General features: G+C 41.8%; 2 protein-coding genes and 1 long non-coding RNA gene across 3 annotated transcripts; 1 reads left to right on the top strand and 2 right to left on the bottom strand.

Moving 5' to 3' along the window:
* Positions 1 to 11,449: 11,449 nt before the first annotated feature.
* On the bottom strand, positions 11,450 to 31,477 carry LOC120062026 (microspherule protein 1-like). The gene is made up of 15 exons (XM_039011833.1): positions 31,311 to 31,477; positions 30,525 to 30,633; positions 30,243 to 30,417; positions 29,842 to 29,980; positions 29,056 to 29,220; positions 28,708 to 28,817; positions 28,332 to 28,440; positions 25,507 to 25,645; positions 14,447 to 14,522; positions 14,304 to 14,332; positions 14,014 to 14,106; positions 13,858 to 13,940; positions 13,593 to 13,680; positions 13,121 to 13,248; positions 11,450 to 12,884 (listed from the first exon to the last, which is right to left on the bottom strand). Exons 2-15 carry the CDS (start codon positions 30,532 to 30,534, stop codon positions 12,798 to 12,800), a joined length of 1,431 nt encoding a protein of 476 aa, XP_038867761.1. The 5' UTR covers positions 30,535 to 30,633; positions 31,311 to 31,477; the 3' UTR covers positions 11,450 to 12,797.
* An 8,872-nt stretch (positions 31,478 to 40,349) lies between these two features.
* On the bottom strand, positions 40,350 to 48,007 carry LOC120062013 (25-hydroxyvitamin D-1 alpha hydroxylase, mitochondrial-like). The gene is made up of 9 exons (XM_039011815.1): positions 47,644 to 48,007; positions 44,789 to 44,979; positions 43,717 to 43,913; positions 43,169 to 43,369; positions 42,337 to 42,500; positions 41,870 to 42,036; positions 41,628 to 41,709; positions 41,266 to 41,463; positions 40,350 to 41,076 (listed from the first exon to the last, which is right to left on the bottom strand). The coding sequence occupies exons 1-9, from the start codon at positions 47,884 to 47,886 to the stop codon at positions 40,957 to 40,959; spliced, it is 1,563 nt and encodes a 520-aa protein (XP_038867743.1). The 5' UTR covers positions 47,887 to 48,007; the 3' UTR covers positions 40,350 to 40,956.
* LOC120062020 lies at positions 47,966 to 61,180 on the top strand. The gene is made up of 4 exons (XR_005478377.1): positions 47,966 to 48,157; positions 54,908 to 54,957; positions 56,639 to 56,774; positions 60,840 to 61,180. It is a non-coding gene; the product is annotated as an uncharacterized LOC120062020 (long non-coding RNA).
* The last annotated feature ends 10,909 nt before the right edge of the window (positions 61,181 to 72,089 follow it).

Here is a 72,089-nt window from a genome sequence, read left to right as displayed (position 1 = left end):
TGTCTGTCTGTCTTTCTCTGTCTGTCTGTCTTTCTCTGTCTGTCTGTCTTTCTCTGTCTGTCTGTCTGTCTGTCTGTCTGTCTGTCTGTCTGTCTGTCTGTCTGTCTGTCTGTCTGTCTGTCTGTCTGTCTGTCTGTCTGTCTGTCTGTCTGTTCAGCTAAGCCTAGGGTGTGGCAAAGTGGGGTGTGTTGCTCCAAGGAATTCTTTGGAAGTTGAAGCTCATTTACTGCATTTCTACACAATTAAAAAACTTTAAACAGCTATTTGGAGAACAGCAAAAACAAACAAAAATGACCCCAGCCATTAATTATCGCCACAATATTAGGTTTGAAGGTCTGTAGAATGGCATATACAATGTCAACCACTACTCAACCTCACCATATAGTAAATTAACTAATTTACATGTGGAATGGCGCATACAGAGAAACGTGAAAAAGATGCATAATACCCACTATCAAGTCACAACAAGGCTGACTTTAAATGCTGACATCCATAGGCGGTGCATTAGTTTCAAGTTTGGGGAAGCTATTTTTTTCACCATAAAATTGCATGCACTTATCATCGCATTTGCAGACTAATGTAAGATAGGCTAATGTGATGAGTAAATTGCATAGTCATAATTTAAGATAATAATATAACTCAATCACTGTTAGCAAAACAGAGAGTTCTGAACAATTCTTGCCTGAGTGTGTAGCGAGATAGAGTAAGCCTAATCAGAGACGTGTCTTCTCCTTTCTTTGCATGGGAAAAATGTGGCCTTTTATAAACACATGTCATGCAATTCTACTACACTTTATATGACTGGAGACATAAGCAACATATTTTTTAATACAACACAAATTAGTAGCCTACTCTGCTGACACTGACAAACAGATCAGTAAAAATGACCTTGTCTTGCATACAACCATCTAATCTAGGCCTATGAAAAGGAGAGACACAATTTGTACAATATGACCTCTATCTAGCCTGGAGGAGGAAATTATTTCCTCCCCCCAAAAATTCCAGTAGTACTGATCCAATGATAAAGACAGTGAATATACGCAGTGTACAACCCATTATGCATCGTAGCAAACGTGCAATCGAACTGAACGCACCCCAGAACTGACTAACCAAGCATGGTTACTTTCTGAACTCATAGAGTTAGACCAACAGTTTAAAGTAATACTGAAATTATTGTATTTCAGTTGTGGTTGGGATATATTGACCACAGTGGAGGCTGGTGAGGGGAGGACAGCTCATGGAATGAAGCGAATGGAATGGCATCAAACACATGGAAACCACGTGTTTGATGTATTTGATACCATTCCACCTATTCCGCTCCAGCCATTACCACGAGCCCGTCCTCCCCAATTAAGGTGCCACCAACCTCCTGTGATTGACCAAATTATCAGGAAAGTTTTGGATGTATTTTCCCTTAAAAATTCACCAGAAACAACCCTAGAACCCATTGACCCGGATCCGCCCAATATGCAACACAAAGTTACGCCCTTGATTAGCAAAGGTATTAAAGTTACACAAGCTACTGTAGAAAAGTTAACTTCGAACAAACCAGGCTTCATTTTATCTATATCATGGAAGTCATTATATGACGTTTAAACAAATTGCCACTGAAAACGTTGATCATTCCCTAGGGAGTTGCTTCTTGCCTGTACCTCAGTGGTGGCTCATTGCAGTCAAGCAAAAAAACTCTTGAGATTTAAAGCTACAGCAATCATTTTTTGTAACAGGCTGTAAAAACTCAATAAAACTAGTCTAAAAAATAAGGAAAGTGTCTGTAAATTTCTGCTGTTTCAAACACATTGCTTTGCTATTACATTTTTTATTGTAAGAGTGTTGGCTCAACGAGACAATTCTGTTTACATGTGCAGTATATGTGTAGTCGAGGGTAATTTTGCGAAAAGTCTAGTAAGTGTGAAGACCATCTTATTTGTGTCGGGAGGGTGGGAAGAATGTGCTCTGTCAGAAAATGTCAGTCTGGCATCTCGCCATGTCACTCAGACACCTGCATGGTTCTGTCTGACTGGGTGCCCTATCTCTCTCCTCTCAGCCAACTATCCCTAGATGTATCCTTTGTTTCCATTTATTATCACAGAGGTTGACTTTGGCTCTGACTTCATAACAGAAGAGCAAACTCAGAGATTATCTACAGATTCCCCAAGTGATGTTCTCCAAAGTTAATTTATGTTGGAATGAGTCCCTGGTTTTATAGAGTAGGAGGGATATAACATATGGTCTGGTCACACGCTGAGTTTGTTGTCTTTAACATCATAAACCTACTTTATTTCTCTCTGCTGTCTGCCCCCTCTCTCACTCCGTTTTTCTTTTCATCCCTTCGTTTATCTTTCTTCATTCGTGTTCGATTCCTTACAACGTCTGTCTTTCTCTCTCTATTTCGCTCTCTCTCCACCCTGTTTCTCTCTCGGCCTCCTTCTTCCTCCCTCTCTCTTTTGACAGCTGGAATAACCTTGTTGTTTCCAGGAAACTGTCTTGGCCAATTTACATCCTTGTAAAACCAACGTCACCACATCTGTGCATCATTGAGTTCAGTGTGCAGAACAAACGTCTGGGGTGTCTCTTTACATCACAAATTAAAACAAACAAGTCAAAACAATTGTTAATAGATGATGCTGAGTTCATTCTATACTTGAAGAGGCTATTTAAACCAAACTGCTCAAATAGTCTCTAATCAATTCAATAGTTTCACAACATATGGATATATTACTGCTTGTTGTGAGAGGCCAGTGACTATCCTTACAATATGTCTTATTATGTTAAGAGTAGGGTTGCAATATCCCGGGAACTTTCAATCAGTTCTGTGGTTTTTCAGAAATCCTGGATGGAGGCTACCGAATTTCATGCTTATTCGCTCCTGATTATAAAATATGGGAATTTATTGAAGCTTCCTGGAATTTTGCAACCATAGTTAAGCGATTACACATTACAAATGGATAATATGGTGAGCTTACAAAAGTCAGTGACCTGTAAAACAAATAAAACGTCACTTGTTGACGTTCAAGTTTGGTTTCCTTCTGCAGTCTCTGACCAGTAAGTGTGGGAGTGTAGTTTAATAAGTTACTGTTCATCGTATAAACTTGCAACAGCCTCCGTCCTCCCTCTGACTGTGCTTTGGTCATCCCTGTTAGCACACATATACAGGAAGTCATAATTCATTCTGTCGCATTGTTTTCTTCCTATTAGTCATTTTGCATAATGAAAGGAAGCTCACCCACAGCATATGCTGTTGTTTAATTCAAGCTGCACCACAAATCTGTACTGCATTTTTGGCAAAGCACTGTTGTTAAAGTTTGGGATGTGCATATAACCAACTTACTAACTATTAGTCACTTGTGTGTTTGTATCTCAGTGGTGGCGAGACAGTGGTCTAGTTGAGATCTTAGACTTGACCTATATATTGTTGTTAGTCATCAAACGCCTGCCTTGTCATGGCAGTATGAGAGGAGGCCTGTGTGGTTGGACACATGGCTTAACTAGGATTGGAGCAGCCAAAGGGTGACCGCATGTGGATTTACTGTACGTGAATGCCATTAAGGACAATGAACTGGTACAGATGAAGTCGGAAGTTTACATACACTTAGGTTGGAGTCATTACAACTTGTTTTTGAACCACTCCACAAATTTCTTCTGAACAAACTATTGTTTTGGCAAGTCTGTTAGGACATCTACTTTGTGCATGACACAAGTACTTTTTCCAACAATTGTTTACAGACAGATTATTTCACTTATAATTCACTGTATCACAATTTCAGTAGGTCAGAAGTTTACATACACTAAATTGACAGTGCATTTAAACAGCTTGGAAAATTCCAGAAAATGATGTCATGGCTTTAGAAGCTTCTGATAGGCTAATTGACATCATTGAGTCAATTGGAGGTGTACCTGTGGATGTATTTCAAGGCCATCCTTCAAACTCAGTGCCTCTGCTTGATATCATGGGAAAATCAAAAGAAATCAGCCAAGACCTCAGAAAAACAATTGTAGACCTCCACAAGTCTGGTTCATTCTTGGGAGCAATTTCCAAACGCCTGAAGGTACCACGTTCATCTGTACAAACAATAGTACGCAAGTATAAACACCATGGGACCACGCAGCCGTCATACTGCTCAGGAAGAAGACGTGTTCTGTCTCCTAGAGATGAACGTACTTTGGTGAGAAAAGTGCAAATCAATCTCAGAACACAGCAAAGGACCTTGTGAAGTGCTGGAGGAAACAGGTACAAAAGTATCTATATCCACAGTAAAACGAGTCCTATATCAACATAACCTGAGAGGCCACTCAGCAAGGAAGAATCAACTGCTCTAAAACTGCCATAAAAAAGCCAGACTACGGTTTGCAACTGCACATGGGGACAAAGATCGTACTTTTTGGAGAAATGTCCTCTGGTCTGATGAAACAAAAATAAAACAGTTTGTCCATAATGACCATCGTTATGTTTGGAGGAAAAAGGGGGATGCTTGCAAGCCGAAGAACACCATCCCAACCGTGAAGCACAGGGGTGGCAGCATCATGTTGTGGGGGTGCTTTGCTGCAGGAGGGACTGGTGCACTTCACAAAATAAATGCCGTCATGAGGAAGGGAAAATGATGTGGCTATATTGAAGCAACATCTCAAGACATCAGTCAGAAGTTAAAGCTTTGTCGCAAATGGCTCTTCCAAATGGACAATGACCCCAAGCATACTTCCAAAGTTGTGGCAAAATGGCTTAAGAACAACAATGTCAAGGTATTGGAGTGGCCATCACAAAGCCCTGACCTCAATTCCATGGAAAATTGGTGGGCCGAACTGAAAAAACATGTGCGAGCAAAGAGGCCTACAAACCTGATTCAGTTACACCAGCTCTGTCAGGAGGAATGGGCCAAAATTCACCCAACTTATTGTGGGAAGCTTGTGGAAGGCTACCCAAAACGTTTGACCCAAGTTAAACAATTGAAAGGCAATGCTACCAAATACTAATTGAGTGTATGTAAACTTCTGACCCACTGGGAATGTGATGAAAGAAATAAAAGCTGAAATAAATCATTCTCTCTTCTATTATTCTGACATTTCACATTCTTAAAATAAAGTGGTGATCCTAAATGCTGTTGACCCGGATCACTGGTTGCTGCGGGAAAAGGAGGAGGTCGAAAGGGGGGTGAGTGTAACGGATGTGGTGCGCGGTGGTGCGCGCTAATAGCGTTTCAATCGGTTACAACACGTACAAAAAAGATTTGTATTTTATTTGATTTCACCTTTATTTTAACAGGGAACGCATACTGAAACCTAGGTCTCTTTTACAAATGTGCCCTATATATATAACATAAATATATATATATATATATATATATATATATATATATATATATATATATATATATATATATATAGTACCAGTCAAAAGTTTGGACACACCTACTCATTCCAGGATTTTTCTTTGTTTTTACTATTTTCTTCATTGTAGAATAATAGTGAAGAAATCAAAACTAAGAAATAACACATATGGAATCATGTAGTAACCAAAAGAGCTTTAAACAAATCAAAATATATTTTATATTTGAGATTCTTCAAAGTAGCCACCCTTTGCCTTGATGACAGCATTGCACATGCTTGGCATTCTCTCAACCAGCTTCATGAGGTAGTCACCTGGAATGCGTTTCAATTAACAGGTGGGCCTTGTTAAAAGTTAATTTGTGGAATTTCTGTCCTTCTTAATGCATTTGAGGCAATCAGTTGTGTTGTGACAAGGTAGGGGTGGAATACAGAATATAGCCCTATTTGGTAAAAGACCAGGTCCATATTATGGCAAGAACAGCTCAAATAAGTAAAGAGAAATGACAGTCCATCATTACTTTAAGACATGAAGGTCAGTCAATCCGGAAAATGTCAAGAACTTTGAAAGTTTCTTCAAGTGCAGTCGCAAAAACCATCAAGCCCTATGATGAAACTGGCTCTCATGAGGACCGCCACAGGAAGACCTAGAGTTAGTTCTGCTGCAGATGATATGTTCATTAGAGTTACCAGCCTCAGAAATTGCAGCCCAAATAAATGCTTCACAGAGTTCCAGTAACAGACACATCTCAACCTCAACTGTTCAGAGGAGACTTTGTGAATCAGGCCTTCATGGTCGAATCGCTGCAAATAAACCACTTCGAAAGGATACCAATAAGAAGAAGAGACTTGCTTGGGCCAAGAAACACGAGCAATGAACATTAGACCGGTGTAAATCTGTCCTTTGGTCTGAATTTGAGATTTTTGGTTCCAACCACTGTGTCTTTGTGAGACGCAGAGTAGGTGAATGGATGGTCTCCGCATGTGTAGTTCCCACCGTGAAGCATGGAGGAGGAGGTCTGACGGTGATTTGCTGGTGACACTGTCAGTGATTTATTAATTCAAGGCACACTTAACCAGCATGGCTGCCACAGCATTCTGCAGCGATACACCATCCCATCTGGTTGGTGCTTAGTGGGACTATCATTTGTTTTTCAAAAGGACAATGACCCAACACACCTCCAGGCTGTGTAAGGGCTATTTGACGAAGAAGGCGTGTGATTTAATGCTGCATCAGATGACTTGGCCTCCACAATCAACCGACCTCAACCCAATTGAGATGGTTTGGGATGAGTTGGACCGTAGAGTGAAGGAATAGCAGCCAACAAGTGCTCAGCATATGTGGGAACTCCTTCAAGACTGTTGGAAAAGTATGCCATATGTATATATACACAGTACCAGTCAAAAGTTTGGACACGTCGATAAATATATATATATATACATACACACACACACACACACACACACACACACACACACACACACACACACACACACACACACACACACACACACACACACACACACACACACACACACACACACACACACACATGCATACAGTGTCTTTTGAAAGTATTCAAACCCCTTGACTTTTTAAAAACATTTTGTTACGTTACAGCCTTATTCTAAAATGGATTGGAAAAAAATGTCCTTATCAATCTTCACACAACATGTTTGTTTTTTTTAGCTAATTTATTAAAAATAAAAACAGAAATACTTTATTTACATAAGTATTCAGGCCCTTTGTTATGAGACTCGAATTTGAGCTCAGGTGCATCCTGTTTCCATTGATCATCCTTGATGTTTCTTCAACTTGATTGGAGTGTACCTGTGGTAAATTCAATTGATTGGATTTGGAAAGGCACACACCTGTCTATATAAGGTTCCACAGTTGACAGTGCATGTCAGAGCAAAAACTAAGCCATGAGGTTGAATGAATTGTCCATAGAGCTCTGAGACAGGATTGTGTCGAGGCACAGATCTGGGGAAGGGTACAAAACAAATTCTGCAGCATTGAAGGACCCCAAGAACACAGTGGCCTCCATCATCCTTAAATGGAAGAAGTTTGGAACCACCATGAATCTTGCTAGAGCTGGCCGCCTGGCCAAACTGAGCAATCAGGGGAGAAGGGCCTTGATCAGGGAGGTGACCAAGAACCCGATGGTCACTCTGACAGAGCTCTAGAGTTCCTCTGTGGAGCTGGGAGAACCTTTCAGAAGGACAACCATCTCTGCAGCACTCCACCAATCAGGCCTTTATGGTAGTGTGGCCAGACGGAAGCCACTCCTCAGCAAAAGGCACGACAGCCCGCTCTGAGTTTTCCAAAAGGCACCTAAAGACTCTCATACCATGAGAAACAAGATTCTGTGGTCTGATGAAACCAAGATTCAACTCTTTGCGGCCTGAATGCCAAGCATCACATCTGGAGGAAACCTGGCACCATCCCTACAGTGAAGCATGGTGGTGGCAGCATCATGCTGTGGGGATGTTTTCAACGGCAGGGACTGGGAGACTTGTCAGAACCGAGGCAAAGATGAATGGAGCAAAGTATAGAGATCCTTGATGAAAACCTGTTCCAGAGAGCTCAGGACCTCAGACTGGGGCGAAGTTCACCTTCCAACAGGACAACAACCCTAAGCACACAGCCAAGACAATGCAGGAGTGGCTTCAGTACAAGTCTTTGAATGTCCTTGAGTGTCCCGGACTTGAACCTGATCGAACATCTCTGGAGAGACCTGAAAATAGCTGTGCAGCAACACTCCCCATCCAACCTGACAGAGCTTGAATGCAGAGAAGAATGGGAGAAACTCCCCAAATACAGGTGTTTTATTTTTGCATATGTAACCTTTATTTAACTAGGCAAGTCAGTTAAGAACAAATTCTTATTTACAATGACGGCCTACACTGGCCAAACCCGGACGACGCTGGGCCAATTGTGCGCCGACCTATGGGACTCCCAATCACAGCCTGTTGCGATACAGCCTGGAATCAAACCAGGGTGTCTGTAGTAACGCCTCAAGCACTGAGATGCAGTGCCTTAGACCGCTGCGCCACTCGGGAGCCCAGGTGTGCCAAGCTTGTAGCGTCATACCCAAGAAGACTTGAGGCTGTAATCGCTGCAAAAGGTGCTTCAACAAAGTACTGAGTAAAGGGTCTGAATACTTATGTGATACTAAGGTGATTTCAGTTTTATATTTGTAATACATTTGCAAAAATGTTTAAAAAAACTTTTTCCTTTGTCATTATGGGGTATTGTGTGTAGATTGAGGAATAACAACAATGTAATCCATTTTAGAATAAGCCTGTAACGTAACTAAATGTGGAAAAAGTCAAGGGGTCTGAATACTTTCCGAATTGTTTGTGTGTGTGTGTGTGTGTGTGTGTGTGTGTGTGTGTGTGTGTGTGTGTGTGTGTGTGTGTGTGTGTGTGTGTGTGTGTGTGTGTGTGTGTGTGTGTGTGTACATAGTAGGCTACTAAATAAACTTTACAATGATACTGACTTCAAAATACAATCGCAAGAAAAACATAGTTTGGAAAGCAAACACCTACTGCTGAAAAGAGGAGACTAATCTTTTCTTGATTTAGTAGCCTACTGTAGCCTATAATATACAGTGGCTATAGAAAGTCTACACCCCCGTTGATTACTTCACATTTTATTGTTACAAATTGGGATTAAAATGTATTTGTCATTTTTGTCAACAATCTACACAAAATTCTCTGTGAAAGAGGAATATTTTTTATTTTTTTTAAATTATTTTTTTGGTAGCAACTCCGGTGTAGATTTGGCTTTGTGTTGTAGGTTATTATCCTGCTGAAAGGTGATTTCCCCTCCCAGTGTCTGGTGTAAAGCAGACTGAAGCAGGTTTTCGTCTAGGATTTTGTCTGTGCTTAGCTCCCTCCTGTTTTCTTTTTTTATCCTAAAACCTCCCGTCTTTGTTGATGTCAAGCATACCCATACAGTACCATGATGCAGCCACCACTATGCTTGAAAATAAGGAGGCAGTTACTTAGTGATGCGTTGTGTTGGATTTGCCCCAAACATAAGGCTTTGTATTTAGGCCAAAAAGTATATTCCTTTGCAGTCTTACTTTAGTGCCTTGTTGCATACATATGCATGTTTTGGAATATTTCCTGTATATTTCTATTCTTTTCACTCTGTCATTTAGGTCATTGTAGAGTCACTACAATGTTGTTGATCCATCCTCCGTTTTCTCCTCTCACAGCCATTGAACTCTGTAGCTGTTTTAAATTCACCAATGGCCTCATGTTGACATCCATAAGCAGTTTCCTTCCTGTCCTGCAGCTCAGTTCAGGGCGACTGCATCTTTGATGTGTCTGTGTGGTTTAATACATCATCCACATCATAATTATTAATTTGACCATGCTTAAAGATATATTCAATGTCTGATTTGTTGTTGTTACCCATCTACTAATCACTGCTTTTCTTTGAGGCTTTCAAAAAGCTCCCTGGTCTTTGTAGTTGAATCTGTGTGAAATTCAATACTTGACTAAGGGACCTTACAGAGGTTGTATGTATGGAGGACAGAGGAAGGCGTAGTCATTTAAAAATGTCAACCTCGATTATTTCACACAGTGAGTCCATATAACTTTGTGATATGTTAAGCAAATGTTTACTCCTGAAATGATTTAGGCTTGCCATAACAAAGGGGTTGAATACTTTAACTCAAAACATTTCAGCTTTTAATTTAGAAAGTAGATGGCGATAGCATTGGTTTTAGTGACAGGCTAGTTTTAGTCACAGGCTGCTGCAGGGCTGGCTGCATCTCCAGATATTGGCTACATAGGGTCAACTACCTCAGCGCAAGTACCTCCTCCCCAGAAATACCTTGGTTAAATGGTAAAGCAAAGCAAGCAGTAAGTAAACTTAACAAACTGAATGCATTTTGTTAATCCAATTCCTGTGATGCTGATCAATTTATGAATATCCAAATTTGATCAGATATCATAGAAATGTAAAATGGGTATCTTTCGGTTTCAATAATAACCAACATAATCAGCAAAATAATGACAAAAGCCTAGATGTTATTTTCTTGTTTGTAACATGTCATGGGGGTAGGTATTGGGGGCCACTTCCCTACAGGCATAAAAGTACACAAAACACTGCCAATTATTTTCTCAAAAGACAGAACTAGCCTGGTCCCAGAACGGTTTGAGCTTTTGCCTAATCCATTACTGTCATAGAGGGAATTCGATGAATGCCCCGATTCACTCGAGGTTAGCGTTCGTTGCATTCGATTTGGAACCGGGTGCCCCGTTCTGTCAACAACACAAAAGTGACGTAGGTTAAGCACATGATTTGTTGTTACCCATCTACTAATCACTGCTTTTCTTTGAGGCTTTCAAAAAGCTCCCTGTTCTTTGTAGTTGAATCTGTGTGAAATTCAGTACTTGACTGAGGGACCTTACAGAGGCACATACGTAGGATTCTATGTTTTCACATGCAAAAGTGATTGATTTTGATAAAAACGCTTCATCTGCCTTCACAATGAAAACTGGTTTGAAAATTCAAACATATTTTAAGGGCGAGATGTATGTTTCTAAACGATGCATCATGATGCCTTGTTGAAAACATGACCAAGCTGCACAGATTACTGTTCGATTTGAGAAAGGCACTCCTCCCTCACCGATTTTGCCCGTTCACTTCACGGGCAATTGCCAGGTGCACATAATCAAACTCCCTCATTGGCAAACAATTTTAGTTTGGCATGAGAATTCCACAAGGAATTGGCAAGGCAGAAACAAACTGGTACCCAGGCTAACACAGAACGTGTTTGATTGAAGTTTAACAGAAAGTAAAACGATTTATGAATTTATGAACTGCAACAAGTGTTTCAACTCAGACGTTATGAGCATTTTAACAGAATAGTATCTTCAATAGACCATATTTCACACTTCCAGAAAATCTGCATATCTGATCTTCTTTGATTTTGCAGCATATTAAACCAAAACGTTGGTGTCTCTGATACAGGCAATTAATAACCAACTTTCTCACAATGTTGCAAGAAAATATCGCTGCTGTGATGTACTGTAGTCCGACAAGCACTACACCAGCTAGTGGGACTTAAGTTTTGTTGATGCCACAAGTCAACACTTATAGGCCAAATTATGGAGTAGAATGTTTTTTTAATTCATTGACTGCTTACATCTTTCAGATATGAATAATATCAAAGATAATACTGTAGCACTCATTAACAGAGTAAGAATGAAGAAATGCAAAAAAAAACAAAAAAAACATTACTTATCCAACAGCTACACCTTGTGGTAGAAAAATAAACAACATTTACATGCAATTATTATGACACTCAGGAAATGGTTCAACTAATGACACATTTTAATCCAAGCTTTCATACAAAAATCAAACAAACTGTCACATTGACTTTTACATGGCTTTGGCTTAAGTAGCACTAATACATACATACACAATATCACTTTTTACGACTGATTCCCTATCCTGGTCCTAAATGTATCTTTGCATGTACCAATTCAACCTAAACCTATCTGTATGAACTAAAAGGAAACACAGTTTTAAAACAAATCCATTGTCTTAAAAGGCACTGTGGAACCTCCTGATATGAATCCCAATTTAAACTTTAAAACAAGACTAAACTGGTGTTACGGTCCTGTAGTTACAAGGAAAGTATCATTTAGGTTCTTTGAGATGAGATTCACCCTAAAATGTCCAGCAGCGGAAAGGTATGTGATGTAGCCAAAGACCACAATCATTCTCAGAGTGTGTGTGTCGTGCTCTTACTCCACTGTATAACCATGACTAAAGGGGTTCCGGGTTACTTTCCTTCAAATCTGTAGTCCTTCATGTGGTCCTCGTCTACTAGGCTCCTTGGTGGTGTTCATTAGTCTCCTGGTCGTGTCCATTGGCCACCGTACGTTGCTCTGTATGAAGGAGCTGGCTGGGCAGTGGACACAGGCATGTGTCTTACCCTTAACTGCTTTTAGCAACGCTGGTGCACTGACACACTAGCATTGCTGGGAATTGGGTTGCTAAAAAACCGAACAGGCAGGGGGGAGCAAGATTTTTTTATTTTTTATTATTACAAAAAAACACAAGGGGTAACATTGAAGTATTAGAACATGAAGGACAAACAATACAGCATCAAGACACTATCAAACATGTATCAGTCTTTCCGCAACAGAGAAAGAAGTTAAATAAAATTCCATTTCAACTAACTGCCGGTGGGTCTTTTTAACTGGGGGAACTTGAGACAAATTATCTAAAGGTATTATTTAACAGACTTTCCACATACTTCGATATTTTGTCTCAAATTCCCCTCGCTATAAGGACCAACCGTCAAGACCACCGGCAGAATAAGTTGAAATATAATTTTATTAACTTCTGGCCTGCGGACTATTCAGTTTTTGCAAACCAATTCCCAGCAATGCTTGTGTGCCAATACACCAGTGTTGCTAAAAGCAGCTATCTTGGCCTTGCTCTCTCACTGCTGATTCATCTTAGCTGCTTCTGCCTTGATGAGTGAGATCAGCTCCTGGTTAATCAGAAACACAAAACGAAGACCTGCAATCTGGAGAGACAAATGACTTGTTGTGACATTCATGTATTAGTAGAGGTGGTTGTTATAGATCAGGTATTGTGAAGTAAAAAGCATGACAGGCAGACAGAATTCAATCTCAACTATGTAGTCTGTTGTTCATTAAAAAAATTAAGCCCCTTAAAAATGTTTCTTCCATGTCACTCTTCTTGCACCAGCTACCGTATAATACATCCTGCCATTTAAGTCTTACAGAAATTTCCACAAACCTCCACTACAGAGTTGTTGTTGAGTTTCCACTTGTTGCCCGACAGGACTGGTCTGCCGTCTATGTAGATGGGCCTGCGGCCCTCGTTGGCTATGAAGAAGTCCCCGTTGTTCTTCAGTTTAATGATCCCTGTACATTAGACATAGACAGTTATAAACAGTTACAAACACACAATGAAAAACGAGATCAAGTCCTGATATGGGGCCATAATATTACTATATGATAGACGTTTATCAGAAAACAGTCATTTCAACAGGGTCTAATTTCACTATGGTTAAGTGAGGACAGGGCAAGCACTGCCCTCTAGAGCCCAGATACAGGTTCTTCAGCATCAGACCCAGGTAATGCAGATATGGGTTGCATCCAAAATGGCATCCTATTCCCTATTTAGTGCACTACCATTGGCTGTGACTGAAATGAGGTCCATATGTTAAATGAGGTCCATGTCATGGTGCTGATAAGGGTGCTGAAACCTTGTTTCCTGGAGATCTTCCAGGCAGGTCCTTCCAGAGACAGATCCACATCTATTTGCTTGTCCTTGGTGGCTCTGCCCAGGGTGATCTAGAGGAAGTCAGATTAGCTTCATAAAATATATATAAAACATTTTCATATTTTCACATTTCATAAGCATACATTTCCATATAATGAACTTGCTCCACAGTCATCTTACTATGGTCCTAATATAATTTGGTACTGTACTGTAAATTCAGTTAATTCAATCTGAAATTAGCTGCTCACCTCTCGTGACCTCATAAGGTAGCGAACCATCCGGCCTCTCAGAGCTGCCAGCGTCTGGTTGTCAAAGTCTGGAGAGTTCATACCTGAGAACACAACAACATAAACCCCCTGCAAGACTGGCTTCTTACACACACACACTCTCACACACTCTCACACCTGTGATGCTGTCCACCAGGACCTGCCAGCGTGGTAGCTCCTGCTCCAGCTGTCTTATCTCCTTCTTCTGATGGCGGTCAGATATCATCAGCTCTGAAAGTGGGGACAGAATGAGGAAGGGCAGCAGGAGAGAGAATGAGGAAGAGGAGAAGAGATGACAGACTTCTAAGCCAACCAACATGCATTAAGGAACATGCATTCAGGTGCTTTGAATTTGATCAATGAAGCACCTTCTTAGATAGACTCCTTTTATGTGTCAGTAGTGTGCAAGTTATGTTTGAGTAACTCACCATGCTCCAGTACCTCATCTCTGCTCTCCCTGGGTAACGAAACAGAGAAACTGATTAGAATGACGAGGAGAGGAGGAGCTCTAAATTTTAACTCAGGGAAACTGGAAATTAATTGTGGTCAGAATGTTGACCGGTTCTCTTACTTTAGCTTAGCATCATCCACCAGCTGCTCAGCATCAGAGAAGTTGAGGACTTGGTCACCTTTAGGGAAAGGTTGGACTGCAAAAGAGAATCAAACCATACAATAAGGCATCATATATAGGGGGACTGATGGGCACTGTCAACTCACTTAGTTTTAGTTTGCAACAGTGGAACAAATCAAATTTGTCACATGTGCCGAATACAACAGGTCTAGACCTTAGTGAAATGCTTACATACGAGCCCTTAACCAACAACGCTTTTTTTAAAAAAGTTAGTGAGGGGAAAAAGTATTTGATCCCCTGCTGATTTTGTATGTTTGCCCACTGACAAAGAAATGATCAGTCTATAATTTTAATGGTAGGTTTATTTGAACAGTGAGAGACAGAATAACAAAAAAAATCCAGAAAAATGCATGTCAAAAATGTTATAAATTGATTTGTATTTTAATGAGGGAAATAAGTATTTGACCCCTCTGCAAAACATGACTTAGTACTTGGTGGCAAAACCCTTGTTGGCAATCACAGAGGTCGGACGTTTCTTGTAGTTGGCCACCAGGTTTGCACACATCTCAGGAGGGATTTTGTCCCACTCCTCTTTGCAGATTTTCTCCAAGTCATTATGGTTTCGAGGCTGACGTTTGGCAACTCGAACCTTCAGCTCCCTCCACAGATTCTCTATGGGATTAAGGGCTGGAGACTGGCTAGGCCACTCCAGGACCATAATGTGCTTCTTCTTGAGCCACTCCTTTGTTGCCTTGGCCATGTGTTTTGGGTCATTGTCATGCTGGAATACCCATCCACGACCCATTTTCAATGCCCTGGCTGAGGGAAGAAGGTTCTCACCCAAGATTTGACGGTACATGGCCCCGTCCATCGTCCTTTGATGCGGTGAAGTTGTCCTGTCCCCTTAGCAGAAAAACACCCCCAAAGCATAATGTTTCCACCTCCATGTTTGACGGTGTGGATGGTGTTCTTGAGGTCATAGGCAGCATTCCTCCTCCTCCAAACACGGCGAGTTGAGTTGATGCCAAAGAGCTCCATTTTGGTCTCATCTGACCACAACACTTTCACCCAGTTGTCCTCTGAATCATTCAGATGTTCATTGGCAAACTTCAGACGGGCATGTATATGTGCTTTCTTGAGCAGGGGGACCTTGCGGGTGCTGCAGGATTTCAGTCCTTCACGGCGTAGTGTGTTACCAATTGTTTTCTTGGTGACTATGGTCCCAGCTGCCTTGAGATCATTGACAAGATCCTCCCGTGTAGTTCTGGGCTGATTCCTCACCGTTCTCATGATCATTGCAACTCCACGAGGTGAGATCTTGCATGGAGCCCCAGGCCGAGGGAGATTGACAGTTCTTTTGTGTTTCTTCCATTTGTGAATAATCGCACCAACTGTTGTCACCTTCTCACCAAGCTGCTTGGCGATGGTCTTGTAGCCCATTCCAGCCTTGTGTAGGTCTACAATCTTGTCCCTGACATCCTTGGAGAGCTCTTTGGTCTTGGCCATGGTGGAAAGTTTGGAATCTGATTGATTGATTGCTTCTGTGGACAGGTGTCTTTTATACAGGTAACAAGCTGAGATTAGGAGCACTCCCTTCAAGTGTGCTCCTAATCTCAGCTCGTTACCTGTATAAAAGACACCTGGGAGCCTGAAATCTTTCTGATTGAAAGGGGGTCAAATACTCATTTCCCTCATTAAAATGAAAATCAATTTTTAACATTTTTGACATGCGTTTTCTGGATTTTTTTGTTGTTATTCTGTCTCTCACTGTTCAAATAAACCTATCATTAAAATTATAGACTGATCATTTCTTTGTCAGTGGGCAAACGTACATAATCAGCAGGGGATCAAATACTTCCCCCCCCTCACTGTAAGTAAAAAATAGAAAATAAACAAATAATTAAACAGCAGCAGTAACAGAACAAGCAAAGCTATATACAGGTGGTTCTGGTACAGAGTCAATGTGCTGGGGCACCGGTTAGTTGAGGTAATTGAGGTTATATGTACATGTAGATAGAGTTAAAGTGACTATGCATAGACTATAAACAGAGAGTAGCAGCAGTGTAAAAGAGGGGTCTGGGTAGCCCTTGATTAGCTGTTCAGGAGTCTTATGGCTTGGGGGTAGAAGCTGTTAAGAAGCCTTTTGGACCAAGACTTGGTGCTCCGGTACCGCGTGCCATGCGGTAGCAGAAAGAACAGTCTATGACTCGGGTGGCTGGAGTCTTTTTAGGGCCTTCCTCTGACACTGCCTGATATGGAGTCCCTGGATGGCAGGAAGCTTGGCCCCAGTGATGTACTGGGCCTTTCGCACTACCCTCTGTAGTGCCTTGCGGTTGGTGGCCGAGCAGTTACCATACCCGGCAGGTGATGCAACCAGTCAGGATGCTCTCGATTGTGCAGCTGTAGGACCTTTTGAGGATCTGAGGACCCATGCCAAATCTTTTCAGTCTCCTGAGGGAGAATAGGTTTTGTCGAGCCCTCTTCACGACTGTCTTAGTGTGTTTATACCATGATAGTTTGTTGGTGATGTGGACACCAAGGAACTTGAAGCTCTCAACCTGTTCTACTACAGCCCCGTCGATGAGAATGGGGGCGTGCTCGGTCCTCCTTTTCCTGTAGTCCACAATCTCATTTGTCTTGATCACGTTGAGGGAGAGGTTGTTGTCCTGGCACCACACGACCAGGTCTCTGACCTCCTCCCTATAGGCTGCCTCATCGTTATCGGTGATCAGGCCTACCACTGTTGTGTCGTCTGCAAACTTGATGGTGTTGGAGTCATGCCTGGCCATGCAGTCATGAGTGAACAGGGAGTACAGGAGGGGACTGAGCACGCACCCCTGAGGGGCCCCCGTGTTGAGGATCAGCGTGGCAGATGTGTTGTTCCCTACCCTTATCACCGGTGGTCGGCTCATCAGGTAGTCCAGGATCCAGTCGCAGAGGAAGGTGTTAAGTCCCAGGGTCCTTAGCTTAGTGATGAGCTTTGAGGGCACTATGGTGTTGGATGCTGAGCTGTAGTCAATGAATAGCATTCTCAAATAGGTGTTCCTTTTGTCCCGGTGGGAAAAGGCAGTGTTGAGTGCAATAGAGATTGCATCATATGTGGATCTGTTGGGGCGGTACGCAAATTGGAGTGGGTCTTGGGGTTCTGGGATAATGGTGTTGATGTGAGCCATGACCAACCTTTCAAAGCACTTCATGGCTACAGACGTGAGTGCTACGGGTCGGTAGTCGTTTAGGCAGGTTACCTTAATGTTATTGGGCACAGGGACTATGGTGTTCTGCTTGAAACATGTTGGTTTTACAGACTCAGTCAGGGACAGGTTGAAAATGTCAGTGAAGACACTTGCCAGTTGGTCAGCGCATGCTCGGAGCACACGTCCTGGTAATCCGTCTGGCCCTGCTGCCTTGTGAATGTTGATCTGTTTAAAGGTCTTACTCACATTGGCTAAGGAAAGCATGATCACACAATCGCCTGGAACGGCTGGTGCGCTCATGCATGTTTCAGTGTTACTTGTCTCGAAGCGAACATAGAAGTAATTTAGCTCGTCTGATAGGTTTGTGTCACTGGGCAGCGAGTGGCTGTGCTTCCCTTTGTAGTCTGTAATAGTTTGCAAGCCCTGCCACATCCGACGAGCGTCGGAGCCGGTGTAGTACGAGTCGATCTTAGTCATGTATTGACGCTTTGCCTGTTTGATGGTTCGTCGGAGGGCATAGCGGGAGTTCTTACTGGCTTCCAAGTTAGAGTCCCGCTCCTTGAAAGTGGCAGCTCTACCCTTTAGCTCAGTGCGGATGTTGCCTGTAATCCATGGATTCTGGTTGGGGTATGTACGGTCACTGTGGGGACAACGTCATCGATGCACTTATTGATGAAGCCAATGACTGATGTGGTGTACGCCTCAATGCCATCAGAAGAATCCCGGAACATATTCCAGTCTGTGCAGTCCTGTAGCTTAGCATCTGCTTCACCTGACCACTTTTTTTTTTTTTTGGGGGGTGGATCAGCTTAATATTGCGGAAAGAATGTTGCTTCCAATGTAATTGTCTGCATCATTTCCAATCCCCCATATTTTTTTGGGTAAATATATATATCCATTCACGTATGCATACATATACACATATATACATACACATACCTACATAGACATATACTTTTTTAAAGAGTATACCTTTATTATTATTCCCCGCAAACCCTACCACCGATCCCCCAATTGGAGTAAACTGATAAACATTTCTGTTTTTACCTTCAATTTATACATCTTATACACATTTTACAGACACAGTCTACTTTATAATAGTTCTCTCTTGTTTGTTCTTAGTCCTTCCTCTATTTCTGTTGTCCATCCAGTTTGATTTCCACTTGTAACTGTGCTATTTCACAATAGCTCCGCACCTATACACATTTCACAGATCCCGTATGCCCTACATTGTTTATCTTGTTATTAGTCCCACCCTTCAGCTCCACTCAACCTTTCCCATCTATCTTCCAACATCATCCATTTCGGATTTTTATTTGCCATATATTTTTCAACTGTGCTGTGATGCTTCACAAAAGATTTGAATCTTCCTATTCTCATAGCTTCCACGGATTGTAAATTAAAAATAAACATTTTTGCTAAAATAATTATTATATTATTGATTGATTGACTATGGCTTTTCAAATCCCCCAGTATTGCTATCTGTAGCGTTAGTTCTACGCAAATGTTGCAATTCTTCAACCATTCCTGGACCTGTGACCAAAAACGAGCTACATGCGGACAATACCAAAATAAATGGTCTAATGACTCTGCCTCCTCACAGCAGAATCTACAGAGCTGGGAAGATTGTATCCCCCATATATATAACATTCTATTAGTTGCAAGAATTTTGTACAATAATTTAAATTGAAAAATTCGAAGTTTTGAATCCGGCGTTGTTTTGCGTATCAATTCATACACCATGTGCCATGGAATGGGTACATCGAAAATCTCTTCCCAACTATTTTGCAATTTATATGGCACAGCTGTAAGTTTTTTGGTCCTTAAATGAAATTGGTATATGTTTTTATTTATCACACTTTTCTTTAACCATTTATGTTCTTTAATATAAGGCCGACATACAAGTTCCTTACTTTTATCCCCTTCCACCTGCCTCTTCCATTTTTGTGGTAATGCTGCAATTAATTGGTTGTAATTTTGGGTAGAGCAGACATTTCCATATGTCTGCGTTAGCTGCATGTGTGACATTACTCCACCAGTCCTATTTATGATATCATTCACAAAAATTATACCTTTTTTAAACATTTCTTCGATAAATACAGTTTTTTTTATCAATTACTATATTTGAATTTAACCACAAGATTTGTTGTACTATTTGTTCCGTCCTTTCAGGTGGATTAAACTGAAATTGCAACCAACTTTCTAAGGCTTGCTTAAAAAATAAAGATATTTTGGAGATTATTTCCTTTTCAAGCAACCGAAAGTGAGCAGGTGTAATCTGAATAAAGGGAAAAAGGCCCTTCTTGAACATAGGATGAGACATTCGTACCAATCTACTAGAGAACCAGTTTGGATTTAAGTATAACTTTTGTATGACTGATGCCTTTAGTGAGAGGTCTAATGCTTTAATATTTAATAATTTCTGCCCTCCGAATTCATATTCGTTATATAAATAGGCCCTTTTAATTTTATCTGGCTTGCCGTTCCAAATAAAATTGAATATTTTTTGTTCATATAATTTAAAAAGCAGGTCACTAGGTGTAGGCAAAACCATAAGCAAATAGGTAAACTGTGATATGATTAAAGAGTTAATCAGGGTGATTTTCCCACAAATAGACAGGTATTTTCCTTTCCATGGTAGCAAGATCTTATCTATTTTTGCTAACTTTCTATAAAAATTTATTGGAGTGAGATCATTTCTTTCTTTTGGGATTTGTATACCGAGTATGTCCACATCACCGTCAGACCATTTAATTGGTAAACTACATGGCAATGTAAAATGTGTATTTTTTAGTGATCCAATACGTAATATGGTACATTTATCATAATTTGGTTTTAATCCAGAGAGGATAGCAAATATATCTAGATCCTCTAAGAGGCCGTGGAGAGATTCTAGTTGTGGTTTTAAAAGAAAACATGAATCATCAGCGTACAATGACACCTTAGTTTTTAGGCCCTGGATTTCTAATCCCTTAATATTAATGTTTGATCTAATTTTAACAGCTAACATTTCGATGGCAATAATAAATAGATATGCCGATAGTGGACAACCTTGTTTTACTCCTCTAGATAGTTTAAAACTTTCTGAGATGTAGCCATTATTTACTATTTTACACCTAGGGTTACTATACATAATTTTTACCCATTTTATAAGAGATTCCCCAAAATTGAAATATTCTAGGCATTTATATATAAACTCCAGTCGTACTTTATCAAAAGCCTTTTCAAAATCAGCTATGAAAACCAGGCCTGGTGTCCCCGATATTTCATAGTGTTCTATTGTTTCCAGTACTTGCCTTATATTATCTCCAATGTATCGTCCATGTAAAAAACCTGTCTGATTAGGATGAATAATATCTGACAAAACTTTTTTTATTCTATGCGCCAAGCATTTTGCTAGGATTTTTGCATCACAACACTGAAGTGTAAGAGGTCTCCAATTTTTTAAATGGACTGGATCTTTATATATACCACTTGGGTCCTGTTTCAGTAATAATGATATCACACCTTCTTGTTGCGTGTCTGATAATCTATCATTTATATAGGAGTGGTTAAAACAAGCTAATAATGGTCCTTTGAGTATATCAAAAAAATGTTTGTATACTTCCACTGGTATGCCATCCAGTCCTGGAGTTTTCCCATCCTTAAAGGCCCCAATTGCATCAAGTAGTTCCTCCTCTGTAATTAGGCCTTCACATGAGTCTTTCTGTACAGATGTTAATTTTACATTATTATTAGGGAAAAGATCCATACAATTAGTTTCAGTTAGTGGAGATGGAGGAGCCTGAAACGAAAATATATTCTTAAAGTACTTTACTTCCTCTTTCAAAATATCATTTGGTGAATCATGCGTGACTCCATCATTTGTAACAAGTTTTAATACGTTTTTTTTGGTAGCATTTCTATATTGAAGATTGAAAAAGAATTTGGTGCATTTTTCCCCATATTCCATCCAGTTCGCTTTATTTTTGTAATATATTACACTGGATCTTTCTTGAATAAGTTCCTCCATTTCTTTTTGTTTTTCCTCTAACTTATTCTGTGCCTCTATGGTACCGTTTTTATTGTTATCTAACTGTACTGTTAGTCCTTCAATTTCCTTTGTTAATATGGACTCTTTTGATCGAAATTGCTTTTGTTTTATAGATGAGTACTGAATTGCATGGCCTCTAAAGCCACACTTAAAAGTGTCCCATACAATATGGGGATCTGCTGTACCTATGTTATGTCTAAAAAAGTCAGTTATAAATTCTTCTGTCCTAGTTCTAAACAATTTATCATCTAGTAGGCTTTGATTAAATTTCCAATATCCTCGCCCACGTGGAAATTCTGTAAGAGTAATATATATGCCAATTATGTGATGGTCCGACCGCATTCTGTCCCCTATCAAACACTTTTTAACTTTTGGTGCCAGAGAGAATGATATAAGAAAGTAGTCAAGGCGACTAGCTTGATTAAGCCTCCGCCATGTATATCTCACTAGGTCAGGGTATTTAAGTCTCCATATATCCACTAATTCCAATATATCCATGACATTCCTGATTTCCTTAAGTGCCTGAGGGTGATAGTTTGTAGTGTGATTTCCTTTCCGGTCCATAGAGGTATTTAAGACCGTATTAAAATCTCCCACTATAATAATAGAGTCTAGTGTTGCTTGTAGAGTTGATACATTCTTATATATATTGTCAAAGAAGCTTGGATCATCATTATTCGGACCGTATAGGTTAATAAGCCATATATGTTTATTGTCCAATAACATATTTAAAATAATCCATCTACCTTGAGGATCTGTTTGGACAAGTTGCACATTTGGATCAAAGTTATTATTAATTAAAACCATCACCCCTTTTGAATTTCTTTGCCCATGGGAGAAATATATTTCGCCCCCCCAGTTCTTTTTCCACAAAACTTCATCTAAAACTGTCGAATGGGTTTCCTGTAAACAGTAGATATTATAATCCTTCTCTTTTAGCCAGGTAAATACTGATCGTCTTTTCTTATTATCTGCTAAGCCATTACAATTGTAACTGGCTATACTTATTTCACCACTTACCATAATGAGACACACCTTTCAATTATTTTTATCAAAATATATGTTTGTAAACGTCCTATTAAAAAGTAACATAATGATTGAGTGTCTATATAGTTGTACCATGACATTTGCATCTCCACTAAGCAAACCTCCAATTGGTCCCCACTATTCCACCCGCCAAAAGCCCCCATCTCGAGTTGGGTTGTCATCCCAATGACCGGCAGACCACCCCCGACCCCCCGCATCGCACAGCCCCGGACCGACTGGGATCCATCCTTCGAAAAGTGCACACAGCGCCATCCACCGAACCGAAGCAGATCCATTGCCAAATGCATTTCCATCGCCCTCACCTCTATTTTTATTACATATTGCTGTGAATCATCCTCTATAGTCCCTAACATCATTTACTTCTTCCTTCGCAACAGTTGTGGGATACACACATACACCCACACACATTCAGCCCTTACCCCCACACAACCATAAGCTCACCCTCTCAACAATTGCACCATCCCAGAGCCCAACTCAAGATGGATCATGATTTACAAATGTACTTGCAGTTGCAGCTGCATGAGAAGGCCTGCAAGACCGCGCAAAAAATGAGCATAAATGTAGAGATTTATTTACCATTGTCACATCCTAAATGATGGAGGTCAAATGTACACCTTCTTCCTGAAACACCCACAATACGGTCATCCATTTTGACCATGTTCCCAAGCATCTCCATGCAGTCCGACTTGATTTCGTGCCACCAGGGCCACAATAATATACCCCCTCTCTGAATGTCCGAGTGTGACCCCCTCCCCATGGGTTACTGCAGCTAGTGTTGCCAGCACTGCCACTGCCTGGTTGGGGGCACCCCACCGGAATCCCCACCGGCTAGGTACAAGGTCGTCAAGGTTCTCATTAGCAGCTTTGAGAATTTCCTTGTTTATTATGCTCTCCCTTTAGGGGGCTTTGGCTTTGCAGGACCAACCCTGCCAAGCAGGCTCAGAATCTTGAGGGGGCAGTGCTGCTCTTGGTCCCTGACCTCATTTTGGCTGCATACAGACCGCTTACAGCATGCACATAAAACAGTTAGGGACTTCTCCTTAGTATCTGGGCCATTCATGTGGGTGTCTAGGGTATAGGGCCATGGACCGTACCATTAAAATAGGATAATAAATAATTAGATATAATTTATTTTAAAAATGTAGTTCCCCATGACAGGACAATAAATAAATAAGACGTATAATTCATTATAAAAGTATATCCATCATCTGAACAACATTGAAAGCCCTCTCATACCCGGCCCACAGCAATACACTGGCTCTGGGATATGCAACTATTTCATTACTCACTCACTCAACTTTCCAAACATAACAAATAAAAATAAACACACACCACACCATCCACACATACTGTGCCTTCTGTTTACTTAGTTTTTATCTTCACTATGTAGAAATAGTGCTTGTGTTCAATTAGTTATATATGAAGATTTATAGAAAAGCTATATTTTGTATTGTATTGTTACAATCAATAACCGGGCTTGAATTGTGTTTATTTTCCTCATCTATGAGAACTTTGTAATTTTTAAAATAACCATGGAGTAGTCTTTGTGTCTCTGAACAACTGGTTATCAATATATAGTTTATCAACGACGAGAGCTACTCGTTTCGCTTTTAATCTATTTTCTTTGAAAATTGGATACAGAACTTTGCGCCGTTCTGCAATTTCTTTCGGAAACTGATCATTCATGCCAATTTTGGTCCCAGCAAGTCTTTTACCCAGGCTTTTAACCATTATTTTATCTTTAAATGAAGCAAATTTGGCAACGATTGGCGTTCGTACCTCTGCCCTCTCTGTCCGAGGCGGTGTACACGTTCAAGTTGGATCTTATCGATAACTTCGCGTGGAATCTGAAGCGCTGCAAAAAGGAACTCTCTAACTACAGATTCAGGAACCTCTCCTTCTTTCTCTTGGATACCTGTAAGTACCAAATTCTCTCTCATGGATCTAGTTTGTATGTCTAGTAAGCATTCCTTCAGAACGGTGTTCTCCTTTTTAATTTCATTCATTTCGGTTTCAATTTTATTGACGGTCCCTTTTAGCGCGTGTGTTTCCTTCTCCAATGTCGCAGCTTTTTCATCACTCATCTCTAGGCTTGCCTTCAACTCTTTTATATCTTTACTAACTAATTCAAGTATACCCAGTTTGTCATTTATTGATTTTAACAGATCGGTTTCGACCTTTACCATTGCCGGTGGTGAGAATATTAAATCATCCGTGTCGGTTGAGGAGTCACGTTTTCGTTTTTGAATCGGTTCCCCTGTCTTACTCTCCGTCATGTTTGGGTGTTGCTTGTTTTCGTAATATTTGTCGATAAATGTCTCTAATCTTAGGATTTGTTTTGTGTTATTATCCAGATTGAAGGTTATCACCCACCAGATTATTTAGTGCTAATATTTTAGTCTAATTTAGCAGATATTTCGAATATTATGATTTATCTTGAGGTGCTCTACATAACTTCGTTCAGTCCGCCATTACCTTTACGTTACCTTTACGTCCGCCGTCCTACGTCCTACGTAAGAACCTTACTCCTGACCACTTTCTTATTGACCGAGTCACTGGTGCTTCCTGCTTTAGTTTTTGCTTGTAAGCAGGAATCAGGAGGTAGTTCAACTTTTAGAAATAATTCACTCCATGGATATCAAGTAATGGACTAACAGTGTAGCAGCATCCCAAATGGTACCCTATTCTGTATTAGTGCACTACTTTTGACCAGAGGCTATGGGAATAGGGTGGCATTTGGTACAACACATATGTAACGAACCAATAAGCCCATTTGAGTTTCTCACCACTCTGGTCCTCCAGCAGGTAGTACTGTTTGAGCAGCTGCCAGTGCACCAGCAGGCTCTTGGGTGTGCGGGAGGGGTAGAACACACTGGGGTGCTTACTCAGCAGCTCCTGGAACACCTCCAGCTTGGGCTGACTGCTCTGTTCATCAGAAAACACAAACATATTTAAACAAACCCACACTCACTTCTTCAAACTGACACGCATATAGTACCATCAATCCCACACATGTAAACATATGCAGCAAGAAAAATATTTCACCAATGGGCAGGTCATTGCTTTTTCCAGCAACAATACACTTATTTTATGGCAGAACCATATATACACACATGTTTATAATCAATCTATATACACACACATGTATATAAAGTCAGTCCACACATCTGTATTTGGACAATGAAGCTAACATTTGAAATGAGGTTCTACAGTGAGCTCCCATAGTATTGGGACAGTTACACATTTGTTGTTGTAGTGCTTCAGTACTCCAGCATTTTGGATTTGAAATTATATATTGACTATGAGGTTAAAGTGCAGACTGTCAGCTTTAATGAGGGTATTTTCATCCATATCGGGTGAACCGTTTAGAAATTACAGCACTTTTTGTACATAGTTCCCCCCCCCATTTTAGGGGACTAAAAGTATTGGTACAAATTCACGTGTATTAATGTAGTCAAAAGTTTAGTATTCGGTCCCATATTCCTAGCACGCAATGATTATACCAAGCTTGTGATTCTACAAACTTGTTTGATAGATTTCCTGTTTGTTTTGGTTGTGTTTCAGATTATTTTGTGCACAATAGAAATTAACTGTAAATAATGTATTGTCATTTGAGTCATTTATTGTAAATAAGAATATAACATGTTTCTAAACACTTCTACATTAATGTGGATGCTAAAATGACTACGGATAGTCCTGATTGAATAGTGGATGATGAGTGAAAAAGTTATACGCACAAATACCAAACTTCCCCCAAAAATGGCAACCTCACCTGTTATTGTATTGGTAAGAGGTTAGCATGTCTTGGGGGTATGATATTTGTGCAGCTGTAACTTTCTCACTCATTATTATTCACGATTCATTCAGGACTTACGTGCTAGGAATATGGGACCAAATACTAAACTTTTGACTACTTTAATGCACCCACCCGCAGCACGCACTCCAGCAGGTATATTTCACTGGTCACCCCCAAAGCCAATTCCTCCTTTGGCCACCTTTCCTTCCAGTTCTCTGCTGCCAATGACTGGAACTGCAAAAATCGCTGAAGCTCACTAACTTCAAGCACCAGCTGTCAGAGCAGCTCACAGATCGTTGCACCTGTACATAGCCCCTCTGTAATTAGCCCATTTAACTACCTCATCCCCATACTGTATTTATTTATTTTGCTCCTTTGCACCCCAGTATCTCTACTTGCACATTCATCTTCTACACATCTATCACTCCAGTGTTTAATTGCTATATCGTAATTACCTCGCCACTATGGCCTATTTTATTGCCTTTACCTCCCTTATCTTACCTCATTTGCATACACTGTATATATACTTTTCCCCCCTACAGTATTATTGACTGTATGTTTGTTTATTCCATGTCTAACTCTGTGTTGTTGTATGTGTCGAACTGCTTTGCTTTATCTTGGCCAGGTCGCAGTTGTAAATGAGAACTTGTTCTCAACTAGCCTACCTGGTTAAATAAAGGTGGGGAAAAAATGCACATAAGTGAATTTGTCCCAATACTTTTAGTCCCTTAAAATAGGGGAACTATGTAAATACAGTTCACCCGATATGGATGAAAATACCCTCAAACTAAAGCTGACAGTCTGCACTTTAACTCCATAGTCATTGTATCATTTCAAATTGAAAGTGCTGGAGTACAGAGCCAAAACAGAAAATGTGTCACTGTCCCAATAGTTTTGGAACTCACTGTATACTCCAGCATTGTGGATATGAAATAATGTATTTCATACAAGACGACAGTACAGAATGTCACCTTTTATTTGAGGGTGTATCTGTTTCACCGTTTAGAAATTAAAGCACTTTATGCATCCCTTCCCCATTTGAAGAAGTCATATGTATTTGGACAAATTCACTTATTGTGTATTAAAGTAGTCAAATGTTTAGTATTTGGTCCCATACTCCTAGCACGCAATGACTAAGTCAAGCTTGGGACTCGGATGCATTTGCAGTTTGTTTTGGTTATGTTTTGCCCAATAATAACTGAATGGTGAATGATGACTGGAGTAATATAAGTGTTCAGAAATATCTATTCTTACTTATAAAAAAAGTGACTCCAAAATGACACGACATTATTCACCATTCAGTTCCTCTTGGGCAAAACATAGTCATTGTGATGTAGTCATTGTGTGCAAGGAATATGGAACCAAATACTAAACTTTTGACTTCTTTAATACACTAGAAGTGAATTTGTACAAATACTTGTGAATTCTTCAAACATGGCATATGTATGAAAATACCCTGAAAAATAATAATAAAAAAAATAATATAAAAAATATATAATAAAAAAAAAAAACCCACCTAATATGAAAAATGCTATATCAAATTCAAAATGCTGGAGTATAAAGCCAACTTTAAAAATGTTTGCTTCACTGTCCAAATACATATCGTGTGGACTGTATAGAGTTTGGGTTTCTGATGTTTATTCAACCATCTCTGAACTGTGTGTATGATTAAAAAGGTTGAGATGCAATAGAGAGCTCAATAACTCTATATTTGGGCGTTGCTTTGTGACTGACTACATATTTTGAGAGCAAGAACTGGGCCATCTTCACCTGATATATTTCAAACACCATAGAAACCCCCCCAGCCTCACTCACTGATGCAATCTTGGCCAGCAGAGCCTCCTCAGCCTGACTGAAGAGAGCTTTGCTCTGGATTGCAGCAATGGCCTCCGGATGAAGCTGCCTCATCGCCTGCCATGCCAACCTATAACACAGAGACAGGGGTAGAACATTGTCACAAATAATAGAGATTTTATTTGCCTTTACTTGACCAGTCAAATCAACAATAATTGGTTGTCTATTACAATAACAGTCTTGCGGTTAATTAATAAGGGGGAGGAACAAATTTGACAGTGGTGGTCAAATGTGCTGGACGGAACGAGAAAGACAAAAGAGAGAGGAAGGAAAAGGATAGGAGGAAGTGGATAGTAGGAGATGGCCAGGGGTGTGTGGGATGTGGTGGAGCTCTTACTTGGAGATGACGGGGTCATAGAGCAGAGAGTACCAGCGCTCCTGGATCTCCCTCAGGGTGAAACGACAGCTGAATTTCACTCCCAGATGAACAGAGGTCAGATCTGTCGTCTAACAGCGCACACACACAATACACACAGGCAGTTGTGCATTACCACATCAATGAGCTGTATTATACATCCATAGAAAGATTATATGGATACATCGCAAACACATTGAAAATTCATATTTCCATTAATCAAGGTCAATGTTTACATAGTATACTACGCTGCCAAATTCCAATGATTTATAGCACTGATGCTTCAGTTATATATCAATAGCCTCTCTCTACTGTCTTTAGGCCTATTACCTGTAGCACAGCATTGATGAGCAGCAGGTCATCAGTGGGTTTCCAGCGGCCCAGGTCTTTAGTAATCTGGAGGGGCTGCTTGCTCTTCTTCACCCTCTTGGCGATGGACGGGGGGGTGATCACCATGGTGAGGGGCGGCGTGAGGGTCGTGCTGGACTTGGACATCTGACATAGGGGAGCATGGAAATGGGGAACCAATGAGACATCTCCTTTGCCTTTTACATCATTTACTTTAGTAGTGATTTTATCATCGGTCAGACACCCTTATTAGTTAGAGTCTAGAGACAAATAAAGAACTGACCATATAAACAGCACAATACTCTGCAGGTTGCAGTTTGTTATGAGTCTTGTCCTGGAGGCAGAACTCAGCAATTTTTCCTTAGACAGTCCAGCTGCAAAGTCAAAATTGGCTATATTGTAAAAATTTATGGAAATAAAAAAATAAGCTTTTTGGTCTAAATGTAAGGTTAGACATTAGGGATAACAGTACGGTTAGGGTTTAGGTTTAAAATCATATTTTACGACTGTGGCTGTGCCAGCTAGTGACCACTCTGCAGAGCTGCCTCCAGAACAAGACTCATGACAAACTGCAACCAGCAGAGTATTGTGCTGTTTATATGGTATATGATTTTTATGGTCAGTTCTGAAAAATGCTAACCTGCTAATAGTCTAGCCATTTAATCAAGAGTAATTCAACAACTATCGGTATCTCCCTCTCTACCTTTCTCAATATGAGCTACTCATAAAAACACCACCCTCTCTTTGGATTCAATTCCTCCTTCATACCTTCTTCTTCTCATTGGATGAGGGTTCGCTCCCAGAGCAGCGGATTGGCTCGATGACAGGTGGGCCCTTGACCCTGCTGGATGACTTGGCCAGGCTGCTCTCCACCAGTTCATCATCAAACTTCTTCCTTTTAATTGACCTAGGAGTAGGAGAGGAACAGGTTAGATTTCATATAGCAACCAGAGCTGCAACAGAGAGAACCCTTGAGCTTCCTTTCAGGCAGGCCTACTTCAAATTCAGAGGGTAGGTGATGCAGAATGAATGCTGTCCAATGGTCAGAAGTGTAGGCAGTTATTTTTAATCACTGAACAAGGTGTTAGATGTTCATATTTCAGGTTAAAACTGATGGAAAGATTGAAGCTAAAAAAGTGCCTGCAGAGACAAATGAGTAACGTTCAAACCTTGAAGAGCTCCTGCGATTGGGCACAACACCACCACCCCCAACAAATGCCTGTGTTGCTGTTCTTTTGATATCTTTCATCCCAGTCGACTCCTCGTCCTCTGAACGGCTCTGTGTCCCAGCTGCTCCCATCGGTGCCCCAACCACAGATGCAGCTGCAGCACCTGCCTGCATATCTATCCCCATAGAGACAAATCTCAATATTAGACACTATGGATTATGACAACATAAATGGCAACAACTTGCAACAAAAGGCAGACAGACAACCAAGAGATGTGCATACCTTTTTCCATGATCTTGTTCACAGTCCAGAGATTTCGAATAAATGTTGAATAAAATAATGTTGCTACATTCGGCAGGTGTCACTCAGACAACGTATCTCAGGTGGCAATCTGAGACGAAAGAGGAAGGTATTAGTCAGAGATGGGCGGTAAATGGGAAGCATGTACTCAACAAATATGGAGTTTCGATTAGCAACTATCGACATTTACTGACGTCACGGGCGGTATGTACATCCAAAAAGATCTAAATAAAACGTAGAAGCAACAAATGTAAATCGTACACGTCCCAAGGATCCCGGTCATCACAAACCCTACTTCCATGAATAGGTCGGAAGTCTACAACAGGTCAATACATTGGAGGTGCCGAATAGGCATTTTTTCAGTTGCATGTAACTTTTTATTTACACATTTTTTGTTAGTACATACCGGCCGTGACGGCTGTAAATTACGATAGTTGCTCATTAAAACTCAATATTTGGTGAGTAACGAATGTATTTTGACATTATTAAGCTTGAAAAGCTGGTGAATGGCTGCTTCCTGGGGCTGAAAGGAGATTCGCCATATCAACGTCTCCGTCCTGTAAGGCCAGATTCTGGTTCAAGTGAATCTTGAGCTGGTGAATGGGAGTTTGAATCGGAGCTTCCTGGGAACAGATACTTGGGCAAGTTGTGCTATTGCTAGCTAGTTTGATGTCGATACAACAGTAACGTTAACGGTCTTCAAAGCTAGGAACATTTCACATCATGGTTATCTAACGAAGCAGCCTCTTCGCTTATTCCTCTACCTACCTCGTCTCAGGCTGGTTTATCAGCCAACTTTCAGGTACGTTGAACTTCGAATAAATCAACACAATTGCTCTATGTTTCTGTTATATTCGAAATTAGCTAGCTAGTTACATTCATGCTAACAATAACAGAACGAAACACATTTCCGGTACGCACAGGAAATGTCGTTGGCCGTCTACTTCATAACGTTCTCGTAACGTGCATTGTCGCCACCAACAGGACTGTCTCATTTACATCAGACTATCCATTATATTGACCAGATACTCAAGTGGTCGCTCTAACAATGGAAATAAATGTCTTCAAAAATGGATGACAGTCCAAACACGTTATCCACTTTCCCTCGGGGCAATCCCCGTCGAAACCGGATGCAGATTGATTGCCATCTTAAGTGGAGGTCCAATTCACCAACGTGATCCCCTCGGCCCTCAATTTAGCTCGAGGGAGAGTGAAGAATTTAGGTCACATGTGAGGTTGATATGACCCACGATTCAATGCAAACTGTAGTCACATGTCAAACTCTGGTGACCGTGAAGTGTCAAATGTAATCAACAAGGCTGCATTTTCGGCAAATCAGAAAAAAGTATGAAGCTAGCTTATATATATACACACACACACATTGATTTTAGCGTTGGCAAATTGGCTTAGTCTCGTAGTGAGGAGCCTAAAAAACGTTGCTAGATTCAAACATATTTTTTGCAATTCCTAAATGTATTAGAATAAATTACGAAACTATAAAACTAGCTAGCTAGCTACCTGACAGGAGTGCTAGCTAGATATGTTAGCTTACTAGGTACATTAATAGCTTTAGGTTGGTTGTTTTAAAGTTCAACTTCAAGATTTCCACCAAGGATGTTGCCTCTCTGATCATCACTCTCCCTCGCTTGGGCAAGGGACATTTAAGGTACACTCGGATGTGAATATGTAAAACGTCATTCAAGGACTGAGGGTTTAGGGCCGAGGGCTGTCTACGGTGGTTGCATTCCAAACACTTAAAAGACACCCAACCCCTTCAGCCCTCAAATTAGGTCGACACTTCTGATGAAGTATTATGAAGTCTGACGAGTATACACTTGCAGGGCGAGGGAGGAGGGAATGGATTCTTTACATACGATAGAAATAAGCTGAAACATTTTTATGTAATTAATTTCATTATTCTTTTGGCCAAATTTCATATACACAAATGTAAATTTACAAACAAAAAAACACATTTTCTTACCCTACAAAAATAAATTGAACTGTATTTTAAGACAGTTAAATACTCTACTAACAAAAAAGCTGTTAGAATTGTAAGTGTATGTATGTCCCTTAAGGTCCTTGTGTAATTGTAATGTGATATTGTACCCCTTAGCTCGATTGTCCATTGTATATAATCTATATATACTTGTGTTCCCTCATGTACTTTCTGTATTGATTTGTTGTTAATAAAAAAAGGAAAGAAAAAAAAAAGAGGGAGGAGGGAATGATTTTTTAAATGGACCGCCCTTGCCTGGAAATTCATCACTCGTTTATCCCACGATGATTGTTTTTTCAGCCACCGGTTATTAGGACTCTACCATAAGTCCCTCTGTAGCCATTGATTTAGCTTCTTCTGGGTATTTTTAATAAGAGGGTTAAAATTTAGTAAGCCTCTAGACTTCTGATCCTTTGTAATGGTTATGCCTAAATATGTAAGTTCTTCTTTTACTGGAATACCATAATATGAAGGTGTCACACAATCTTTGACAGCTATGAGTTCACATTTATTAATGTTAAGGTATAGACCAGACGCTTTGGAAAAGGATTGTATCACATTGATCGATATGGGAATTTGGTTAGCGTCTTTCAGAAAAAGTGTAGTATCATCAGCCAGCTGGCTTATAATAATTTCTTTACCAGCTATGGAAATACCTTGTACAGGACTATTTTTTAAAGAATTTGCAAGAAGTTGGGTGATTAATAAAAACAGATACGGGGAGATAGGACAACCTTGCCTAATTCCTTTCTTTAACTCAAATCTAGGTGAGGTGCCATATTTCAATTTGATAGAGCTGTTACCATTTGCATAGAGAGTCTTAATAGCCTTACAGCCTTAAGGCTGAAGGTATCTCTAGACTAACATATGGCGCTCTATCTTTATATCTTGACAGTAAAATAAGCAAGGAGATAGACCAGATGCTTTTCAACTTTCTTTGGAGAAACCGTACCCATTACATTAGGAAAACTGTTGTAATGAACACTTATGAGAATGGTGGACTGAATTTTCTGGACTGTACTACTTTAAATAATACTTTTAAGATCAATTGGATAAAACAATTCCTAAGAAGACCCACTTCTATCTGGAATTTTATTCCTCATCATGTCTTCTCTACTTTTGGTGGCCTTAACTTCATGTTGTTGTCCAATTATAATATTGACAAAATTCCAGTGAAACTTTCTGCTTTTCATCGGCAGGTTTTCTTGTCATGGTCCTTAATTTATAAACACAATTTTTCTCCACACAGATATTATATATGAAATAATCGGGATATATTGTATAAAAATACTTCTTTGTTTTTAGAATATTGGTTCCGAAATAATATCCTATTGGTGAGCCAACTGGTAAATGCAGATGGTCTTTTACTCAGTTATAAGGAATTATTATCTCTTTACAAGGTCCCTGTAACACCTAAAGATTTTGCAATTGTTTTAGACGCCATTCCCTCAGGTGTTGCTCTGTTATTCAGGAACGTGTCAAGACCTGACCCTCAGAGCCTACCTTCTATTGACCCTGTTGACTCATCAGTAGGAAAGATTTGTTTCTCTTTTGGCCCATTCAACAACAGAGCGATACGAACCTTGTTTCAGCAGGATGTTGTATCTATACCTTATGTCATACCTTATTGGAATGGATTTATTGATAATATCTGTTGGAAAAAAGTTTGGATGTTGCCACACACATACCTACTTGTTAACAAAATTAAGGAGGTTTCCTTTAAAATTATTCATAAATATTATCCTGCCAACCACTATATGAAGAAGTTTAAGGAAAACATCAACTCAAATTGCTCCCTTTGTAATGACCACCCAGAAACAGTGTTGCGTCTTTTTTGGCATTGTATACATGTAAGAAAACGGTGGCAAGACATCAGTAGATTTATAATTGAACACATTTATGAAGATTTTACACTATTGTGGAGAGATGTACTGCTTGGATTCTTTACATACGATAAAAATAAGCTGAAACATTTTTATGTAATTAATTTCATTATTCTTTTGGCCAAATTTCATATACACAAATGTAAATTTACTAACAAAAAAACACATTTTCTTACCCTACAAAAAGAAATTGAACTGTATTTTAAGACTATTAAATACTCTACTAACAAAAAAGCTGTTAGAATTGTAAGTGTATGTATGTCCCTTAAGGTCCTTGTGTAATTGTAATGTGATATTGTACCCCCTAGCTCGATTGTCCATTATATATTATCTATATATACTTGTGTTCCCTTATGTACTTTCTGTATTGATTTGTTATTAATAAAAAAATATATATATAAAAAATTCAGCCACCGGTAGCTTGTCGTTGCTTTATATGTGCTATAGTCAATTATGATTGCATGTCTACTTATATTAACTATATAATTATTAATATACGCCTAATGTATGATAGCTAGCAAATTAATTAGCTAACTAACGTTAGCCTGCCTAGCTACTTCTGAAGAAGGAAAATGTTTTATTTCCACAATTTCCAAAAGCTAACCAAACAAAAACATCATTACTTTTATGAGACGTGTTTGTGCATTAGCACAATTTCAAAATTATTTACATTCGTTTTTACTTACACTTGTATGTTGACTCCGTATTGACATTGAGGTTTTAAGTTTTGGCTGACTTTTCTTAGCGGATGTACAATCTTCGTGAATTAAATTATGGGGCGTTTCAGGCCCTGAAGCGAACATAATTGTACACTCGCAAACTCCATTAAAAACGAGGACTGAGGGGCTTACGTTGCAAACTTCCCTTGCTTGGCTAATCATTTGGACCAATGACAAATATGGTCGCGGCGATTCCCCCACAGGTTTAGGGCCGAGGGCTGTCTACTTTGAGTTTGAAACGCAGCCAATGTTTTTTCTCAAAGTTTGCCCGGGATGTCACATGTCCTACTTATAGCACTCGTGACAACCTAACATGCTGACCAGACCGCTCACGCCATCGCGCGCATGCTGATTTTGTCCACCCACACCAGACGCGATCAGGACACGCAGGTTGAAATATCAAAACAAACTGAACCAACTTTATTAATTTTGTGACAGGTCAAAAAGCATTAAACATTCTTCTTCTTTGGACTTTATATGGCGGTTGGCATCAACTTTAAGGTGCACTACCAACTGGACTGGAGTGTGGACGTCAGTTCGTCTTTCAATCACCCATCTGGGTATATGCTCCTAAAAACCAATGAGGAGATGGGAGAGGCGGATCTTGCAGCGTATCAAGCGTCACAAATAGAACCAAGTTCGCAGACGCTCGTGAGCAGTGTGGGTTCAATGATTAAATAACATGTATGTGGACATTTGTTTTTGCACCCACACTGCTCGCGCATCTCAACGAGCGTCTGCATAGCCAGGCGCTAAAGTAGAACTTGGTTCTATTTGTGACACTTGATGCGCTGCAAGTCCCATCTCCTCATTGGTTTTTAGGAGCATATACCCATGTGGGTGATTGAAAGATGAACTGAGGTCCACAGTCCAGTTGGTAGTGGTAATGCACCTTAAAGTTGGTTGCCAACCTCCATATCAAGTCCGAAGAAGAAGAAGCCTGAAGGAGAAGCGATTACGAGAAACTAACTCAGTTTACCCTTTTATCTGTGAATTACTTGTCGGAGTAGAAGATCTTGTGCATTTCAGGTAAAATAACAACCCAGTGTTTATATCCCAGGAAAAATTAGCTAGCAACAGCAAGCTAGCTAGCTAGCTAAATTGCCAGAAATGTTTATTGCTTTTTGATCTGTCCCCAAATTAATATAGTTGGTTCAGAGTTCGTTTTGATATTTCGTCTGGACAAAATCAGCATGTGGGAGTGGCCTGGTCAGCATGTTAAGCTTCACATTTTTTGTTGACCAAAATTGACACTTTGGAAAAAAGATAATAGATTTTGGGCCCAGTTATACCTCTCGATTCACCGCTTCCTCTCTGTTTACATAAGTGGTTGACCCCAAAATGTTTGCACTTTATTTCAATGTGATTCTCTGTGATAAAAATACATGCTATGTGGCTCGAGTAGCTATGTGAACTCATAGGATATGTGCAATTAATGATGACTGGTGGTTTAGTCAAAACACAATTTTTCCCCCAGAGATACTTCCTAATATCTCTGGTTTTAACCATAGAAATATAATTTTACGGTTTACCACAGAGTTTCTAAACTCAGAGGCCCAACATCGCGAAACTTCCAGGAATGCTTGCGAAGGAGACTCAGCAGACCGGAGTTTGGGGTTTGAGAAGTCAGTGAGAGAAATAAAAAGTTCTTCCTTAGTTGTTCATTTTCTCAAAATCTAAAGGCACAACCTAGATTTGACCCAGTCTTAAGTAGCTGAACATGTTAAAACTCCAACTGCGTGAACAGTGACAAACTGATACGTTGACATTATCATCAAAAACAACTTTACATCAAAGGGATGCCTTTGATTTGATGGACTGCACATGTGAAGTTCGGCGCGAGATGACCTTTAGACCTGAAGATGTGTTTCTAGGCATGAGCTAGCCAAGGTCGCCGTAACATCGCGAAGCAGTTTCTACATATCTTCATACTTATTAACCATCTTTGATTTTACCAACAGATTCACAAAGGACTATTTATTTTATAGAACTTTATTTTAAAAATTAGGAAGGAAAATCACACTAATGAATTGGGCAACTCTGAAAAAGCTAAATCAATCATCAAAATCTATCGTTTGTGCTACCAATTTCAACTTTTGCTATTAACTTTCCACCTATACAATCATATACCACTGATGTACCCCACCTCAACATCCCCTTCAACACACCCTGCTATGTGTTGTCTGTTTACCAGACAACAGACAGTATACAAACTATACCTCTGAGTCAGTATAGCCACTGACAGGCACAGACACACTGCTTACAGTCACCTGTTAAAGTCCAGCACAGGCACCTAAGGCCCCCTCCTCTGCTGCTGCCTCTGCCAGGCAGAGGGGGAAAAGAAGAGAAAAAAAGAGCCTATGAATCATTAACCATTTGGGAAACATTTCAGCTCTGACTGAATTTATATTTTTGAACTATTACCTCCAATTGATCAACAGCCACTGGCTATAGATGTTTTTGCTCTGGCATTTCAATCCACCAAAACCACAACCACCCCTTTAGGCAGTCTTCAATATGAATTATAGGCCTATTCATGTATAATACTAGAACATGCACCGTATGTTTACAGCTGTATTGGTAATGCATTGTTCTGTTCATAACCAGAACATTTTGGAGAGTGAAGCAAGTTTAATTGCAGGTAAAGTGTGTTTGGTATTTTACTCAGAAAGAGATGCATACCCATCACAAGAACACATTACGTGAGTAGACCTCTTACTGCAGTGTACCCTTTAACATAACTTCTAATCTAGAGGGTTGATTCCTGTCAGTCAACCTTTGTTCCAGTGTGATTGGGGTCTTTTTGGACAGTCAGGGGTTTTGTAAAAAACCCTCACTCTCATCAGTCATCCACAGGGCAGCCAAAGATTAGATAGGAGGATGAGGGTTTTGTAGAATGTAAGTGGGGGTAGAGCGGTTATGTGATGCATACTGTTGACCTGCAAACTTAGCACTAATGTACAGTAGGTAGATCAATGAATGTCCCCACAGACACGTCTCACAGGAACAGCGATACCCAACAGCGGCATTCCCAGAATCACCTGCCTTCATGTCTAAATATTATCCCATCAGTTTGAACCACAGACAAGCTACAACCAGAATGCCTGACAGGAAAATATGCCCCAAGGTAGCGTGACTTTCACATTTCTAGGAAAACAGAAGACCATGCATACATGTATGACATTCTTTTAATAGCGAACAATTACAAAATTATTTTTTAACCTTTTTATAATGTGTTATGCCAACAGAGAAAGAAGCATTTTGAAGCACCACATCATACAAGTCACGTCAGGTTCTAGATGTAGAAAAAGGCTAACACACAAATCATTTTTTTGACGTAAGAGATACAGACAACTCACAGAGGATACATAGTTTTGTACAACTGAGTATGACTTCATATAAGATAAGACTTTTAGAAAGACAAAAGTGTTTGTAAACAGAGTAACCCAGGTGGGAGGATATGAAGCACCATGTTAGTCCCACCAGCTGCCATTTTTCACTAAGACTCTAATGAGCACTATATAAGCACCATATGAGCACCATTCTGATAGAAACATCACAGTTTTGTCCAAACTAATAATAATTCAATAACACTCTTCTAAAGGCAGTACATGGCATATTTATAAGCATTTTATAGCATCTTCATCAGCAATGCGTAAACATTAATAAATGCAACTGAAGTTGGGTTTGCCTTGGCCTCTGCCAATCTATGATTTAAATTAGAGAGGAATAAGTTGTTTTCTGTTTGTCTAAGCTAAGGAATGAGTTACAACTGCATGACCACAACACAGCTGTAAACAAAAAAAACAAAAAAACAATGAAATTACACACATGGAATCATGTAGTAACCAAAAAAGTGTTAATCAAATCCAAATATATTTTATATTTGAGATTCTTCAAAGTAGCCACCTTTTGCCTTGATGACAGCTTTGCACACTCTTGGCATTCTCTCAATCAGCTTCACCTTGAATGCTTTTCCAACAGTCTTGAAGAAGTTCCCACATATGCTGAGCACTTGTTGGCTGCTTTTCCTTCACTCTGCGGTCCAACTCATCCCAAACCATCTCAATTGGGTTGAGGTCGGGTGATTGTGGAGGCCAGGTCATCTGATGAAGCACTCCATCACTCTCCTTCTTGGTCAAATATCCCTTACACAGCCTGGAGGTGTGTTAGGTCATTGTCTTGTTGAAAAACAAGTGATCGTCCCACTTAGCGCAAACCAGATGGGATGGCGTATCGCTGCAGAATGCTGTGGTAGCCATGCTGGTTAAGTGTGGCTTGAATTCTAAATAAATCAATGACAGTGTCACCATCAAAGCACCCCCACACCATATCACCACCTCCTCCATGCTTCACTGCGGGAAACACACATGCCGAGATTATCCGTTCACATACTCTGCGTCTCAAAGACACGGCGGTTGGAACCAGAAATCTCACATTTGGACTGTTCAGACCAAAGGACAGATTTACACCGGTCTAATGTCCATTACTCGTGTTTCTTGGCCCAAGCAAGTCTCTTCTTCCTATTGGTGTCCTTTAGTAGTGGTTTCTTTGTAGCAATTCGACCATGAAGTCCTGACTCACGCTGTCTCCTCTGAACAGTTGAGGTTGAGATGTGTCTGTTACTGGAACTCTGTGAAGCAGTTATTTGGGCTGCAATTTCTGAGGCTGGTAACTCTAATGAATGTATCTTCTGCAGCAGAGGTAACTCTGGGTCTTCCTTTCCTGTGGCGATCCTCATGAGAGCCAGTTTCATCATTGACTGCACTTCGAGAAACTTTCAAAGTTCTTGACATTTTCCGGATTGACTGACCTTCATGTCTTAAAGTAATGATGGACTGTCGTTTCTCTCTGTCGTTTCTCTCTGTTCTTGCCATAGTATGGACTTGGTATTTTACCAAATAGGGCTATCTTCTGTATATCACCCCTACCTTGTCACAACCCAACTGATTGGATCAAACGCATTAAAATAAATTCCACAAATTAACAAGACACACCTGTTAATTGAAATGCATTCCAGGTGACTACCTCATGAAGCTGGTTCAGAGAATGCCAAGAGTGTGCAAAGCTGTTATCAAGGCAAAGGGTGGCTACTTTGAAGAATCTCAAATATAAAATATATTTGGATTTGATTTAACACTCTTTTGGTTACTACATGATTCCATATGTGTTATTTCATAGTGTTGATGTCTTCACTATTATTCTACAATGTAGAAAATAGTAAAACATTTTTTTACAAAAATACTCTTGAATGAGTAGGTGTGTCCAAATGTTTTACTGGTACTGTACACAAAGAGGCCTATAATAAATTAATATTGAAGACTGCCAAGGGGTGATTCTGGTTTTGGTGGACTGACCATTACATGCTATGATCAAGATGCATACTTGCAACTGAATTGTGTAAAATTGCAATTCATGTCTAGTTAGGTGAGAGGAACATAATGTAGTTATCAGAGATTCCACTGGTAATATCATTGGCTACTGGTAATGTCATTGGCTACAATCTAAACCACAAGTAAGTTTAAGTGATATTGCATTCATGAGCATTATTGAATAAAGCACAACGTTTAAGTGGTGAAAGGGTAATCAACCTGGTATTGAGATGGAAAATCCCTTGTCATTAAAGTACTAAGCCCAAACCATCTGGGCTTGAGTTCTGAGGGTCTGAGGGCCTGGTCTGTGAGTTGAGGCCTGCGGGGTTTCAGCTTCAGTTGGGCCCTCTTTCTCCCCCAGTGCTCCCATCTGTCTCACTCTGAGAGACTGGGATTGTCAGTCACTGTCAAATGCACATAGCTAGTGTTCAGCATGTCATTGGCTCATCTCTCGATGAACTGCAGGTTGATCTCGCTCTCCGGCACAAGCAGTGTCCGGGTCATGGGTTTGACTGCTGCACCACTGCCTTCTGGATCGGGCTTTACATCAAACTGCATCAGAATCTGAGGGGACCAGGAGAGGGGTTGAGAAAATGAGAGGGCGCCCCTCACGTGTACAGTACTTGGAAGAATGGAAGTCCACTATGAGGAGGAAAATGTACTGGGACTCAAAACGCTATGGAAATTATATGTCATTTCCAGAGAACCTCACTGCCAAAGCCTAGCTGTAAAAGTGACCAAAGATCTACTCACTCGTGCCAGTGCCAGGTAGACCTCCAGCTCTGCGATGCGGCGGCCGATGCAGCTGCGTTTGCCCACGCCGAAGGGCACTGAGGCGTAAGGGTGGTGGCCTTTGTACCGGTTCAGCCAGCGATGGGGCTGGAATGTATCCGGGTTCGGGAAAAATGCTGCATTCCGGGATGTGGCGAAGTGGCAGAGGGTGATCAGAGTCTGGATAGGATAGAATTTTGACATACTGTTGGTAGGAATCAGTTTTAAAAAACCTTGGTAAAATCCTATCATTGCATATGTTTGCCTTCTTCCCACCTTAATATTACATCAGATTGTTCAAAAAATTTGGACAAAGAAGCACTCAACATCACGTCAACACTTACGTTTTTGGGGAGGAGGTAGCCTCCGACCTGGATGTCTTTGTCAGCGATGACCCTGGCATTGGCCGCAATAACAGGATAAAGTCTGGAGAAGCCAAAACATAACAATGTCAGTGTGACTGATCAGTCTAATGATTGATCGATTGGTTGTAGTTGATTGAATCAGGGGTACATAGTTCATTCAAATTGGTAGTGGATGAAATGAGCTCCCCTTAATTATATAATGAGGAGCTATGAGCACTTACCTGAGCACCTCCTTCACCACAGCCTTCATGAGGGGCATGCGAGCTACGTCTACAGCCCCAGGCACCCTCCGACCCCCCATCACGGCCAGTACCTCCTCCCTCAGCGAGGCCTGCACCTCGGGGTGCCGAGATAGTTCGTACAGGGACCAGGACATGGTGCTGGAGATCTGAACCCACACAGGACACAACAGGTCAGTACGACAGAAAGATCATTCACCATAAGGTCACTAGCAGTGGATGGAGAGGATAGTGAGCTCCTTACAGCTTAAGAAGAGGTCGTATGCTGTGATTTACTCAATGATATAGTATACTTTTGACTAGGAGTGAGAGGAAGTGGAGATGTATGACTATTGGATATTTTATAAACTAATAGTAAAGAGCAGGCTCAAAGATGGAGCGATTAGGACAGAGAAGACAATAAGGAGGGAGAGATGCAAGAGGAAGAAGACATGAGAGATTTTCTTCACCGTGTCCACCCCAGCCAGAAGCATCTCAGTGACGTTGCTGTACACCGTCTTCATGGGCAGCCCTGTGCGGGTCAGGAAGTAGGTCAGATATCGCCCCTCCACCTCCTCTCCCCGCGCCACCTTCTCCGCTTCCTCCTTCAGACGCTGGTCAATGTGACCTTTAGCTGCAAGGAGAGAGATCAGGAGTCAGATCAGAGTAAAAAATCTCAGATCTGGGTTCAAATACTATTTTAAATATTTTAAATACTTTCAGCGTTTGCTTTAGCCTAATGAATGCCAGATGGGCGGGGCTTGCATTGGTTCCATAGCACCAATCATCAATCAATTCCAGCTGAAGTATTTCAAATAGTTTTTGAATCCAGGTCTGAAGGAGCTCTAGTCCAACTAAGGGAATCTGTACAGCTTGGAAATGAAAAAATAGACCTCTGGGAAAGCTTACTACAGGGATTACAGGTGATGAATGGAAGGCAGCCACACACACTATGGGTCCTATTGAATGGGAACGATTTATAGAAAGTTACTAGAAATCGATCCGTAGAGGGTAACTAACCACTGGGGGCATCTAATAATTATAAGTAGGTCAGTGGGGTTAAAAAGATCTAATGTAAGAGGTGACATGTACTAAAAAGTTGACAGAATTAAACCAAGGTGGAGCAATTTTATTTGTCACATGCTTCGTAAACAACAGTTGTAGTCTAACAGTGGCATGCTTACTTATGGGCCCTTCCCAACAATGCAGAGGGAAAACATTTTATAATAGAATGATAATAACACAAGGAATAAATACACAATATGTAACAATAGTATGAGGCTATCAAAGATGGCAGCTCACCGAATTGGAAAATGTAGTCCCAGCATTGGCAGAAAGTGTCCCAGGGCATGGGGAACAGCTTGTGTAACCAGGCGGGCATAGCCATGGTGAGGAGTGTCATGACAAACATGGTGTTAATGGACTGGATGAAACACTCTGTCTCCGTGGGAACCACAGGGTCTAGGCAACCAATCTTGGTCTCGAACAAGACTGAGGAGATCCCTGCAGAGAGGAAGACAGGCACAGGTCAAGGGTGAGAAGGGTTTGAAGGGCTTTCCGGAAGGGCTTTGTTTGTTTTCACTCTGTAATACAGATCCAATCAAGCCTATTATAGACTTGTCAGAGTACCCTATCTTACCATACACAAGTAAGTGGTGGTAATAGACTAAACTAGAAGCCCACAATGCTAATTGACATTGATACAATAAAGTTGCTTCCTGATCTTGTGTCTTATTACAGGACTGATCTCAGATAACCTCACACCCGACCTCGGATGCTGAACTCATATGCCACCGTGTAAAAGTAAAAATAAAAACAAAGAGAACAGGTTGAGTGCAAATAGGTCTTACCTTCGAGGCCGAAGCGGTAGAACTCACTGCTGATGTTCGGGACGAGACCGCAGGGGTCCTGGCGCCTGCTGAGGCGGAGCTTAGCAATGAGGTCATCAACAACGGCATTTAGAGTGGTGTCGTAGGCCTCCACCGCCTTTGGATGTAGCATGTGCTTCCCCAGGAGACTCCGCACCGCCTGCCACTCCTCCCCTTCACTTACGTCAAAAAAATGTCAAGGTTAGCGTTGCAAAATTCCTGGAACTTTCAATAAATTCCATGACTTTCCCGAAAATTCCTGTAATAAGGAGGGAATAAGCAGGAAATCTGGAATCCTCCAACCAGGTTTTTTGGAAAACCAGGGAGTTTATTTAAAGTTCCCAGCGATTTTTCAACCCTAAGGAAGGTAAACAGAAAATAATGTCATCAATGAGTTTGCACAGCAAACATCCAATAGTTTACATGTTTTATACAGGCTGAGCCAACTGTAACTGTACAGTTGAACTGTAACTTGATTGAACTGTAATTGAACTGTGAGCATTTTCATATTCCTGCTCATTAGGTTATAACCCATAGGTAATAATAGATCAAAGGCTGACATCTGTCTCTTTCCTGAGTCTCTGTCTGTGCCTGTCTGGCTTCTAGACCAATTAGTCCTTTGTCTTAAAGGGATACTTCAGGATTTTGGCAAACTCATGGATACCATTTGTATGTCTCTGCATCCAGTATGAAGGAAGTTAGAGGTAGTTTCGCTAGCCAATGCTAACTAGTGTTAGCACAATGACTGGATGTCGATACCATAGACTTCCATTCATTGCCCTAAACGCTAGTTAGCAATTGTGCTAATGCAAGTTAGCAACTTTCTTCAAACTGCACACAGAAACATGGTATCCACGAGTTCATCAGACTCTAGGGAAGTAGATAAAGGGCTTCATTGCCAAAATCCTGAAGTATCCCTTTAAGTCTTTGTTTCATCTCTGTTAATCTTTCCTGCTTCCTGTCAACAGCACACGAACCTGATGTCAGAACAGCTTAGATTAGAATGACAAGCATGGGAGGGGAGACAGCAGAGGAGGAGAGTAATGGTACCCACGCTGTGAGCAGTCCGTAGCCATGACCTCGTTGTTTCCTGTAGTCCTTCCAGGAGGAGAGGTCAGAGCGGATGGGGGTCTTGCCCTCCTGCCTCAGCACTTGCTCAATCAGGGCTGGCTCTGCCACGTGCACCGTCAGGATGGGGCCGAAGCTGGCCTTCCACATCGGCCCATAGCGCTTCACACCCTCAATCTGGGAGAAGGCAACACATTAGTACACAACGCATATAGATGGCATGATTCACTGGAGATGGAACCATCCATAAAATTAGAAATAATCTATTTCTATGGATGTAGCATCAACATGTTGTGAGCAGACCTAGCTACAGTTCTATGACTGTACTGACATGACTGTACATACATACCCCAACCAGAAGCCATGGATTACAGGCAACATCCACACTGAGCTAAAGGGTAGAGCTGCCACTTTCAAGGAGCGGGACTCTAACCCGGAAGCATATAAGGAATCCTGCTTTGCCCTCCGACGAACCACCAAACAGGCAAAGCGTCAATACAGGATAAAGATTGAATCGTACTACACCGGCTTCGATGCTCGTCGGATGTGGCGGGGCTTGCAAACTATTACAGACTACTACACCTCCTTCTGCAACTGGATCCTGGACTTCCTGATGGGCCGCCCCCCAGGTGGTAAGGGTAGGCATCAACACATCTGCCACACTGATCATCAACACAGGGGCCCCTCAGGGGTGCGTGTGCTCAGTCCCCTCCTGTACTCCCTGTTCACACATAACTGCATGGCCAGGCACGACTCCAACACCATCATTAAGTTCGCAGGTGGCACAACAGTGGTTGGCCTGATCACAGACAACGATGAGACAGCCTATAAGGAGGTCAGAGACCTGGCCGTGTGGTGTCAGGACAACAATCTCTCCCTCGGGCCTCCCGGGTGGCGCAGTGGTCTAGGGCACTGCATCGCAGTGCTAACTGCGCCACCAGAGTCTCTGGGTTCGCGCCCAGGCTCTGTCGCAGCCGGCCGCGACCGGGAGGTCCGTGGGGCGACGCACAATTGGGCTAGCGTCGTCCGGGTTAGGGTGGGTTTGGCCGGTAGGGATATCCTTGTCTCATCGGGCTCCAGCGACTCCTGTGGCGGGCCGGGCGCAGTGCGTGCTAACCAAGGGGGCCAGGTGCACGGTGTTTCCTCCGACACATTGGTGCGGCTGGCTTCCGGGTTGGAGGCGCGCTGTGTTAAAGAAGCAGTGCGGCTTGGTTGGGTTGTGCTTCGGAGGACGCATGGCTTTCGACCTTCGTCTCTCCCGAGCCCGTACGGGAGTTGTAGCGATGAGACAAGATAGTAATTACTAGCGATTGGATACCACGAAAATTGGGGAGAAAAGGGGATAAAATTTAAAATTAAAAAAAAAATCTCTCCCTCAACGTGATCAAGAGAAAGGAGATGATTGTGGACCACAGGAAAAGGAGGACCGAGCACGACCCCATTCTCATCGACGGGGCTGTAGTGGAGCAGGTTGAGAGCTCCAAGTTACTTGGTGTCCACATCACCAACAAACTATCATGGTCCAAACACACCAAGACAGTCGTGAAGGGTGCACGAAAAAGATTGACTGAAAAGATTTGACATGGGTCCTCAGATCCTCAAAAAGTTCTACAGCTGCACCATCGAGAGCATCCTGACTGGTTGCATCACTGCCTGGTATGGCAACAGCTCGGCCTTCGCCCGCAAGGCACTACAGAGGGTAGTGCGTACGGCCCAGTACATCACTGGGGGCAAGCTTCCTGCCATCCAGGACCTCTATACCAGGTGGTGTTAGAGGAAGGCCCCTAAAAAAAGACTCCAGCCACCCTAGTCATAGACTGTTCTCTACAGCACGGCAAGCGGTACCGGAGTGCAAAGTCTAGGTCCAAAAGGCTTCTTAACAGCTTCGACCCCCAAGCCATAAAAATCCTGAACAGCTAATCAAATGGTTACCCAGACTATTTGCATTGCCCCCCCCCCCCCCCCCCCCCTTTTACGCTGCTGCTGCTACTCTGTTTATTATCTATGCATAGTCACTTTAACTCTACCTACATGTACATATTACCTCAATTACCTCGACTAACTGGTGCCCCCGCACATTGACTCTGTACCGGTACCCCCTGTATATAGCCTTGCTATTGTTATTTTACTGCTGCTCTTTAATTTTTTACTTAACACATATTTTTCTTAAAACTGCATTGTTGGTTAAGGGCCTGTAAGTAAGCATTTCACTAAGGTCTAAACCTGTTGTATTAAAGCTGCTTGATGTAAAGTGTATGGACAAAATCTGTAGAAACATTTTCAAAGCTTTGGGAGCGCCCGTCAAGCTGTGATAGAAAGCTTTGTGCTTTGCTCGTTGTGCTCCCCATCTACACCTATGAGGCAGCAGGTACTTCCCAAAGCACAGAAAAGTGCCCTAGTGGCCTAAGGCACTTTCCTGCACAATGCCCTATCAGTGTAAGAGAACTGATGTATGTATACCATTTATCTAACATAGTCTATCCATATACAACTGCATGTCTGGTGCATTTAGGTCATCACAGTATAGCTTATGTTGGCCCTCTCATTGCTTTTTAATTGCTGGGCAATTACATTACACACTGGTGGTAAAGTTATACAGTAGCCTACATGTAAGGAGAGGCTGTGACAGAGTGTTTGCCCTACAGCACCAATGTCATAACCTATCTATTACAAGACAATGTGTGATGACCAGTTAAATCTGCCAATAAAACATTCCTTATGGTATTGCTGTTTATCAGACATTATGAAACACTAATCCCATACATTCACGCGCCTGTCTTGCTTTAATAGAAAGAAAGTCTAAAAAGAAAAAAAAATGAACAAGTCATCAAAATAATTTACCTGCAGCTCGTGGAGGCGGGACAGTCCCCGTTTGGCGAAGAGGTCCCAGGCAAATTTGGCGACGGTGGGACCCGGCATTTCCTCCAGGCTTTTCACCCTGTGCGCCGCCTCTGTCTTATTCCGGCCAACTGAGCTCTCAGCCCAATTCTCCATCCACTTGATCAGCGGGGTCATACTGCGACCAGACACTTTGAGGGCTTGCTGCAGCATCCTTTTTGCTATGTCCATGTACTGGTAGGCCATGTACTGGTAGGGAAAAACATGCAAGTCTATCGGGTGTCGGTGCTCATCTTGCACCAAGGCACCAAGACACTATTTATATCGCTCGACCCATGTCGGACTGGGACCTGCGCGACATAGAGTTGTTAAGTTTCTCATTGGGGGCCAATTAAAGCGAATCCTTGCGTCGACCCCACCCAGTGCCAAGGTTTTGGACGCAGTAGGCGTGGACTATTTGGAAGGTGTATCCAGATCGCAGAAGTCAGACTAACCCAAAGTAGCGCACACATGGAAGGTAAATAATATTTTTTTCTGTATTTTTCTCAGACACGGATGGAGGTTGTCTAGAAACTACTTTCGGGCTAGGCCATTAGGAGGAAATTAATAACAAACAGATAATGCATAATAAGATGCGTTGCCATAAATACAGCCTGGTCTCATACACTAGAAGTAACTTAGTAAACGTGATTCCGGGACAATCAAATTAGTATGCTATATTATGTTTGGTATGGTTACATAAGACAGAAGGTTACTTAAGTTAAAAACGAAAGGAGAGTGGTTGATTGGGATGGATGGATGGATGAATAGGTGGGCATATAACGTGAATGTCTAGCAACCCAAGGGTTGTATGTTTGAATCTCATCGTGGACAATCTTAGCATTTGAGCAACTTTTCAGCTACTTACTACTTTTGAGCACTTTTGCAACTACTTAGTTTGTTAGCTAACCCTAACCTTAACCACTTTAGCTAACCCTTCCCCTAACCTTAACCCTTTAACCTAACTCCTAACCTTAACATTAGCCACAATAAATTGGATTTCATAACATATTGTACATTTAGCAAATTTGTAACATTGTGCTGGACCACAAGAAGAGTAGCTGCTGTAATTCGTTACAAATCACACAAAATGGATGATGGACATCCACAAATTAATACATACCATATGAAACGTAACGTCTTACTAAATGGAGCATTTTCTCAAATGTATGTGTAACGGATGTGAAATGGCTATCTAGTTAGCGGTGGTGCGAGCTAATAGCCTTTCAATCGGTGATGTCACTTGCTCTGAGACCTTGAAGTAGTGGTTCCCCTTGCTCTGCAAGGGCCGCGGCTTTTGTGGAGCGATGGTTCGTGGGTGACTGTTGTTGATGTGTGCAGAGGGTCCCTGGTTCGCGCCCGGGTCGGTGCGAGGGGACGGATGTATAGTTGAACTGTTATATATGTACAGAATAATACAACATTCTTTGAGACCAGGTTGCAGCGGGTGTAGTCTACCGTTTGTATTCTACTCCTATTCTATTATGTTTATTTGGTGTGGATAAGTAATTCTACACTTGCATGAGTATGAAACAAACATGCAATATCAAAATCATATGTCATGCCGTTTACTAAAGAATATTCGGGTATTCTGTAAGGGATATGCTTTGTTTTAATGGGGTTAATGTATTGTATTTCAGTGACTCTAGAAAAACCCATGACACATTTTATAAAATGATTGATCCTGACATTTTAGAATGTCCTGTAGGTGTCGAGCAATACGTCTATCCAATTATTGGCGTCTGAATTCAAGGACTCGCTAAAACTGCGAATTATTTGCTCATAAATGGTCTACTGAGAATGTATTGCAATAGACTACATGGATTAGGCTACTTGCTGACTCGGGGTTTTCCTGTTGGGGCTCGCCTCCGCCATTGCGCGAGCACGAGAGAGAAAATCCTGACCCGCTTTCATTGAAGTGGATGCGTGCCAGACGCCATGTGTGCGCCTCGCACCATGAAGTAATAGTGATCATAGGCCTACTTGGAATCTGGTTTGACGTTTGCTCTTATGCTTCTATAGTTCAAGCCAGAAAGCCCTTTCCCCGTATGCCATTTTCAGAGAATGATCGAACACTGAAATACCTACGACGCTAACCAAGCCAAGCTTTTTGTGGCTAATTTGCATGTCCACACGGCCAGTCAGTGGGAAATCATTATTCTAGTAATTTACCTTCTAGTTCCCCAAATTCTCAGATTTTTTTTAGCGTTTTTATTTTATTGTATCTATTTTAATTGTTGTGCATAAGACTGTAAAAACGTGATAGTATATAAATGTAAGCATGGTTTGAAATTTATTATATTTTAGTCAAATATTGTACTTGTTTGGGCATCTTACGGTCAATTTGCAGTCTACAAAGTATTTGCAGTTCTGTTCCGGCCCCCTGACCATCCGCTCAAGAATAAGTAGGACTGCGGCTGAAGCTACACTACATGACCAAAAGTATGTGGAAACCTGCTCATCGAACATCTCATTCCAAAATCATGGGCATTAATATGGAGTTGGTCCCCCTTTTGCTGCTATAACAGCCTCCACTCTTCTAGGGAGGCTTTTCACTGATGTTGGAACATTGCTGCAGGGACTTGCTTCCATTCAGCCACGAGCATTAGTGAGGTCGGGCACTGATGTTGGGCAATTAGGCCTGGCTCGCAGTCGGCATTCCAATTCATCCCAAAGGTGTTTGATGGGGTTGAGGTCAGGGCTCTGTGCAGACCAGTCAAGTTCTTCCACATCAAAAAACAGCCCCAGACCATTATTCCTTATCCACCAAACTCTACAGTTGACATGCAATCGGGCAGGTAGCGTTCTCTTGGCATCCGCCAAACCCAGATTCGTCCGTCGGACTGCCACATGGTGAAGCGTGATTCATCACTCCAGAGAACGCATTTCCACTACTCCAGAGTCCAATGGCGGCAAGCTTTGCACCACTCCAGCCAACGCATGGCATTGATGTTGCTTCCAGAGGCAGTTTGGAACTCGGTAGTGAGTGTTGCAACTGAGGACAGACGATTTTTACTCGCTTAAGCACTCACGGTCCCGTTCTGTGAGCTTGTGTGGCCTACCACTTCGTGGCTGAGTTGTTGTTGCTCCTAGACATTTCCACTTCACAATAACGACACTTACAGTTGACCGGGGCAGCTCTAGCAGGGCAGAAATTTGATGAACTGACTTGTTGGTAAGGTGGCATCCTATGATGGTGCCACGTTGAAAGTCACTGAGCTCTTCAGTAAGGCCATTCTACTGCCAATGTTTGTCTATGGAGATTGCATGGCCGTGTGCTCAATTTTATTCACCTGTCAGCAATGGGTGTGGCTGAAATAGCTGAATCCACTTATTTGAAGGGGTGTAAAAGAAAAATCGAAAGTAATATGGATTGTCCCAGAGCCGCTTCTAGCCTTTAGTAGGCTATTTAGTATTTATTAGGTCCAAAAAGGATTAAAACAATTACAACAAATCACAACAAAACAACAGCCTACAATACCTCATACACACATTATAACATTCTTACTCAATTATTATTAGAAATGTACAATACTACAATATTTCAATGTGTTTGTTTGTAAAGTGCGTGTGTTAGAGTGTGTGTGTGTGTTTGTCTCCTTTTTTAATTTATTTTTAATTTATTAGGATGCCCATTAGCCAACGCCAAGGGCAACAGCTAGTCTTACAAAATACTTTACAATTGACATACATTTAAAAACATGTAGTGTGTGTGCATCTGTCAGTTACCCATACATGTCAGTACATACACACAACAAGTAGGTCACATGGGGGAGAGGCATTGTGCTGTGAGGTGTTGCTTTATTTGGGTTTTTCTAAACCAGGTTTTGCACTATGTAAGATGGAATGGAGTTCCATGCACACTTGGCTCTGTATAATACTGTACGTTTCCTTGAATTTGTTCTGGACCTTGGGACTGTGAAAATACCCCTGGTGGCATGTCTGGTGGGGTAAGTGTGTGTGTCAGTGCTTTGTAAGTTGACTATGCAACCAATTTGGAATTTCCAACACATTGTTTCTTAGAAAAAGAAGAAGTGATGCAGTCAGTCTTTCCTAAACTTTTAGCCAAGAGAGACTGGCATGCATAGCATTAATATTAGTCCTCTGATTACAATGAAGAGCAAGATGTGTGGCTCTGTTCTGGGCCAGTCGCAGTTTAACTAGGTCTTTCTTTGCAGCACTTGACCATATGACTGGACAAGGCTGGTTTGTTGAGTGTGTGGTCAAAAAAGCAGAGCATCTCTTTATTACAGACAGACCTCTCCCCATCTTTACAACCATTGAATCCATGTTTTGACCATGACAGTTTACAATCTAAGGTAACGCCAAGTCATTTAATCTCCTCAACTTGTTCAACAGCCACACCATTCATTACCAGATTAAGGTGAGGTCTAGAATTTAGGGAATTATTGGATGTGGATGCGGGTACGCAGACCCACGAGCCGATGCAGCCCCTCATGATTTCAGTTTTTTGTGGCCCCGACCCCCATCAAAGTCGCCCATCCCTGGTCAATCATTACACCAAGCAGTTTAGTGTCCTCAACATGCTCAATTGCCACATTATTCGTTACAAGATTTAGATGCGGTTTAGCAAATGATTTGGCCCAAATACAATGCTTTTATTTATTTTATATTTAGGACCAGCTTATTAGTAGCCATCGATTACAAAACTGACTTCAGCTCTTTAAGTGTTGCTGTGATTTCGCTTGTTGTGGTAGCAGCAGCAAACTATGATTGATAATGTCAAAAGCTGCACTGAAGTCTAACAAAACAGCTCCCATAATTTTCTTTATATCAATTTCTTTCAGCCAATCATCAGTCACTTTTGGGGGCCCTAAGCAAGATTTGGTTGCAATTTTACACATTTTGCCATGTGCAAAGGATATCTGAGTGAGAGGGACTAACAAAATCAATGGGGACCCCTGGAGGTCAGGGCCCCTGATTACTCAGCCATGATTGCTCCACATGTTTAGATAGCTGGCTAGACTAACTTACCTATCAATCTATAAAATGTTGGCTGACGTGGGCTAATTGAGTGACTGTCAGTGATTGACATGAGGAAAACTGCTGATGCACTACCAAATTTCAAAATGTAACCTTGTGTATTCCACTATTCTAACTCCCCCAATTGAAGTTATACACCCCAGTATAAGACAATTGCCCTCATATTTGAGAGACACTGGCATTTTCATAAAACAATAAAAAAAATTGTGATGTTTACTTGGATATCTCTCATCGCCCTAGATGTTGTACATTAGTGTATAAAGAAAAAACATGACAAAAGACTGGAGGAATTCAAGTTATTTTTGGAACAGAGAGGGGACACAAGACATTCTACAGGTTTTTTGTTGAACCTGGCAACTATCCTCCTGTACAAATATATAATATATATTACACAGTTGAAGTTTAAATACACTTAGGTTGGAGTCATTAAAACTCGTTTTTCATCCACTCCACAAATTTATTTTTAACAAACTACAGTTTTGGCAAGTTGGTTAGGACATCTACTTTGTGCATGACACAAGTAATTTTTCCAACAATTGTTTACAGACAGATTATTTCACTTATAATTCACTGTATCACAATTCCAGTGGGTCAGAAGTTTACATACACTATGTTGACTGTGCATTTTAAACAGCTTGGAAATTTCCAGAAAATAATGTCACAGCTTTAGAAGCTTCAGATAGGCTAATTGACATCATTTGAGTCAATTGGAGGTGTACCTGTAGATGTATTTCAAGGCCTACCTTCAAACTCAGTACCACTTTGATTAACATCATGGGAAAATCAAAAGAAATCAGCCAAGACCTCAGAAAAAAAATTGTAGACCTCCACAAGTCTCTGGTTCATCCTTGGGAGCAATTTCCAAACACCTGAAGGTACCACGTTCATCTGTACAAACAATATTACGCAAGTATAAACACCATGGGACCAGGCAGCCGTCATACCGCTCAGGAAGGAAATGCGTTCTGTCTCCTAGAGATGAACGTACTGTTGTGCGAAAAGTGCAAATCAATCCCAGAACAACAGCAAAGGACCTTTGAAGATGCTGGAGGAAACAGGTACAAACTTATCTATATCCACAGTTAAACGATTCCTATATCAACATAACCTGAAAGGCCGCTCAGCAAGGAAGAAGCCACTGCTCCAAAACCGCCATGAAAAAGCCAGACTACGGTTTGCAACTGCACATGGGACAAAGATCGTACTTTTTGGAGAACTGTCCTCTGGTCTGATGAAACAAAAATAGAACTGTTTGTCCATAATGACCATCATTATGTTTGGAGGAAAAGGGGGGACGCTTGCAAGCCGAAGAACACCATCCCAACCGTGAAGCACGGGGGGGGGGGCAGCATCATGTTGTGGGGGTGCTTTGCTGCAGGAGGGACTGGTGCACTTCACAAAATAGATGGCATCATGAGGAAGGACAATTATGTGGATATATTTAAGCAACATCTGAAGACATCAGTCAAGACGTTCAAGCTTGGTCGCAAATGGGTCTTCCAAATGGACAATGACCCCAAGCATACTTCCAAAGTTGTGGCAAAATGGCTTAAGGACAACAAAGTCAAGGTATTGGAGTGGCCATCACAAAGCCCTGACCTCAATCCCATAGAAAATGTATGGGCAGAACTGAAAAAGCGTGTGCGAGCAGGGAGGCCTACAAACCTGACTCAGCTACACCAGCTCTGTCAGGAGGAATATGCCAAAATTCATCCAACTTATTGTGGGAAGCTTGTGGAAGGCTACCCGAAATGTTTGACCCAAGTTAAAGGCAATGCTACCAAATACTAATTGAGTGTCTAAACTTCTGACCCACTGGGAACGTGACAAAATAAATTACATCTGAAATAAGTCATTCTCTCTATTATTCTGACATTTCACATTCTTAGAATAAAGTGGTGATCCTAACTGACCTAAGACAGGGACTTTTTACTAGGACTAAATGTCAGGAATTGTGAAAAACTGAGTTTAAATGTATTTGGCTAAGGTGTATGTAAACTTCAGACTTCAACTGTATGTATATATTGTTACTATTTGATACTATTTACAAAATCATTGTGTGGCTATGGGCTGCATTTGACCTCCTGACTATGCATGTCTATTTATGGATTATCTGGAAGACAAGTTTAATTGGCACGAAAACCCTTTTTCCCAACATATACTTGCAGTGCATTTGGAAAGTATTCACACCCCTTAATTTTTTCCACATTTTGTTAAGTTACAGCTTTCACGATCGTCATCAGGGTGGAAATGACCGGACCAAGGTGCAGCGTGGTAAGCGTACATTTATTTTTATTATGAATGACCTCCAGCAGGCCACAAATGTGCATGTGTCAGCATATGGTCTCACAAGGGGTCTGAGGATCTCATCTTGGTACCTATTGGCAGTCAGGCTACCTCTGGCGAGCACATGGAGGGCTGTGCGGCCCCACAAAGAAATGCCACCCCACACCATGACTGACCCATCGCCAAACCGGTCATGCTGGAGGATGTTGCAGGCAGCAGAACGTTCTCCACGGCGTCTCCAGACTCTGTCATGTCTGTCACATGTGCTCATGTGCTCAGTGTGAACCTGCTTTCATCTGTGAAGAGCACAGGGCGCCAGTGGCGAATTTGCCAATCTTGGTGTTCTCTGGAAAATGCCAAACGTCCTGCACGGTGTTGGGCTGTAAGCACAACCCCCACCTGTGGACGTCGGGCCCTCATACCACCCTCATGGAGTCTGTTTCTGACCGTTTGAGCAGACACATACACATTTGTGGCCCGCTGGAGGTCATTTTGCAGGGCTCTGGCAGTGCACCTCCTTGCACAAAGGCGGAGGTAGCGGTCCTGCTGCTGGGTTGTTGCCCTCCTACGGCCTCCTCCACGTCTCCTGATGTACTGGCCTGTCTCCTGGTAGCGCCTCCATGCTCTGGACACCACGCTGACAGACACAGCAAACCTTTTTGCCACAGCTCGCATTGATGTGCCATCCTGGATGAACTGCACTACCTTAGCCACTTGTGTGGGTTGTAGACTCCGTCTCATGCTACCACGAGAGTGAGAGCACCGCCAGCATTCAAAAGTGACCAAAACATCAGCCAGGAAGCATAGGAACTGAGAAGTGGTCTGTGGTCACCACCTGCAGAATCACTCCATTTTTGGGGGTGTCTTGCTAATTGCCTATAATTTCCACCTTTTGTCTATTCCATTTGCACAACAGCATGTGCAATTTATTGTCAATCAGTGTTGCTTCCTAAGTGGACAGTTTGATTTCACAGAAGTGTGATTGACTTGGAGTTACATTGTGTTGTTTAAGTGTTCCCTTTATTTTTTTGAGCAGTGTATATTGCTGTGTTTCTAGTTTGGAAGGGTCCCTTCAATGTATTTGATGACTTTATCGCTTACCCCAAATTCAACGCCGAGATTAGCCAGAGACGAGATGTCTTTCCTTAATACCCTTGTGTGCCATGACTCAGGTTCCTTGTCTACTACTTTGTATACCAAGCCTACAGATAAGAACAGTATCCTACATGCCTCTAGTCTGCATCCCACATTTCTGAAAAGGTTTTACCGTACACCAATTTCTGAGACTGAAACCTTTTGTTTTGTCAGGTATTACTGCACTCTAGGAACATAAGAATTTCACTACACTCGCGATAACATCTGCTAAATATGGGTACCCGACCAATAAAATTTGACTTGATTTGTACTAGTAAAACAGACTAGATTTGAGATCTGTTCATACCCTATAGAATGTCTTGATGATGCGCTCAGTCAGGTACGTAACATTGATGAGACCTCAACCAGAATGGATAAATGTTTTTTTTTAAATACATGAATATGTCTGTAGCACTACATATTGTCCTTTGAGTGATGACATCAAGGAAACCATTAAGAAACATTGGAATCCCCTCATGGCTGATCCTGTTTGCTAAAAGGTTTTCTCTGACCCGCCTCTCTCCTCACACTACAGGGCCAGGAATGTCAAGGACTTCACTGTTCGGGCTGGCACTTATGTCCCCCCGAAAATAAATGATGGACGACTGGACGAGGTGACCGGTTTCTACCCCTGCCGTAGTTGTTCAGTATGTAAGGTCTCCTGTAAAAAAGTGAGTGAATTCAGTAGCTCTGCCACTGGTAAACAATACACTACCAAACAGTTCCTCACATGCAGCTCTTCTAACATCATATACTGTACCTTATCTCTTGTCCATGCAATACGTGGGTGGGTAAAACCAGTAGACCGATAAGAACACATATTATAGAACACGAGCACTGTAAGGAGAAATTACCCTAAATCCCCAATTGCACGTCATTTCTCAGAGGCCGGTCACCCCATCTCCTACATGTCCTTCTGTGCAATTTAAAAATGAAAAGTAAAATACAAATATAGGACAAAACACACATCACGACAAGAGAGAGACCACAACGATACATAAAGGGAGACCTAAGACAACATAGCATGGCAGCAACACATGACAACACAGCATGGTAGCAACACAACATGACAACAACATGGCAGCAGGACAAAACATGGCACAAACATTATTGGGCACAGACAACAGCACAAAGGGCAAGAAGGTAGAGACAACAATGCATCACAAGAAGCAGCCACAACTGTCAGTAAGAGTGTCCATGATTGAGTCTTTGAATAAAACTGTCCAGTTTGACTGTTTTTTGCAGCTCGTTCCAGTCGTTAGTTGCAGCAAACTGAAAACAGGAGCGACCCAGGGATGTGTGTGCTTTGGGGACCTTTAACAGAATGTGACTGGCGGAACGGGTGTTGTATGTGGAGGATGAGGGCTGCAGTAGATATCTCAGATAAGGGGGAGTGAGTGAGGCCTAAGAGGGTTTTATAAATAAACATCAACCAGTGGATCTTGCGATGGGTGTACAGAGATGACCAGTTTACAGAGGAGTATAGAGCGCAGTGATGTGTCCTATAAGGAGCATTGGTGGCAAATCTGATGGCCGAATGGTAAAGAACATCTAGCCGCTCGAGAGCACCCTTACCTGCCGATCTATAAATTACGTCTCCTTAATGTAGTATGGGTAGGACGGTCATCTGAATCAGGGTTAGTTTGGCACCTGGGGTGAAAGAAGAGCGATTTACAATAGAGGAAACCAAGTCTAGATTTCTCTAAATAAAGGGGCCAATGTGTGACCTCAGGGTCAAAGCTTCTAAATGGTTTGATATACATTTAAATATTATTTTCTTGCAGCTTTCCATATATAGTTTTTAATTTATTTTACATTTTTAAATGTAACCTTAATTTAACTAGGCAAGTCAATTAAGAACAAATTCTTATTTACAATGACAACTACCTCGGTCAAACCCAGACGACGCTGTGCCAATTGTGCGCTGCCCTATGGGACTGTCACGTTCTGACCTTTATTTCCTTTGTTTTGTCTTTATTTAGTATGGTCAGGGCGTGAGTTGGGGTGGGCAGTCTATGTTTGTATGTCTATGTTTTCCTATTTCTGTGTTTGGCCTGATATGGTTCTCAATCAGAGGCAGGTGTTTTGTGTTGTCTCTGATTGGGAACCATATTTAGGTAGCCTGTTTTGTGTTGGGTTTTGTGGGTGGTTGTCTTCAGTCTTTGTGTGTCTGCACCAGATAGAACTGTTTCGGTTTTCACGTTTTGTTGTTTTGTATTTTGGAAGTGTTCAGTTTATTGTCTTTTATTAAACATGATGAACACTAACTACGCTGCGCTTTGGTCCTCTCCTTCCACCGACGAAAGCCGTTACAGAACCACCCACCAAAAAAGGACCAAGCAGCGTGGTAACAGGCAGCGGCAGCAGGAGCAGCGCGAGAAGGAGAAATGGACATGGGAGGACGAGTTGGACGGCAAAGGACCCTGGGCAGAGCAAGGGGAATATCGCCGCCCCAAAGCAGAGCTGGAGGCAGCAAAAGCAGAGAGGCGGCATTATGAGGAGCTAGCACGGCAGAGCGGCTGGAAGCCCGAGAGGCAGCCCCAAAAATGTATTGGGGGGGGGGGCACACGGGGGGTGTGGCAGAGTCAGGAGTCAGACCTGAGCCAACTCCCCCTGCTTACCGTAAGGAGCCAAGGATGGAACCAGAGCCGGTCAGGGCGGTATTGGAGGTGAGCGAAGCAGAGGCAGTAAAGGAGTTAATGGGGAGATTGGAGGAGAGAGTTATGAGGGAGGTGCTGGTTTGGTGCATGAGGCACGACATCCGCCCGACGGAGCGTGTCGGGGATTTGATGTCACCTGAGTCAGCTCTCCATACTCGTCCTGAGGTGCGTGCTAGCCGTCTGGTGAAGACTGTGCCAGCCCCACACACCAGGCCTCCTGTGCGTCTCCCTAGCCCTGCACGTCCTGTGCCAGCTCAGCGCACCAGCTCTCCTGTGGCAGCCCCACGTACTAGCTCTCCTGTGGCAGCCCCACGCATCAGCCCTCCGGTGCTTGCGCCACGTACCAGGCCTCCAGTTCCAGCACCCCGCACTCGCCTTGAGGTGCGTGTCCTCAGCCCAGTACCACCAGTGCCAACACCACGCACCAAGCTTCCTGTGCGTCTCCAGAGCCCTGTACGCCCTGTTCCTGCTCCCCGCACTTGCCCTGTGGTGCGTGTCCCCAGTCCGGTACCACCAGTTCCGGCACCACGCACCAAGCCTACTGTGCGTCTCCAGGGTTCAGTATGCCCTGTTCCTGCTCCCCGCACTCGCCCAGAGGTGCGTGTCCCCAGCCCGGTACCACCAGTTCCGGCACCACGTACCAGGCCTACTGTGCGCCTCAGCAGGCCAGAGTCTTCCGTCTGTCCAGCGCCGCCTGAGCTGCCCGTCTGTCCAGCGCCGCCTGAGCTGCCCGTCTGTCCAGCGCCGTCTGAGCTGCCCGTCTGTCCAGCGCCGTCTGAGCCGCCCGTCTGTCCTAAGCCGTCAGAGCCGCCCGTCTGTCCTGAGCCGTCAGAGCCGCCCGTCTGTCCTGAGCCGTCAGAGCCGCCCGTCTGTCCTGAGCCGTCAGAGCCGCCCGTCTGTCCTGAGCCGTCAGAGCCGCCCGTCTGTCCTGAGCCGTCAGAGCCGCCCGTCTGTCCTGCGCCGTCAGAGCCGCCCGTCTGTCCTGAGCCGCTAGAGCCGCCCGTCTGTCCTGAGCCGCTAGAGCTGTCCGTCAGTCAGGAGCCGCTGGAGCCGTCCGTCAGTCAGGAGCCGCTGGAGCCGTCCGTCAGTCAGGAGCCGCCCGCCAGTCAGGAGCTGCCGGAGCCGCCCGCCAGTCAGGAGCTGCCGGAGCCGCCCGCCAGTCAGGAGCTGCCGGAGCCGCCCTTCAGTCCGTAGCCGCCCTTCAGTCCGGAGCCGCCTTTCAGTCCGGAGCCGCCTTTCAGTCCGGAGCCGCCCTTCAGTCCGGAGCCGCCCTTCAGTCCGGAGCCGCCCTTCAGTCCGGAGCCGCCCTTCAGTCCGGAGCTACCTCTCAGTCATGAGCTACCTCTCAGTCATGAGCTACCTCTCAGTCATGAGCTACCCCTCAGTCATGAGCTACCCCTCAGTCATGAGCTGCCCCTCAGTCCTGAGATGCCCCTCAGTCCGGAGGAGTTTCCTCAGTCCAGAGGCGCCCCTCAGTCCAGAGGCGCTCCTCAGTCCGGTGGGGCCCTTTATTAGGGTTCCCAGGCCAAGGTCGGCGGCGAGGGTCGCCGCTCAAAGGACGCTAAGAAAGCGGACAAAGACAATGGTGGAGTGGGGTCCACGTCCAGCGCCAGAGCCGCCACCGCCACCGCGGACAGATGCCCACCCAGACCCTCCTCTACAGGCTCAGGTTTTGCGTCCGGAGACCGCACCTTGGGGGGGGGGGGGGGAGGTACTGTCACGTTCTGACCTTTATTTCCTTTGTTTTGTCTTTATTTAGTATGGTCAGGGCGTGAGTTGGGGTGGGCAGTCTATGTTTGTATGTCTATGTTTTCCTATTTCTGTGTTTGGCCTGATATGGTTCTCAATCAGAGGCAGGTGTTTTGTGTTGTCTCTGATTGGGAACCATATTTAGGTAGCCTGTTTTGTGTTGGGTTTTGTGGGTGGTTGTCTTCAGTCTTTGTGTGTCTGCACCAGATAGAACTGTTTCGGTTTTCACGTTTTGTTGTTTTGTATTTTGGAAGTGTTCAGTTTATTGTCTTTTATTAAACATGATGAACACTAATCATGCGCTTTGGTCCTCTCCTTCTTCCACAGAAGAAAACCGTTACAGGGACTCCCAATCATGGCCGGATGTGATACAGAAATAAAAGTCTAGACATGCACAATGAGACCATAACTCCTCCTAGCAATAACAAAACATCTACATGTCATTCAAATTGTCACATGAAACATGGATTTTACTTGTTTACTTGTCATGCCTAGTAGCCAAGTCTATTTGCGCTTTAGTCATTTTCCCTATCATTTAGCCATGCTAAACATTCCTGAAGAATGAAAAATATACAGAATTCCTATACATTTGTTTAAATAGCTGATATAATACAATGGGTTCTGTCAAGAACATCATTGACAATAATGAAATTCATATAAATCAGTAAACTCTTCGAGCATTGTGTTTGTGTGTGTTACACTGTATACCCTATTTTAACTTACAGCGTGTTCTCTGGCTTTATGACATTATTAGATCTCTTTATCACCACTACCATCAATACTCATCCAACACAGTGTGTGTGTGTGTGTGTGTGTGTGTGTGTGTGTGTGTGTGTGTGTGTGTGTGTGTGTGTGTGTGTGTGTGTGTGTGTGTGTGTGAGAGATGCTGTTATTCATCTGGTCTCTGGCATCTCTTTCAAAGATCTCTTTCAAAGTTCTGGTATGGAAACAAAGAATTACATGAGGTTATTGAAAGTAATTTAATATCAAACGTGATTTACATAATGTAAGCAAAGTGTTACTTACCACGCAGACTATGACGTTTCACCTGTCTCCATTGCTCAACATATAATCCGTTCTCACAGACTCCAATCCCATGGAGACAAGAGTCACAGTAGCAGCTGAGGTTTCTGGTTGCCACTAACCCGTCCTTGACTGTTTTTTTAATTTTATTTTTTATAAATTTTATCCCATTTTCTCCCCAATTTTCGTGGTATCCAATCGCTAGTAATTACTATCTTGTCTCATCGCTACAACTCCCGTACGGGCTCGGGAGAGACGAAGGTCGAAAGCCATGCGTCCTCCGAAGCACAACCCAACCAAGCCGCACTGCTTCTTAACACAGCGCGCCTCCAACCCGGAAGCCAGCCGCACCAATGTGTCGGAGGAAACACCGTGTACCTGGCCCCCTTGGTTAGCGCGCACTGCGCCCGGCCCGCCACAGGAGTCGCTGGAGCGCGATGAGACAAGGATATCCCTACCGGCCAAACCCTCCCTAACCCGGACGACGCTATGCCAATTGTGCGTCGCCCCACGGACCTCCCGGTCGCAGCCGGCTGCGACAGAGCCTGGGCGCGAACCCAGAGACTCTGGTGGCGCAGTTAGCACTGCGATGCAGTGCCCTAGACCACTGCGCCACCCGGGAGGCCCGTCCTTGACTGTTTTGATGCAATGCAACTTCATGGTGCCAGGCACTTGCTTCAGACTACGGGGACTTCTGTTTTTTTCAATGTCCTCACTGGGAATGAAGAACATGGTACAGAGGTAATGGGTACAGGTATCTGGAGATCCTTCCTTTGTCAGATTGTCTGTGCTGTAGTTGTAGAGCTCCTTCACATTTCTGATCAGGGCTCGGCCAACCTTCACTGCTGTGGTTTCATGGCTCTCGATTACTGCACTTTCCCCATCACTGGCACCTTTACCATGTGTGGAGCCAGAATTGTGTATAGGGAAACCAAAATCAGACACAGCATAGCTAACATCAGATATAGGTCTTTTTGATGTGTAATGTGCCCACAGCCGTCAGAGTATTTGTAGATCTTGTTGGGATTCAGATTTTAGTTTTTTAGTTGATCAATAGCTACAGTTAGAAATGCATTGACAGCATTGTAGTCATGCTTGATATCATTATACAACTGTCGTCTGTGATGGTCTTCTGGCATTTCCCACATTTGCATTACATTACCAAGGGGTGCAGTGTAGCACTCCTCTTGGGTCCAGTAAGCCCCCTGGGCCTCTTGCTGGTACCTACAAGTGTAGTTCTCGGCAAAGTCCAGGATGCCCAATGCTGTTTGTTTCCCGGGAGGTTGGCTTTCACTTTTGCAAGTTGATTGTTTTGCCAGTCCTTGATTTTAATCTATAAAACATAGCAACTCCTATTGAGATACCAGGGTTGAGAAATGTTTGGTGCAGCCGAGCAATGGAGTGGTCAAGAAAGCTGGCTGCCTTCCCAATCTTCTTGTTCAACTTTTTCTTATCTGGCACTTTGTGAGAGACTGCTTCATAGATTTTTTCTATTGCTGAGACTGTAGATTGAGTTAATCTATATGTCGACCACATGGTCTTTTTTTAAGCTTGCCTTAATAGTTTTCTACTGACCCCAAATATTTTTGCAAACTGTATCTGTAGTTTGTATTCTTAGTCATATTCAGTGAACAAGCCAAAGCTTTCCTAGTTGCAGATTGTCTGGACTTTGATTGGCCTTTGGCTACTGCTTCAACAACTGCCACATCAAACTTCTCTCTCTGTGGATCAGATGTTCTTCTGATGGAAAATGGCTGCCTTCCTCGCTGAGGCCTTTTCAATGAGCTCCATGGTATTAGTGACATAGTGACTGTACGTACATATCCCAACCAGAAGCTATGGCTTACAGGCAACATCCACACCGAGCTAAAGGCTAGAGCTGCCACTTTCAAGAAGCGGGATACTAATCCGGACCCTTATAAGAAATCCCGCTATGCCCTCAGATGAACCATCAAACAGGCAAAGCGTCAATACAGGACTAAGATTGAATCCTACTACACCGGCTCTGGCGCTCGTCGGATGTGGCAGGGCTTGCAAACTATTACGGACTACAAAGGGAAACCCAGCCGTGAGCTGCCCAGTGATGCGAGCCTACCAGACGGGCTAAATGCCTTTTATGCTCGTGCTTTGCCACTAAGCAGGCACCCTCGAGGGGCCCCCGTGTTGAAGATCAGCATGGCAGATGTGTTCTTGCCTACCCTTACCAACTGGGGGTGGCCCGTCAGGAAGTCTAGTTGCAGAGGTAGGTGTTTAGTCCCAGGGTCCTTAGCTTAGTGATGAGCTTTGTGGGCACTATGGTGTTGAAAGTTGAGCTGTAGTCAATTAACAGCATTCTCACATACAGTAGGTGTCCTTTTGTCCAGGTGGGAAAGGGCAGTGTGGAGTGCGATTGCATCATCTGTGGATCTGTTGGGGCGGTATGTCCTCTTCGGTACTTTTATATATAGCAACAATACATTACAAAACAAACTCTTTAATCCCAACCCTCAGCCACTCTCAGCCCATCCCACCTATCACCATAGACCACCCCTGTTTGGTTTCCATGTGCCATATCTTTTCAATTGTGCTGTGGTGTTTAACAAAATGTTGGAATGTTTCTAATCGTATATTATCCACAGATTATTAGCTAAAGATAAAAACCTTTCCTACGAGTATTATTGCATTATTTATTGATGGGCGATCTGAAAAGCCATTGCCAAACACTGCTATTTGTAAGGTTCATTTTAAGTGCATTGTGATTTTTTTTAACCATTCCTGAACCCGTGACCAGAAACAAGTTACATATTGGCAATACCAGAATAAGTGATATATTGATTATGTCTCTTTGCAACAAAATCTACATAGCTGAGATTGTTGTATGCCCCATATATATAGCATTCTGTTGGTAGCAAGAATTGTATACAATAATTTAAATTGAAAAACTCTGCGTTGAGTCAAGTGTAGTTTTTTGTACCAGTTCATAAACCATGTGCCATGGATTTGGTACATCAAAAATCTTCTCCCATTTATTTTGCAACCTGTGTGGCGCAGCTGTCAACATTTTTGTCCTCAGATGAAACTGATATATTTTTCTATTTATGCAGTTCCTTTCAGCCAATTTGTATCTTTAATATATGGCAGGCAAACAAGTTCCCTACCTTCTCCCTTTTCCACTTGCCTCCATTTTTGTGGTAGTGCTGCAATCAGTTGGTTGTAAATTTGGATTGAGCAGATATTCCCATATATTTTCAATAACTGCATATGTGACATAACTCCTCCATTTCTATTCATAATATCATTAATAAATATACCAGTTTTAAACATGTTTTCCATAGAGAATGTTTTATTTGAATCAATATATTTGAGTTTAACCATAACATTTGTTGTATCTTTTCTGGAGGATAAAACTGAAATTGTAACCAGCTTTGTATGGCTTGTTTAAGAAAGGGCGATACCTTCAACAAAATGTCATTTTCAATTAGTCGGAAATGAGAAGTTGTAATCTGTATGAAGGCAAAAAAGCAATTTTTGAACAAAGGATGTCTACTGGAGAACCATTTTGGGTTTAAGTATAATTTATGTATGAGTGAAGCTTTTAGTGAGAGGTTTAAAGCTTTAATATTTAATAATTTTTGCCCCCCAAACTCATATTCATTATATAAATAGGCACGTTTAATTGTGTCTGGCTTAGCATTCCAAATAAAATGAAATATTTCTTACTCATATGATTTTAAAAACAAATCTGGGTAGGCAATGCCATTAGTAAGTAAGTAAACTGTGATAGGACCAAAGAGTTAATCAATGTGATTTTTCCATAAATAGACAACTATTTACCTCTCCATGGTTGCAGAATCATATCTAATTTTGCTAACTTTCTATTGAAATTAATTGTCGTAAGTTCATTTGTGTTTTTTGAGATGTGAATGCCAAGTATGTCTACTTCATCATCTGCCCATTTTATTGGTAAACTACAAGGTAGTGTAAACACTTTTCTTAACGATTCAATACATAATATGGTACACTTGTTATAATTAGGTTTTAATCCAGAGAGGCTAGAAAAGTGATCAAGATCTTCAATGAGACTGTGCAGGGATCCAGATTGCAGACTAGAGTCATCAGCATACATTGACACTTTTGTTTTTATCCCCTGGATTTCTAACCTCTTGATGTTCTTGTTGGATCCAATTTTAATAGCTAGCATTTCAATGGACATAATAAATAGATATGGAGACAACGCACAGCCTTGTTTTACTCCTCTTAAAAGCTCAATACTTTCTGAGAAGTAACCATTTTACATCTGGGGTTGCTGTACATAACTTTAACCCATTTGTGTAAGAGATTCACCAATATTTAAGTATTTCAGGCATTTATATATAAATTCTAATCGTACTTTATCAAATGCCTTTTCAAAATCTGCTATGAAGACCAAACCTGTTCAATTGTTTCAAGTAATTGTCGTATATTATCTCCAATATATCGTCCATGTAAAAAAACCTGTCTGATCAGGATGAACAATATCTGGTATAACCAAATTTATTCTATATGCTATGCATTTTGCCAGGATTTTCACATCACAACGTTGAAGTGTTAGAGGCCTCCAGTTTTTTTGATTGGACTGGATCTTTATACTTACCATCTGGGTCCTGTTTTAGTAGTAATGAAATCAGACCTTGTTGAGTACCTGGAAGTCTACCATTTGTATAAAAGTAATTAATAAAAACATGCTAATAATGGATCTTTGAGTACATCAAAAAAGGTCTGATATACCTCTACTGTTATACCGTCAAGCCCTGGTGTTTTTCCAGACTGAAAAGATTTTATTTGCTCAAAAAGTTCCTCTTCTGTAAGTTGGCCTTCACACTGGTCTTTGTGTAAATTTGTTAATTTTACATTATTATTAATAGGAAAGAAATCCTTACAGTTAACATCATTCAGTGGAAATGGAGGGGACTGAAAAGAAAACATATGCTTAAAATATAATTTGGTGAATCATGGATAACTCCATTTGTAACGAGTTTCTGTAAATAATTTTTGGTAGAATTTCTGTTAAATTCATTTTCGATCCAATTCGCTTTATTTTTGTAATAAATTACACTCGATCGTTCTTGAATAAGTACCTCCATTTCTTTTTGTTTTTCCTCTAACCTATTTTGTGCCTCTATAGAACAGTTTCCATGACCATCTACCTGCTCTGTTACTTCCTCTATTTCCTTCATTAGTCTCATCTCTTTTGACCTAAACGGCTTTTGTTTTAATGATGTGTATTGTATTGAATGGCCTCTAAAAGTACAATTGAAAGTGTCCCATACAATAAAGGGATCTGCTTTACCTATGTTGTACAAAAAAAGTAAATTCTGAATGATTTTGTCTTAGTTAAGAACAAATTGTCATCCAACAGGCTTTTATTAAATTTCCAATATCCCTGTCCACGTGGAATTTCTGTAAGAGTTATATGGAGGCCAATTAGATGGTGGTCCGATCGCATTCGGTCTCCTATTAATACTTAAGCAGTAGCTGCAACTTTGTAAATCTCCAATTGCCCTAATATTCCACCCACTAAACCTCCCCCCATATCTAGGTCTGTTGTCACTAAGACGTCAGAACATCTCCCTGACTCATGACGCTCCTTTGCGTCCTAAGGCAAACCCTTGGCCACCAATTGGTGTTGGCCAGAGGGAAATATGGGCGGTCCCATGATAGCATAATTATCTATGAGGATGCCTAAGAGAACTAACCAAATAACATGGAAAACAGTAAAAAAATGTATAGTAACAATAATAGATATTAATATAAATAATAACAGCACGCTCATATTTGAATGTCCTAGCAAGGCTGTAAGCATGTCAGCCCAGGCTGCTCAGTTCATTGGATTAAATTGTTCGTAAAAAAAATATATATATAGATATATATGAAAAAAGAGAACCTAAATATATCGCAAGACCAGCCCTTTTCTTTTAATGTCCATTACATGCAAGACATATTTCATGTAGTTCTCATTATATCCTGTTGTATTCCGACAAAAAAAAGGAAGGAAAAAGGAACATAGATTCTAACGGCCGCTAATAACTGCAGGTGAAAATTAGTTTTAGGCATCACATTATATCCTGTTGTATCGTGCCATGGCTGTGCCAGAGCCGACTGCAAGCCAACCCCGGGCGCTCCCTTATGGGAAGGCATACTCAAGTTCAACTCACAATCGATTCCGACACAGCCAAGGCACGACAGCCAAGAACACATGCGGTACTGACAATCCAGAGTGAGTAAACCTGTAAAACCAACCCTCTCTACACATTGTTTTTTATTCCAGCACCTCGCCTGTTTTGCACCTAGGCCTATATCATTAGGATCAAGAATATAAAAGGTAGCATAAATAGCTTATATAGAAACATATAATATACCTTCTCTCACTTAGAGAAGTGCTTCCATAAGCCAATTATTGTATTAGTTCTACTGTTAACTTTAATCACTTTATCCCAGTGTTAACCAGCCCACACACAATAGAGACAACAACTCTGTTGACAATACCTAATCCATCCATTTGCCGGTGTGTATCGGAAGAATAATCATGGTGTTGATGTGAGCCATGACTAAGCTTTCAAATCAGCCTCGGGTCCGTGCATGCTCTGAGTACAGATCCTGGTAATCCGTCTGGCACCGCGGCCTTGTGAATGTTGACCTGTTTAAAGGTCTTGCTCACATCTGCTACGAAGAGCGTCATTACATAGATGTCCGCAACAGCTGGTGCTCTCATGCATGCTTCAGTGTTGCTTGCCTCAAAGCGAGCATAAAAGGCATTTAGCCCATCTGGTAGGCTCGTATCACTGGACAGCTCGCGGCTGGGTTTCTCTTTGTAGTCCGTAATAGTTTGCAAGCACTGCCACATCCGATGAGCATTAGAGCCGGTGTAGTAGGACTCAATCTTAGTCCTGCATGCCTGTTTGATGGTTCATCTGAGGGCATAGCGGAATTTCTTATAAGGGTCCGGATTAGTGTCCCGCTACTTGAAAGCGGCAGCTCTAGCCTTTAGCTCGGTGCGAATGTTGCCTGTAATCCATGGCTTCTGGTTGGGATACGTACGTACAGTCACTGTGGGGACGACGTCGTCGATGCACTTATTGATGAAGCCGGTGACGGAGGTGATATACTCCTCAATGCCATTGGATGAATCCCGGGAACATATTCCAGTCTGTGCTAGCAAAACAGTCCTGTAGCGTAGCATCCGCGTCATCTGACCACTTCCGTATTGAGCGAGTCACTGGTACTACCTGCTTTAGTTTTTGCTTGTAATCAGGAATCAGGGGGATATAATTATGTTCAGATTTGTCAAATGGAGGGTGAGGGAGAGCTTTGTATGCATCTCTGTGTGTGGAGTAAAGGTGTCCTAGAGTTTTTTTCCCCCTCTGGTTGCACATGTGACATGTTGGTAGAAATGAGGTAAAACGGATTTAAGTTTGCCTGCATTAAATTCCCCGTCCACTAGGAGCGCTGCATCTGGATGTGCATTTTCTTGTTTGCTTATGGCCTTATACAGTTAGTTGAGTGCGGTCTTAGCGCCAGCATCGGTTTGTGGTGGTAAATAGACGGCTATGAAAAATATAGATGAAAACTCTCTTGGTAGATAGGGTGGTCTACAGCTTATCATAAGGTACTCTACCTCAGACGAGCAATACATCGTGACACCAGCTGTTATTGACAAATTTGCACAAATTTAAAAATATATATATTTTGCTTTGTCATTATGGGGTATTGAGTATAAATTGATGCTGGAGAAAAACTATTTAATCCATTTTAGAAAAAGGCTGTAACGTAACAAAATGTGGAAAAAGTCAAGGGGTCTGAATACTTGCCGAATGCACTGTAATAATGGTCAAATAGAGACTTACCCAGAAAGCCAAAATGTGACATCATGTGTGAATACTTATGTAAATGAGATTTCTGTATTACAATTTCAATACATTTACTAACATTTTTAAAAACATGTTTTAACTTTGTCATTATTGTGTATTGTGAGTAGATGGGTGAGAACAAAAAACTATTTTGAATTCAGGCTGTAACAACGAAAGGGGTATGCATACTTTTTCAAGGCACTATTTATCAATTACATTATATGACATTATGTGAATTTGGAATGTCTAATTATATGCCATAGAATAACAATAAAAACAAATAGGAAAACAATCACAGATCAATCTAAAATATGTATTGAAATAAAAAGCACTATGCATTACATTCAAAAATCATTAGGCTGTTTGAGGGAAAATCAATTAATGAATCATTATGGCCAGGGCCATAAAGGTTGTAGTTTATAGTACCATTTAGAAGAGTTGCAGCCTCCTCAGTGCTGTGTTGAACCTCATGAGAAGTCTCTGATTTCATTCTCTTTCCTGGAGAAATGTACTTGCCAAGTCCCTTTCAAATGCCAGCTGGACAAGCTGGGCTTTTGGTTGATGTAACATGCTGCGTGCATCTGTGTTCACTGAATGCTGTAGGCTACAGTCAGATGGCAGGGTGGCAGGATTTCTTTTGCCTGATTTAGACATGCTGTTTCATCTGATAATTTACAACATTTGGTAGGCTATTAGTTAACTAGTCTATAATTAGATACATGCTGCTTCTCTTCTCTCATTACATATGTTGCCTTAGAAGACTAAATAAACCCTTGCTCACCAAAATAGTGCCATAAATCGATAGAATTAATGTTTCAATCTAGTTGACATCAGTAAAGTTATCTGTGATCTCTGCTTCTTTCGCAGAGCAAAGACTATTAGGGACCGGGGAGAAAATGCAATAACAAAAAAAATGGGAAAGATTTGCTGTGCAAAATTTCCAAATGACATCAGTTTCACCGGTTGTAAGGAAATAGAAAGCTGTGAAAATGATCAGCTTTTATGATGCTGATGAAGATAGAAACCGTGTATAGAGGTGCTAACTGTACATTCACATTCTTGCAAGATGCTGAAACAGAAATTATGTAGTCAAAATTTTGCCTATATTTGGTGTATCATTTTACCGCAAGAAATGCTTAATTCTGCAAGAGTTAATATTATGACTATGTGAGAGATTATAGACCTACAGTCAGTGTCCAGATTTCAGTTTCCATTTAACCCATCTGAACAGGAGGCTACAGTTCCCTTGACAAGATATCTGCCTATTGGAAGTCCTCATCTTGTGACTGTAGAATTTGACTTGACTGTTGAATATGTATAGTGCCTCACAATCATCATACATAACATAGCCGTTAACACTTCACCAAATCTTTCCCAAACATGACTTTTCAGACCATCCCTTCTCTTTATTTTCAACTCTATTTCGCAGCTTTTCTCTTATTGAATTAAACTTTGACCTTGTCATTTTTGTCTCCGTGGATCGATTTTCCTGCCTGTTCCCAAAAGTATTTGGCGATTGGCGTGTAGGCCATTTGTTGCACGTACAGTTAGGCCCTAAAGCTTAGGCTTATTATGCACTAATGCCAGAGATTTTTTATTTCATTATTTTAGGATAAATGTAGCTTATAGATATAAATTAATAATTAACAATAATTATACAGTTATGGATTTTTTAAGGTATTATTTTCTCTTTATTCAATCCGCCCACCACCTCCCCGCCCTTCATTGACATAAATACATAGGTCAACCTGTGCATCACTACAGTGAGCATAATTTCACAGGAACTGTATGAGTGTATTTCCACATCTGCCACTAGAGGATGCACCCATCAACCTAAAGATTTATACAGGACAGAACATTGCTGTAATGGGACAGTTTACTGTAAAACTGAGCTATGAGGATCAAAATGAGGATCTACCACTCATAGTTGATAAAGGTTCTGGACCAGCTTTATGTGGAAGGAACTGGTTACAAAAGCTGAACTGGAAACAAATTAAGCATGTGAGTACAACTTAAATAAATGCTTGAAAATGCTAAATCTATTCAGGAAGTATTGGAGATGCATGCTGAAGTATTCAAGAACGAGATAGACATTAAAGCAACTATCCTAGTCAAACCTGAGGAAAATCTGATGAAAGGTCTTGATCTAGTCGCTTACTTGGATGATCTGTTAATCACAGGCCAGAACGAAAAGGAGCACCTGAGGAACTTTCAAAAGCTACAGCAACTTCTTCTGGAGAACAGACTGAGTAAAAAGGTCAAAATGTGAGTTTGGGAAAACATGGATCGAGTATCTAGCTCATGTGTTGGATAGCAGAGGAATCCATCCATCCACAGAGAAAATCAAAGGCACCTCCGCCTACCAATGTGAAGAAGTGGAGGGCCTTTCTGGGTCTTGTTAACTACTATGGATGTTTTGGCCACAGCGGAGCACAGTTCTAACGCCACTGTACAGGTTGCTGAGAGAACAGGTGACCTGACGTTGGAAACAACAGGAACAGGATGCCTTCAACAAATGCAAAGAACTTAACGAGTGATCAGGTCTTAGTTCACTCCAAAGTCAAAACCATCCTTTACATTTTACATGCACATTTCAGTCATTTTGCAGATGCATTTTAGTCATTTTGCGGGGGCAGGGGGGACGACAACTGCTGTCCTAGCTTCAGGGGTAAACTGGTTCCACCTTTGG

The sequence above is a fragment of the Salvelinus namaycush genome, chromosome 2, assembly GCF_016432855.1.
Source record: "Salvelinus namaycush isolate Seneca chromosome 2, SaNama_1.0, whole genome shotgun sequence".
Taxonomy (NCBI): domain Eukaryota; kingdom Metazoa; phylum Chordata; class Actinopteri; order Salmoniformes; family Salmonidae; genus Salvelinus; species Salvelinus namaycush.
This window is presented reverse-complemented; position numbering and strand designations above follow the sequence as displayed.

Bases quoted from the DNA above. Each gene is read 5' to 3' on its own strand.
- LOC120062013 (XM_039011815.1), bottom strand. From the start codon at position 47,886: ATGGCCTACCAGTACATGGACATAGCAAAAAGGATGCTGCAGCAAGCC. The intron at 42,037-42,336 runs GTGAAGAAAATC...GTGTGGGTTCAG, and splicing joins TTCTGGCTGGGGTGGACACG to ATCTCCAGCACCATGTCCTG. The intron at 41,077-41,265 runs GTGAGTAGATCT...TGGTCCCCTCAG, and splicing joins TCTACCTGGCACTGGCACGA to ATTCTGATGCAGTTTGATGT.
- LOC120062026 (XM_039011833.1), bottom strand. The intron at 14,523-25,506 runs GTGAGAAACTCA...TCTCTTTTGCAG, and splicing joins CCTGCTGGAGGACCAGAGTG to TCCAACCTTTCCCTAAAGGT. The intron at 12,885-13,120 runs GTTTGTGGAAAT...TTGTCTCTCCAG, and splicing joins ACAACAACTCTGTAGTGGAG to ATTGCAGGTCTTCGTTTTGT.